Genomic DNA, 71,372 nt, shown 5'->3' with positions numbered 1-71,372 from the left:
CCATCATTCTTTGAGTACTTCCTTACCTCTGGCCCAAAAATGTATGTCCCAGGCTCATCTTAACATTTCCCTGCCCAAACTCTGGAGTCAGCCATCTCTCTCGGGAACTATGATTCTTTTTATTTTAATTTTATATTTATTCAGAGACAGGGTCTTGTTGTGTTGCCCAGGCTGGAGTGCAGTGGTGCAATCCTCCTACTTCAGCCTCCGAAGTAGCTGGGACTGTAGGTGTACACCACCATGCCCGGCTAATTTCTTCATCTTTTATAGAGATGGAGTCCCACTGTATTGCCCTGCTGGTCTCAAACTCCTAGGTTCAAGTGATCCTCCTGTCTCGGCCTCCCAAAGTGCTGGGATGACAGGCCTGAGCCACCACGCCCGGCCTCCCTGATTCTTTGTTAGTGGGGAATGGAAATTCAGAAGTTAGTGTTTGGGTGCTGTTTGTGCTCGTGGATGTTGGGTATCCCAGCCCTCAGCCCTGAGTGGACTGAGCTGGGGATACACACGCATGTACGTGCTTTACATCCATGCTTGCTTCTGTATCTATCAGTGTCCCACCTGTAGCTGGGACTGCAGGTGTGCACCACCATGCCCAGCTAATTTTTCATTTTTTTGTTTGTTTGTTTTTTTGTGAAGACAGGGCTTCTCCATGTTGGCCAGGCTGATCTCAAACTTCTGAGTTCAAGCGATCCCTCCGTCTCAGCCTTCCAGAGTGCTGGGATGACAGGCGTGAACGGCTGCTGCACCCGGTGAGCTCATTTGTTCTTCTGGACGTGTTGGGTCCCTCCCTTCATCTGTGACTGGCCTCATCCCATGCTGCCTCCTCCCTGGGGCACTGCCTTCCCCTCACTGCCCCCAGCTCTGAGACTCAGCATCAGGCCCGCTGCTGCCCAGTAGCACTCCTCACCCCACCTGGACTCTGCCACACCACCCCGGGCCTCTGGACCCAGGACGCAGACTTCCCTCACTTGAGCCCTGATGCCTTCCTCTGCAGAGGCCATCCTGCCCCACAGACCCCAGCCTTGCCCAGCTGTCTTGTTAGGGAAGCAAGAGGGACGTGGCCAGTGAGGGGCCTTCGATGGCAGAGAACATTCTAGTCGGTGGTGCTGGTGGTGTTTGAATCTTTGAAACCCAAGATAGGGCCTGCAGTGGACTGGTCCCTCCACACCAAGGCATCTCCCCGGGGCCGTCTGTGACCGTGTCTATGCCTCTTAAAAAGGAAAAGTCATTGGCGGTGCCCGGAAAGAAATGGGCCCTTTTCTCCTGCAGGGCTTCTGCTTTGGCTTCAGGCCGTGTTCCTGACCGTGGGTGGGTTAAACTTTAACGCTCCTACCGGTTTCGGGTCTGGTCAGGGGGTTTTCCACATCTTGCCCTGGTTACTCAAGCGTCAGGGCAGGCGGGCTGCCGGGGCCTCCCCTGAATCACTCGGCATCTGGGCCCCACCCGGGAGTCAGCCTCAGTGGTGCGTGACAAGAGGCCGAGCTACTTGTGAATTTGCCCTCAGACCCTTCCTGCGGGGCTTTCGGGACGTGGCTTCTCTTGCCTGGAGGAAAAAGGGCTCCAGGAAGCCCTGGCGTAGATCATCGGGGACGTCCTCTGGGGCAGGGCCCATCTACCACGAGGCTAGAGAAGCCTCCAGCTCAGCCTCCCTGGCTGGCCTGGGCTGCTTTGAAGCCTGAGCTCTTCACAGTCACAGTTTTATAGTCTTTACCTTAAGAAGTGTCTCTCGAAGCATCTAAGCTGTATGCCCTGTGACCTGGGCCGGCTGTGGCTCTGATGTCACATACAGTGTAACTTCCAGGCTCCAAGTTCCCACAGTGGCAGGAAAGGACCGAGAACAAGGCCCTTGTGCAGGGGTCGGCTCAGTGTCGCAGCTGAGAGAGGGGCAGCCTGGGTCCATGTCGCAGCTCTGACATTCATCAGCTATGGGATCTGAAAGTTACCCACCTGCTCCGTGCCTCAGTTTCCTGCAGTAGAACCTACTCCACAGGCTCAATGTGAAGATGAAATAACCTGATACTGATATTCAAAGAGAGGGTCTTCAGAGCAGCACTTAGCTGTATTCTGTTTCTCTCTTTATAAAGTGCTGTCATCAGGCCGGGCGCGGTGGCTCAAGCCTGTAATCCCAGCACTTTGGGAGGGTGAGACCATCCTGGCTAACACGGTGAAACCCCGTCTCTACTAAAAAATACAAAAAAATAGCCGGGCGAGGTGGCGGGCGCCTGTAGTCCCAGCTACTCAGGAGGCTGAGGCAGGAGAATGGCGTAAACCCGGGAGGCGGAGCTTGCAGTGAGCTGAGATCCGGCCACTGCACTCCAGCCTGGGCGACAGAGCGAGACTCCGTCTCAAAAAAAAAAAAAAAAAAAAGTGCTGTCATCCAAGGCAACTACCCTGCATCCTGGAGAGCTCTCGACCTTCTCATCTTTCAAGGCCAAAGACTGTTCCCTAGCTCCTTTGCCTTGTTGAGCCAAGGTTTGAAAGCCTGGAAAAGATTTCAGAACATTTGGGTTTGGGGATCTTCTGTCTTCGGCTGGTTTGCCACAGAGTGGCTTGGCTTTGGACACCACACATGGGTGTGTTTGCACGTTGGCAGCGGAGGAAGGGCCTGCTGGCCTGGTCCTGGCTCTGTCCTCCAGGAGACAGGCCAGCTATGCCCTGTCCCCACTGGGGGGAAAAGGAGGCCAGGAGAGATTCGGGATTTGGGCGTTTGGGAGGCTGCTGGTTGGGGGAGAGAGTGACGGGAACTGGCTGTTGGAACAACCCCACCCCCTTTGCCAGTCTCTGAGGGGATGCTTAACCTGGGGCACTCCGGCTGAGACCTAGGAGCCCCAGGCCTCCCACGGGTAGGGGATTCTGACCCCATCCTGCCATCTCCTCCCATGTGTTGTGAAAGCTAGGTGCGACGCGCTTGAACTTTGTGTGCATATTTTTTCTTGTTCCCTTGCCAGCTTTGTGAGGCCAACAATGAATGACAGACACCCTAGTTGATCAGGGACGGGGGACAACCTTGTTCCCCTGGAGAAGCCACCCACCCAGCCCCTGGCTCTGGAGACAGCTGAGTTCAGCTGCTCCTTGTCATGGAATTCTCCCTGGCACCAGTGGATGGCTCCCAATGCCTTCCCCTATTCCAGCTTCCCAGAAAGTGCCTGCCATACTTGTTACCACCTTTTCCTTCCCTTGGCTTCCTCCATCTGCACTCACCCCTGCCCTCCCAGCCTGGCCTCCTCCATCTCCACCCACCCCTGCCCTCCCAGCCTGGCTTCCTCCATCTCCACCCACCCCTGCCCTCCCAGCCTGGTCTCCTCCATCTGCACTCACCCCTGCCCTCCCAGCCTGTCCTCCTCCATCTGCACTCACCCCTGCCCTCCCAGCCTGGCCTCCTCCATTTGCACTCACCCCTGCCCTCCCAGCCTGGCCTCCTCCATCTGCACTCACCCCTGCCCTCCCAGCCTGGCCTCTGCTCACCAGCCCTGCCCACCCCAGTTCTTTAGCCAGTTCTAGGGACCCACAGGGCCATGGCTCTGCAAGTGTCACAAGGAAAGTATGTAATGTCCACACTAAACAGGTGCTTTTGAAACTAAAATGGGCTGGAGGACACCAAGCATCACCAGGACTGCCCAGGCCAGTCTGTGGTAAGCTGTGTGGTCACCCTGTTCAACCCTGTTCAAGCCCAGGACATTTTGCCCTTCAGCTTAGCCCTGGCTGCTGGCTCTGCACTGGCCTGCCTTTTCCTTCCGGAATCACTAACTCCAAGGCATCCAGTCACTTAGCGTAGGCCGGGCCCTGTCTTCCCTGACTGCTGGAGCTGGCTTGTCCAGGCTGGCCAGACTGATGGGTACAATTTCAGGAATTTTATGAGCCAGGTGTTAAACACAGCCATCATTTTAAAATTAGGCAAACGTACAATCACATAAGACAAAGGTAATAAGTACTCTAAATTCATCACTTCCTAATCATACCACTTTTTCTTTTCTTTTCTTTTCTTTTTTTGGAATGCAGTCTCTGTTGCCCAGGCTGGAGTGCAATGATGTAATCTCGGCTCACTGCAGCCTCCACGTCCTGGGTTCAAACAATTCTGCCTCAGCTTCCTGAGTAGCTGGGATTACAGGTGTGCGCCACCACACCCGGCTAATTTTTATGTATTTTTGGCAGAGATGGGGTTTCACCATGTTGGACAGGCTGGTCTTAAACTCCTGGCCTCAAGTGATCTGCCCACCTTGGCTTCCCAAAGTGCTGGGATTATAGGCATGAGCCACCATGCCTGGCCCATATCACTGTTTTCTATACTTTTGATGTTATTTTTGTCCACTATGTCTGTATGGAGGGAGACCACCATGTGACGGTTTGCTCATGCGTGTCTCTTACTGACTCTGAGCTCGACATCGTCAGATTGGTAGCTGGAAATGGGCCATGGTGGGAATATTTGCACCATTGCAATTGGCAATTGCTATAAATCAGGCTTGATTTATGGTTCTGTTGATTATTCTTTGCAGTGATGTTAGTAATACAGATTAAACTTAACAGTGCATTGTACCTGTAACCATTCCATTGTGAATAACACAAAAAGTAGAGGAAATATTTTTCTCACATTTGGAAATTATTCTGTGATTCAGCAAAGAAGCTGCTCGTGTCATTGACAAGTTCAGAAATACATGCTGCCAAAGCCAAAAAGAGGCTTCGGTTTAATACAAATAATTAACAAGAAGGGGAGAAATGGTTTACCACCTGTTCACTTATTGGATTTAAGGACACTTGTTGGGGAAAGAGCAGAGTAAGATGCAACTCTGTCAAATCATGGCTGAATGTGTTTGGCAAAAAATCAATAAAAACTGAGCATCAGTCTGTTATGTGAAATGGAATATTTTAACATTATTTGTAAGTTGTGTGCTCTGTGTCCTTTGTATCATTAGAATTTATAAAATTATAAGTAAACATGCACACATACATGTTTCTTCAGAGAGCCAGTTGCTGAACAGTTACCAGCACACCGCTGCCCACCTCCTTTGCCTGGGCTGGGTCGGTGCCTCTCTTTGTTGCTCCCACAGAAACCTGTCCAGAACTCTAATGCGACACCTCTTCGTGTGTCTCACTTACTGAACTTCGTGAGGACAGAGTGATCTTTGTGGCTCCAGCACTTAACGTGATGCCTGGCACATACTAGGTGCCTTCCCCAAACTGAGTGAATAAAGGGGTTGAACAGTTGAGTGGGCGAGGACTGGATCATGCTCTCCCCATGGCATTGCTGCTTCCTGGAGAGGTGGCTGCATTTCCTGGTCCCTCTGCAGGGGGTGTGGCCATGTGGTGAGTGATACGTGGAAGGAGGATGCCAGTCAGCCTCAGGCCTGCCCTCCAGTGAATCCATGAGACCCTCCAGATCGCTCTCCTTCCCTGCAGCCTCTGGGAGCGTCAGAGGCCACATGTTACTACTAGTGTAGCTACAGGGTAGAAAAGGGATGCCTGGCCCACAAAGTGTGAGTAAAATAAGCTTATTTTGTTAAGCCACTGCATAGCCTCACGCATCCTGACTAATCTGATGAGGATGCTGAAGCCCAGCCATAGAGGTGACTTGGGCCAGGCTGTGCCTTCTGTGAAGTGGCAGGCCCAGCCCAGAGCCCATCTTCATTGTCACTCTACCTCCTACCTCTGCCCATTTCTTCCCTCCTGAACACTTTTTTGGAAATACAGAATAAAGTGTGAATCTGAGGTGAGTTTTGTTCTAAGCCCTGTTTGAGACAATACCTGGTTAGGACCCACGCATGGTGACGCCTCCAATGGCAGCCAACCCAGGAGGCACACTCATGACGCAGCCTGTCATTAGAGAATCAGCCGGGGCGGCTGATGTCTGGGATTCAGGCTCCCATTAAGTGTTATTAGCCTTAGCCTCAGTGAGGTTTCACCCACAAGCAACCTCCCTGGCCTTGTCATTTACCACTTCCTTTGGCTTATCTAGACCAGATCTGGTACTTGGGCAGATGGAAAACCAGCTTTGGATGTGACACACTCGGGCCCCAAATGCCAAGCAGGACAAACAGCTCCTTATTCTCAGCTGAAAAAAAACCTCAGCGTAGTTGCACGAACATTTAAATGTGGATTGCGAGTCGGGCATTAGGCTGTTTACTGTAGTACAGTACATATAGTGTAGCCTAGTATAGGGCAATGTGTGTAGCATAATTACAAGTCTAATGTCCAGTATAATGTGGATCAATACAATATGCATAATATTCGTGGTACAGTATGATGGTACAGTACAATAAGCATAATATCACATAGTCTCTGCCTTGTTCCTCTCCTGAAAGCCTGGCTACCTTCCCATTGATTGCAAACGGGGAGGCTGAAACCATCAGGTTGAAGTCACAGAGGCCAGATCAGCACCGTGACTTGGGTGAGCTGGCACATTCCTAACTCCTGATTACCTGGTGATGACACTGGCCTTCAACTTCCTTGGCCCCACCCAGTCTCTCCGGGGCAGGGATTCCATCCATGACTTCTGCTTGACCCTGAAACACCATTCTTGGCTTGGCTTTCTGTCTTTACCACGAGAGTTTGCAATCTCCAGAGGAGAAGAGTCTCGCTTCGTGTTTTGCTTTTGTTATACTGTATCCCTAGCGTCTAGGATGGTGCCCAAGTGTTTGTTGAATGACTGCTAGAATGCAAGGCCTGTGTGGGCAGGGTGCCCCCACTCATGGCACAGTGCTCTATCCAGGGACTGTGGAGACTGACAGCGCCACATGGGAGCCCCCCACTGCCTTCCTTACACCTCTGACTCCTGACTGGCGCTAGGTCTCTGCACAGGCTGTGCCCTCTGCCTAGAATATTCCCCTTGGCGTCCTTCCAGCCTTCCCTGACTACTGCCCCGTACTCAGTCTCCCAGCCCCATGTCTCCCTTGTCACAGTGCTGCCACACCTTCTTGCAAGTAGCTTGATCGCTTGTCTGTCCTCTGCCCTCCCCTGGACTGCGAGCCTGGGGAGTGTGGGGCTGTGTCTGTCCTGCTTCCCACCATATCCTCAGGATGGCCACAGACACGCATACGCATAACAGGTGCCACATGCTAGAAGGACGAATCGAGGAATAGCTGGCCACAGCCAGGTGTGGCCTTGTGAGCTACTGGAGGGATACCTGGAGGTCATGTATGGGGGTGCAGGAGGTGTGGCCTGGCTCTGTGTCGGGTTGAAGCTGCCTCGGTCATTGGCGGTCATGCTCAGGACCAAGAAAGTGGCCTGGGTCTATTCTCTTATCCGAGCTGGACTGTCTGCTTCCTAAATTGTGACACTGGCTCACAGTGATGCTTCTGAGCCACTCCTGTTTATCAGTGTTCACACAGTGATTCATTTTAAAAGCTACTTATTAAATACTTACTGTGTGCCAGATGCCCTGCTAGGTTCTGGGGGTGCAGAGATCAGCACGGTGGGGCCCCACCTCCAGGAGGTCACAGCCCCGGGCCCGCGCTGTGCCTGAGCGTGCATCTCCTACTGTGCTCCTCGGGCAGCGTGCCAGGTTCTGTTTGCCAGCCCAGTACGCTGAGATCCCACCTCCCTGGGGCCCATCCCAGAGTTTCTGATCCATCAGGCGTGAGGCAAGTGTGATCATGTGTGTGTCTCACAGATTCCCCGGTGTGTGCTCTGCGGTCGGGGGCCTGCACTCAGAAACCCTGCCCTAGATTGTCCTAGGCTGGCAGTTTTCACGAGTCCTGCACATCCATGACCTCATCGTTTAGTCTTTCAGCCTCCCTCTCCTGCGTAACTTCAGTGCACACAGCAGGGGAGAGTCGGCGTTGTGTCTCGGGCCCAGGTCTTCCTGTTGGACGCTGCCCTCTCCTAGTGGCACCGGCTGGTACAGGAACAGTTTCCGGTGCCGTCGGAGTTCTAGGAGAGCTGCGGGGCCCGGCCAGGGGAAGCTGTGGGGAATTGGCGGAGGCTTTCCGGAGAAAGGCCGGAGGAGGCCATGTCTGGGAGGCAGGGTGGCGGGTCGCCTTTCCGTTCTGCAAGGAGCACGGGCTTGGCAGGATGGGCGGAGGCAGAGCAGCTCGTGGGCAGGGCCCCAGGCCCCTACCTAGAAGGCAGAGGAGGAGCAGGTGGCGTTCCTTCCTGGGCAGGCCTCCTCTCCTCGGCAGTTGGGACTTGGGCCTCGGTCATCCCACCTCTGTACAGGCCCCAGCAGGAGGTCGGGGCAGCCTTGGCCTGAGAGTGCTGTGCGTGATGGCCAGACTGGGGCCTGTGGCCCTGCAGTTCACACAATCACCCACTCTGTGTCAGCCCAGGTGGCCGTGGGACTCTGGGCCTCATAGTTTCCAGCGTCCCTGGACTGGGCCAGGCTAGTCCGGGTTCAGTGCTGTCTCATCAGAAGGAGGCTGGGAGGGAGACCAGGGAGGGGCCGGCTCCAAGAAGAGCTCCATATTTCCATGGGCAAGGAAGGGAAGGTGGAAAACCCTGCGCTGGGGTGAGCAGCTTCCTCCTGTGTTGTCTCTGAGCAGGAAACCAGGCCTGCCCAGCCCCGGGGAAGGAAAATAACTCTGGACACGTATTTGTAGAAAGTGGGAAAGCCCTGTTTCTCAGGGGTGGTGAACATTTAAATGTAAAACTGGCTACTCTGCTGAAGTCCCCACTGACTATCCGGGAGGGGCCCAGGATGCAGAGTGGCCGGGGCTGCTGGTGCCTGGTAGGGGCTGGTTGTCCCTGATAGGAGCTGCCTGTCCCTGGTAGGGGCTGGTTGTCCCTGATAGGAGCTGGGTGGTTGTCTCTCATTGGAGCTGGTGGGTTCTCCCTGGTCGGGGCTGGTTGGTTGTACCCAGTCAGGGCTGGTTGGTTTGTCCCTGGCTGGGGCTGGTGGGTTGTCCCTGGCTGGGGCTGGTTTTGTGCCTGGTCGGGACTGGTTAGTTGTGCCTGGCTGGGGCTGGTGGGTGCCTGGCTGGGGCTGGTGGGTTGTCCCTGGCTGGGGCTGGTGGGTGCCTGGCTGGGGCTGGTGGGTGCCTGGCAGGGGTGGTTGGTTGTCCCTGGCTGGGGCTGATTTTGTCCCTGGTCGGGACTGGTTGGTTGTGCCTGGCTGGGGCTGGTTGGTTGTCCCTGGCTGGGGCTGGTTTTGTCCCTGGTCGGGACTGGTGGGTTGTGCCTGGCTGGGGCTGGTGGGTTGTGCCTGGCTGGGGCTGGTGGGTTGTGCCTGGCTGGGGCTGGTTTTGTCCCTGGTCAGTACTGGTTGGTTGTGCCTGGCTGGGGCTGGCGGGTTGTCCCTGGCTGGGGCTGGTGGGTTTTGCCTGGCTGGAGCTGGTTGGTTGTGCCTGGCTGGGGCTGGTTGGTTGTCCCTCGCTGGGGCTGCTAGGCCTGTGGGCTTTCACTCCTGCATCTCGTCTTGCTCCCAAGTTCCCAGGGCCACGTAGGAATTCCCTGCAGTGATGACGGGGATGAGGAGGGTGTGAGCCAGGCACATGCCAAGCACCTGACACTGGTGTCACTGAGGCCCGTCCTTGAGGACAGTCTCTCCCCCCAGCCCTGGCCCTGCCTCTGCGCACCATGGGGAGGGGAGACCATGTTCTTATGAACGGCTCCTTCCATCCCAGGCGGTCTGAGTGCTCTACAGTTCCCCGGACTGAGTCAAAATCTCTCCACCTGTCCTCTCTGTGGCCACACAGAATGATCTGGCATGACGGCCCCTCAGCCTTTAGAACCTCCCAGCTGTCTTTACTTCCTGGGTCAGTGTGTTCCGTGCTTTCCACTGGCTCTGGGCTCCTCGAAGCTGCAGGCTTCGATGTGGAATTGAAAATCCAGCAGGGGGCCGGGCGCGGTGGCTCAAGCCTGTAATCCCAGCACTTTGGGAGGCCGAGACGAGTGGATCACGAGGTCAGGAGATTGAGACCATCCTGGCTAACACAGTGAAACCCTGTCTCTACTAAAAAATACAAAAAAACTAGCTGGGTGAGGTGGCGGCGCCTGTAGTCCCAGCTACTTCGGAGGCTGAGGCAGGAGAATGGTGTAAACCCAGGAGGCGGAGCTTGCAGTGAGCTGAGATCCCGCCACTGCACTCCAGCCTGGGCGACAGAGCGAGACTCCGTCTCAAAAAAAAACGAAAATCCAGCAGGGTACACTGACAGCAAAATGTACCTTTGAAATCTGGTACATTTTGGAGGATCTGGTTTTTAGAAACAGCAAGCAGTCCCTTGGAATCAAAACTATATGAGGTGGATGACTGAGCTGAGAAAAAAACAAAAATCTGGTTCAAAAGGAAAACTTGAGTGATTTTAAAAACCTGGCCTAGCCGGCGCGGTGGCTCACACCTGTAATCCCAGCACTTTGGGAGGCCAAGGCGGGCAGATCAAGAGGTCAGGAGATCGAGACCATCCTGTCTAACAAGGTGAAACCCTGTCTCTACTAAAAATACAAAAATTAGCCAGGCATGGTGGCAGGCACCTGTTAGTACCAGCTACTCGGGAGACGGAGGCAGGAGAATGGCGTGACCCGGGAGGTGGAGCTTGCAGTGAGCCGAGATCGCGCCCCTGCACTCCAGCCTGGGCGACAGAGCAAGACTCCGTCTCAAAAACAATAACAAAAACAAAACAAAACAAAAAACTTGGCCTAAACTGACACTGAAAGTAGTTATTCCTAGATAAATTTACAAAAGATAATCGAAATGATAGCAAGGTTACCAGACAAAGTGTGGGGCCTCCCAAGGCAAGGAGACCTCAGTTCCTTGAGAGCCGGCACACCCAATAAAACAGAGACAAAAATGTCAGCAGTGCCACTGAGGAATATTGGCAGAATTGTGATAATTTGTGACAGGGCAGGAGGGGCCAACAGTTTGTAGGGTACCTGTGTCACAATGGAGCTGCAGCTGGAAACGTGTAAGGCGAAATACCACCTGGTCCCTGCTGTCCCCTGTGCTGGGCCCGGGGTGGAGGTGGAGGCAGAGGCAGGCCTGGGCAGTGCAGTGCTGCCCAGATGCTGGGTTGGAGCCAGGCCCCTGGACTTTCCATAGAAGCCTCCTTGCCTTTCTAGCAACAACCACGGCTTCAAAGGCCTGCCAAGGAGCGGATCGGGCAACCCCAGGAGCTTGTGTAGCCGTGTTGTGTGTAGCAGTCCTGCACGTCAGGGCACTGGAAACTCCTACAGGCAATTCTAGGTTCTAGAACCAGCTCCTAAGTGGGGGACCAAAGGACCTGCCTGGAGCTGGGTCCCCAAGGCCGAGGTCACAGGCACCAGGTTCAAGGACCCCCCTCATCTGCTGTCTTGGGGGTCCTTCTCAGGCCCAGACTCACCATCCACCTTCCTTTCCTCTTGGAAGCTGCCCTTTGACCCCGCTCCTTCTTCCTGCCAAGCCTGCCCTCAACTGGCCCAGCCTTCAGTTGCCTTTTCTTGTCACCCCTCTAAGTGGCCCCATCCCTATTACTATGCCCCTGAAGCCTATCTAAAGATCAGCAGGAGCCATGGGGAGAAGGGGGCCAAGTTCGTTGAGGAAGTGACTCTGTGGGTGGCAAGGAAAGAAGGGAAGCAAGAGGGCAGGACACACTGGAGGGTGCAGCCTGGCTGCCAGGGCAGGGCACCTGCGGCAGCCCCCAGAGGCCCCCGAGGAGAGAAGCGAAGCCTCCCTGTTCCATGTGTAAGCTGCTGGGACAGCCCCACCTGTCAGGTGGCCGTAGGGAGAAAGAAGCTACCATCTAGCACCACACAGTGTCGGCATATGGCAGGGACACAAAGATTGGCTGAATGTGTGAATGAATGCATGAGACTCTCATATCTAGTACCTCCCCGCTGCCGTCAACCGTTTTATATGATAGATGTTTAAATTCAGTTCTTGTGGCTTTTAAGATTAGACTGAAGGGCCAGGCACAGTGGCTCACACCTATAATCCCAGCACTTTGGGAGGCCGAGGCGGGTGAATCACCTGAGGTCAGGAGTTCGAGACAAGCCTGGCCAACATGGTGAAACCCCGTCTCTACTAAAAATACAAAAATTAGCTGGGCATGGTGGCGGGCACCTGGAGTCCCAGCTACTAGGGAGGCTGAGGCAGAATTGCTTGAACCCGGGAGGCAGAGGTTGCAGTGAGCTGAGATGGCGCCACTGTGCTACAGTCTGCGCGGCAGAGCGAAACTCCATCTCAAAAAAAAAAAAAAAAAGAAAAAAGATTGGACTGACGAATGAAGAGCCTCACAGAAAGCTTCACAGTCACATGGTGATGAATTAGGAAAGTCACAGTCATGTGAGCCCCTCAGCCCTGAGTTGGGAAGGCGGGCGCAGGAGATGGGGCACCTCAGCTGCTCCGACATCTGGGCACGGCCAGGCCTTCTTAAGCCTTCTTACTCTTTGAAAGCGTCTTCCCAAGCAGAGGTTATTTTCCCCAAATTCAAAATGCCAGACGCCAAGTGAATAGTCACGTAAAAGGGATACAGTCTGTCTGATTTGAAGGACCAGGAAACTTGTAGAGTCCGAGAACCGGTTGGAAACTGAAGGTGGCCAGGTGGCATTGCTGGCTCCATAATCTGTTAGAGACATGGGTTGTATGAGGACTTGGGCCGTTGCATAAGGGCCACAGAGGGCCAGGGCATCTTCAGAAACAAGGGCAGGTCCCTTGCTGCCATCCTCACACTCAGGCAGTTCATGGGGGGAAACGCACCGGCCCCGCAGTCAAAGGGGCCTGGGCCTGAATGGGAGCTGTCCTTGAGTCGTGTGCACAGGCTGTGCAGGCCCGGCACGAAGCTCCCTTGTTCATTCAGCCCCACCCCTGAAAGGCATTTCCAGAATTTAGGTCACTACTGTTGGCAGCGTTGCTTCATGTACAAACACTCTGAGGTTAAAGTTTATGAAGGGTGACCTGTTTATCAACCACTGAGTTCCAGCAGCCTCCGCTTGCAAATGTGAATTCTTATCTGGGGCCGGGGTGGGCTGGTCATAGCGACTGCTCTGACTGCAGCAGGGGACGTGGGGGTGGGGGTCGCATGCTGGCCTGGGGTTCCTGCCATCTGCCCAGCCCGCAGCAGAGAGGCCTGGGGCTTTGAGCATGCCTACAGCGGGTTGCACTTCCAGATGCTCCCGAACCTCAGAAGCAAGGGTCAGTGAGGGCCAGGGTGACCAGGGCTTTAAAGCAGCCTCAGGAGCCAGGAAAACCTGCATGAAACCCAAGCAGTGAAGCAGGAGGGGACCCAGCCCGATCCCGCCTTGCTCCAGATCCTCCTGTGCCCAGGACAGAGGGGTCTGGCTGTGGACCCCACACTCAGATCTGGGAATTGCAGTGGGATCCAGGCAATGCTGGGGCGCCGTGACCCCGCTGCACTCTGCCGGGTGTTTTGGGTGCTTCTCCCCTAGGCTGGAGTTTGCCGTTTAGGTCGTTACCAGGAGTCACGATGCAGCCCCTTCTTAGCTGGTTGCTGCATAGGAAGCTCCTACAGTCTATGTAAGAAGCAGGCCTGGAGGACACCCTTTCGGGCTCCTGGGTATTGGCTTCCCCCCTCCTCCAAGGACAATACCCGGGAGGGAGCACGAAGCCTGCTTTGCTGAGTGATGGGCATTTCATAAGCACTGTGAATGTGGAATGCGGAGGGCTGAGTTCTGCTGTCTTGTTTGGAAGAGGCCTTTCAGAAAGCCTTCATCTGTCAAACTCCAGCGCAGACTGTTGCCATGGTGAAAAGAGCGGGGTGGGAGGGCCCCTGGGCCTTTTCTTCTGTGGATGGCTGGATCCCCCCACAAGGCTTTTCTGCTGAGAGAAAGTGGTGATTCTGGCAGTGAGGGAGAAACCCCAGAGGCCTGGGGGAGGTAGACCACGTGGAGTTGGCTTCCCAGCCACGCCTCCGCTTTACATTCAATGACAGAGCACGTGATTTCCCAGAGCGGCTTGCAGCTCTGTCTTCTTTCCTCAGCTATTTGAAAGCAGGGCTTGTCCAACTAGCAGATTAGAAAAGGAGATGGGACTTGTTTCCCCTACTGAAAAGCAGGGGAGAAAAGCCTTGTGAAGAGAAGACACAAAACCTGTTTGGTGACTTGTCGTTTCAATGAAAACACAAACCTCTCCAGGTGAGCACTCCCAATTCCTCCCCTTCCTCCTCCCCCCAGCAGCCCCAGCAGGGACCACAGGCATGATGAGAAGAACAGAAAAACAAGGCGACTGCTCACTCAGAGTTCACCATTCTTTGATGGCAGAAGTTTAAGAACCCAAGGAAGCAGTTTAGGGGAAAACAAGTTTGTTAATCTCGCCACGTCACAGCGAGAAATACACGCAGAGAAAGTGCCTTCCTGAGGAAAGTCGCCGTCGGGAAGACAGCACGGCAGTTCGGAGTTTCTCGATAAGGAAATTGTTGTCATATTTTATATTTCTCTTTCATTCCTCTTTATTAGCCATTAAATACTGATTTCCTTAGATTACCTATTGTATATTATAAAAAAACACCAAATCCTCTGACAAGTCAGAATCCTCACAGCCAGAGGTGTGGAAATTTAAAGAGAATCCATTTCTTTTTTCTTTGTTTGAGAAAAAGTCTCGCTCTGTTGCACGGGTTGGAGTGCAGTGGCAAGATCTCGGCTAACTGCAACCTTGACCTCCCAGACTCAAGCGATACTGCCACCTCTGCCTCCTGAGTAACTGGGACTACAGGTGCATGCCACCCGGCCGGGCTATTTCTTTTTTTTTTTTTGTAGAGATAGGGACTCACTATATAGCCCAGGCTGGTCTCGAACTCCTGGGCTCAATTGATCCCCCCACCTTGACCTCCTAAAGTTCTGGCATGAGCCACCGGCCAAGAGAATATATTTTCAATTTTTTGTTTTTTTAATGAAACAGTCAGTCTTAAGGTTTCCATAAGGCTTTGCTCATCACCTCTGCTCAGCTCTTTACAGTAGCTGGTTCCAAGTGGGCATCCTACAGTGGAACTCTGCACCAGGAATTTTGAGTGAGGGATCCTAAATTCAGAAGACAGCTTGTATAGCCCAGGAGGGGCTGAAGAGCAGGCAGGCAGCGTAGGCTGTGAGCCCCGTGCCTCGGGCCGCCCTCAGATGCCTGTGAGTTTGGTCAAAATGCGTGAAGCCGAGGGCTCTATCATTAAACACGTGGAGAAGTCGTCCTCCAAATTCTTGATGAAAGCATCCCAGGATCGGTGTCTCTGTCTTTCCTGTCCCTTCTCTCCTCAGCCAGCCTTATAGGAGAATGCGGGCAGGGGAGACGCAAAGATCAGCATTTCTGCCAATCTCGTGAAGTTGGATATGCATGCCAGGAACCAAGTATCAGAAAGGGGAGGAGGAGGAGAGGACTGTAGCAGATGCTGTGATCCTGTGTTTGGTGTTGCCATCCGCTCATGGGACTCTGGTTTGGTCATTTGCACACAGCTTTTGGAAAGCAAAGGATATGGCTGGGGCAGTGGCTCACGCCTGTAATCCCAGCACTTTGGGAGGCCGAGGCGGGCGGATCACATGAGGTCAGGAGTTCGAGACCAGCCTGGCCAACACAGTGAAACCCCATCTCTACTAAAAATACAAAAATTAGCCCAGCATGGTGGCGCGTTCCTTTAATCCCAGCTACTCGGGAGGCGGAGGTTGCAGTGAGCCGAGATCACGCCACTGCATTCCAGCCTGGGCGAAGGTTATTCTCTCTCCCAGTTCTTGGGAAAAGGGAGACAACACCGTCTCAAAAAGAAAAGAAAAGGATAATTTTTTTTTTTCAGATTTAAGCATTAAGATAAAGACTTTTGTAAAAGCAGAGAATGATTTACAAGCATCACTTGGGGGGAAAAGTGGGGCATTTAGGATTCATCTTTCCATTAAGATTTTGCTTTGAGATATGTTTGGTCCTTCAAATTACCGTGAACCATTTGACCTTTAAGAAATGACATCATATAATTACGGCAAGGAAACTAATGCCTCTCCACAAACTGGGTTTGCCAACATAAGTACACCTACGGGTTAGTTTAGCAGCAGCTACAATTTGAACTTTGTACAAAACATATGGCTTTAATTAGTAGGGTTTTAGACACAAGAAATGACCAGGGTGACAGTCAGTGTAACCATGAACAAACAGAAGAAATTATGAATAAATAGAAGGAAAGGGTATAACCATTTAAAAGAAAGTAACTGAGAATATAGCATGCAATGCAAAAACAAGCTTAAGAAAAAACTCTTAAATTTATTTTTCAAAAATGTGATTATGACAACGAATAAACTAATATGCAGTCCAGTTCACCCTACTCACAGTGAAATCATGGGGTCAGTGAAAAATACACCGTCCTCATCCAGAGTATTTAAAATGCTGGTTGTATCAGGACCTTCTGTTATTGAACACTGTATGGCATCTTGCTTTGTAAAGAGGAAACACAGCCCTTATAAATCCTTTAAACCAATCCAGCATTAACAGGAGTAAAATTTACAGTAACTACTTTTGAAAGGTAAAATTAAAGCACCTATTTAAATTAAGATCATCAAGAATCTATGAGGTTATTATTCATGAGAATAAGAGCCGGATGAGACTAAATATTGCATTTCTAAGGAAAAAATTATAATCATGCACTTTATGTAATTTACAAGGCAGATGGAATACTATGAAAAATGCTCTCCACAGCACATTTAAGTCTGAATTTAAGTAATACTCAATGGGAAAGAAACAGGCTCTGTTACGGTGCTGGCGGAGACATAAAAACACAAGGGTGTGACTGCTCAGGGCAGCCCGTCCCATCTATTTTTAGAGGTCTAAGACTCCAGCCTTAAATAGTTTTGATAATAACGCTTGTGGCATAACTCAGTGTGTAACACATAGTCTGGGAGGAAACCGGTTCTTTTCCTGCTAACCTCCTTCACTGGTTTTTCCCTATTAATTCTGAGATCTTGCTTGTGGAACATGACAGTCGGGTGGATCTTTAAGAATCTTTTGCTTCCTTCTGTTGACCTCAGAACATGCAAAACTAAAATTAGGTGATAAAGGAGATTAGTTTTCTAAAAAGTTCCATCTTTAGTGAAGTCTTGCTTACTTGGAAGCAGGGAATATTACTTTAATTGGGAACAGAGGAACATTTTGTTAAGGAAAAAGCACTTTGGGTTCACCAAAATACCATGGAGACGTGCCCTTAAGACACTTCCATACTAGGAAGTAACAATTTCTTGTATCATCTGTCAGGATGCTGAGGTGGCTCTGTCTGCCCAAGAATAGGAAGCGCTGGCATTCTGTAGTGACTTTGGAGGGTGTTCAGAAGTTTCTATTTAATAATGATACATGTGGACACACAGGATACCTGTGCATGTATATGTTGACACATATGTATTTAAAAACATACAAACACAGGCTCAGGCAAACATGGCCCAGACCGCAGAGTCTGATGAGACTTGCTTTCTCAAAATTACCGTTCTGTTTCACTCCCAAAACTCTAAAGGTTTCCTTGCAGTTTTCAGTAAAAAACAAAACTGGGCAAACTAAATTACGTCAAGAAACAAAAGCAAAGTACCATGATGCCTCACCCTTCGAAAACAAAAGGGAGTCTATTAAGACATTACAAAATGTAACAAGCATTTTTTTTTTTATTTTCTTAGAAAAGGCGGGGAGAATCCTGAGTGGAAGGGATCTGAGCTGACTTTCATGTCATGTACTTCGAGAAAAGGGTAGATGAAACTCAAGAATGATAATCAGACCAGTCCTGCTCCTCCCAGCCCCCAAAAGATGGCATTCACACATCACGGACACCTATGGGTCTAAGGTTCTTGGGTTCTCACTTCTTGGGAAAAGGGAGACAAGCCCCCGGCCGGATTCTTTCAGGGAAGAGTCCTCTGTTCCGGTGGCTGGAGCCGCTGGTGCGGGCTCAGCCCGGAGGCCCCAGCCTGGCACCTCTAGACTCTGATGTGCCGCAGAGGGCAGGGGGTCCCCTGTCACTTCCGTTTTAGGCCAAACAGCTCCTGCGTGCAGCGACTCTCTCACCCTCTCTTCAGGGTGGACCGGAGCCCGCGCGGCCCTCACGAGCTCTCCCTGAGCAGCCCCAGCTTCCGCAGCGCCTCCCTGCGCGCCTCCTCCGAGGAGCCGCGGCCTGCGAACTGCACGGTGATGCCCTGCGGCCGGGGCAGGGAGTCTGCGAGGCGCCAGTCCTGGGCACCGTCGGGCTGCCGGGGCCCGGGGAAGCTCTGGCGGGCCCGCGCACTGGGCAGGGCCGGGCCGGGGCGGAAGCAGAGGGACTTCCCGGTGGGCGCGAAGGTGCTGGGTGCGCTCTTCAGGGCCTCGTGCGCACTCGGGAAGCCGTTGGCCAGCGCCGGGCCTCGCGGAGCCTGACCCCCTGCCCGGAGACTCTCAGCGGGGCCAGGCAGGCCCTGGCCACGTGCCACCTGCTCCGGGGAGGAGCGGCCCCCCGGGGCCCCCTCGCCCACATCCCCTGCGGCGGGGAAGGCGCCGGCGTGGCCGTGGATGGTGGCCAGCACCTGCGCCCTGCGCTCCTGCACGCTGACGGCCGCCCTGGACAGGGTCCTGTGGGGCTCCCGAGCCGCGCCGTTGGTGACGATGATGTTGCTGGGGAAGCGGGGGGCCTTGGGCTGCACCGGGCGACTGGGCCCCGGACCGGGGTCTCTGCTGCGGGGCCCCCAGGCGGCTGGTGTCCTCCACTCCTCGGGCCGGCCCTCCCTGGATGGGGAGGTGGGCGAGAGGGCTTCATTTCCCGCCAACCTCTCGGAAATCTTCTGCGCAATAACGAGGGGCGTGGGAACGGAGCTCAGGAGTCTGGGGTGCTCCGCTGGCGGGGAAGGGGCGCGCAGCTCCCTCCTAGGGGGGTCGGGGGTGCTGGGCACGGGCGGTGGCGCAGAAAGGGTCTCGGGAGCTGGGGGGTCCGGAGGTGGAGGAGCCTCAGCATCTTGTTTCCTGTGCTCCTTCCCGGCAGGTGCAGGCCCTGGAAGACGAGGGAGGAGTCTGTGAGCCACCAGCCCACGTGAAAGTAAATGCATCAAGTTCCCTCTGGCTGAACTGAAAAGAGCCTCAACCTGGACCTGACACCAACTTCCCCGGTGCTGCCTGTGAGTCAACTCCTCTCTCCCTGTTTCCGGGACTAGGGAAGCAGAAGGTGGTATATGTCATTCGCATGACCTCACTTTGAGAAGGGACAAATCACGATAACCCTGCAAGTCAGACAGTCGGCACCTAGGAGACATCCCCTCCATGCGGGCTGCTGAGGCTCCAGCCCCTAAGGCTAGGACAGGACGCAAGTAGTGACCAACTCATCAGGGGAGTTTACAAAGGGGAAACTGAGGCTAGAAAGCGTGGCACACACCGACACCAGCAGGTCTTTCTGGATGAAGGACATGTAGCTGTGTCACTTTCCTCTATGACAGAGAACTTAGCAGGCCTGCCTCTGAGTCCTTACATAGCATGTATCAATCACTGATCACCTGGCACTGCCGTGCTTACACACCTCTCAATACAACACTGGGCCGGGTGCGGTAGCTCATATCCGTAATCCCAGCACTTTGGGAGGCCAAAGCAGGTGGATCACTTGGAGGCCAGAAGTTCAAGACCATCCTGGCCAACGTGGTGAAACCCTGTCTCTACTAAAAATACAACAATTAGCGGGGCGTGGTGGTGTGTGCCTATAGTCCCAGCTACTCTGGAGGCTGCGGCAGGAAAATCACTTGAACCTGGGAGGTGGAGGCTGCAGTGAGCTAAGATGGCACCACTGTACTCCAGCCTGAGCAACACAGTGAGACTCTGTCTCAGGAAAAAAACACCCTGAAATTCATAACTTGTTATGTTCATATCTTCAGAATCTCACAATGTATACTCTGTGGGCACTTACAATTGTTATGAATATACCAGGTGAGGCGGCTCACACCTGTAATCCCAGCGATATGGGAGTCTGAGGTGGGAGGATCACTTGAGCCCAAGAGTTCGAGACCAGCCGGGGCTGGATAGTGAGATCCCATCACTATAAAAAAAAATGAGCCAGGCATGGTGGCATACACCTGTAGTGCCAGCTACTTGGGAGGCTGAGGTTGGAGGATCATCTGAACCCAGGAGTTGGAGGGTGCGGAGAGCCAGGACTGTGCCGTTGCACTCCAGCCTGGGTGACAGAGTGAGTTCCTGTCTCACAAAAACGAAAGAAAAATTATTATGAAAATATAATGTTAGTGAACTGATGGATAGGTGTAGCTGATTTTTCAAAGAGTGTTTTCCTTGGCATGACTATGTGATCTCACATTTTATACAGTAAAAATGTCCAGTACATTACTTCTCTGAAGAGATGGCTGCAAACCAAGCTCCATATTTACATGGAATCCATAACCGTAGTCTATGAAGTTCTGAGTAATACATAGCCTTGCTTAAAAGACATATGGGTACACATGTGCACACAATTTATTTCTAGTGGCTTAAGACAAATGACAGTATTTTATCCTTACCAGGGCAAAAATAATTTTTTCCTCATTCCAACATTAACCCCTTGGCCACATTTGTTTCCAGTATCCTTACCAATCAGGGAAAAAAAACTGGAAGATATTTTTCTCTGCCCATTTCCCTGCAGCTCAGGGATCACCAACACACCTGGTACTGGTCTGTGGCCTGTTAGGAACTGGGGCGCACAGCAGGGTGTGAGCAGTGAGCGAGTGAAGCTTCATTTGTATTTACAGCCACTACCCATGGCTCGCATTACCAAGCTCCACCTCCTGCCATGTCAGCAGTGGTATTAGATTGTCTTTCTGTTTTTGAGGCAGGGTCTTGCTCTGCCACCCAGGCTGGAGTGCAGTGGCACAGTCTCGGCTCACTGCAACCTCTGCTTCCTGGTTCAAGCGATTCTCGTGCCTCAGCCTCCAAACCAGCTGGGACTACAGGCATGCGCCACCACGTCCAGCTGACTTTTGTATTTTTAGTAGAGATGAGGTTTCACCGTGTTGGCCAGCCTGGTCTTGAATTCCTGGCCTCAAGTGATCCATGGTGCCCAGCCTGTAACAGAGAATAATTACCTGGAAGCCATTTCCAGTTTTCCTTCTTTCTGTGCGTGTGTATGCATTGTGTATAAAAAGAAAGTACTCTCCGCTTATGTCCCCAGTTCATTCCATTCTTTATTCTAGTCCTTCTGGCATTTCCCTTTGCTGGACAACGAAACTGCCAAGGATTCTTTTCCCCTATAAGAATCTGGTAAGACTCAACAGCTTCTACTGGCAAGCACAGGGGAACACAGAAGAAGTATCTCTGGGTCTCACAGACACCAGCAAACCATGTTCCAGGGCTGGCCTGTGCTTCCCCCTCACCTGCTGCCTGCGTCTCCTCTGGGAGGCCCTTGGCTTCCCCGGCGCCAGGTGCTGGCTGCACTAAGTCGATGACATCTTCGGGCTCGGAGGGACTGGAGGTGCTCTCCTCCAGAGACGGGGAGCAGAGGCAGCACACTCCCCCATCACACAGCACTGGCTCCTCAAAGTCCTCGTCCAGGGAGTCAATTGTCTCCTCAAAAAACAGGAGGACGTCCTTTTCCTCATGGGTGAGGTACTTCAGGCTCTCATCATCCTAGAGTACAGGTTTGGGGATTGGGAACAGAAGAGAGAAAACAAACAGTGGCTTCACTAAAGAGACAAAAGCCGAAGCAAAGTTGGGATCTGTCCGTAGCCCAGGGCGGAACTCACTGTGTCCTGAGAATGCCCTGCCATGCGGGGTGCCCCTGCCACACAGTGCCCGCGTGTGCCTCTCCATCGCCCAGATGGAAGAGAACGCGCTCCGAAAGGCAGAGCGAATAACAACGCCTCAAAGCTCTTAGAACAGGCCCTCGCCTTGCGGTTCCTAGCAAGTCAATGACAAAATGCAGCCGTTCGGGGCACACTGGACAGCTGCTGTCAGCCTACTGCCATCCCACACACTTGCTTTTCCATCATCACGGGAAACCTCTGCTTAAAGATGGTGGACTGAACTCGCATATTTATCTCCTTTCTCACCAGAAACCTTACTAAAACAAAGGGATTTTTTTTTTTTTTAAGGCACAAATCACGATGACAAAATAACAGGAAGAGAGATGGTGGAGCACGCGTCATCTTTGGGGAATCTGAAGAATTCAGGAGCCAAAAGCAGGGCAGATGGAGGGCAGGAGAGGTGGAAACTGACTGAGAAGGCCCAGGAAAGCCAGTGACCCTCCTGCTGTGTCCCACAGAACTGCCCAGAAGCTCCGGTCCTGGAGGTGCTGAGTGGCTCTGGAAGTGTGGGCAAGGTGATGGCGAAGACAGGACAACTGTTTGCAAGTCTCTTTCAGAAGCAGCGAGCTCATCCCGGCACAGAACTAGCCACTTACTCGAAAAAGGTGACAGAGGAGCCCTGAAGTGGGGCCATGGGTGCAGCCAGGTGACTGCCCTCCAGACGGAGGACTGTGCACAGCATCTCTGGGGAATCTGAGGAATCCAAGAGCCAAAAAAGGCTGATCCCAAGGGTTCCCCAGCAAGGTCAATCCACAGGTAAAGATTACAGTCAACGAATTCCCGTGTAGAACTGCACAGCAGTTTCTGACTGTCCTACTCTGGAGTATGTGCAGGTATCTAATAACCACCGAGCATCTGAGGAAAACTGTGACCGTGAAAGAGCTATCAAAACCAAAGGACAAAAAAGCAACTTACAGGAAACGAACTATGTGGAGGGATGGAAAACTTCAAAAAGGCTATCGTCATCAGTTGTCAGGTAAGAGGGGATACTGAATCCACACACAGCATGATGTTTTCTTTACAGGACAAAAGAAGACTGTTAGAAATTTAAAAAACAACACTAACAGCAGAGAACAATGAAAAACTAAATAAAAGCCTAAAAGATAAAGTTGTGAAATCAGAAAACTATGAAAAGAAAGGGTAAGAAAATCAAAGGATAGATCTGGGAGGGCCACTATGTGAATAATGAGAGTTCCAGAAAGAGAAATCAGAGAAAATGAGAGGAAGAAATTATAAAATAAACAAAATAATTCAGGGAAATGCCCGTAAACAGGAGCACACGAGTTTTCAAATTGAAAGGGGTCCTTAGTGTACAAACTAACGAATAAAATCAAACAGACCCATGCTGAGGTATGCATCATTGTGACATTTCAGAATACTGAAAACCAAGAAAAGATCCGGAAAGCTTCCCAGAGTGAAAAAGCAGGTCACATACAGAAGATCAGAAATCAGAGGCCAGGTGCAGTGGGTCACACCTGTAATCCCCGCACTGTGGGAGGCTGAGGTGAGTGGATCACTCGAGCTCAGGAGTTCAAGACCAGGCTGGCCAACATGGTGAAACCGTCTCTACTAAAAATACAAAAAGTAGCTGGGCATGGTAGCATGCACCCGTAATCCCAGCTACTCAGGAGGCTGAGGCAGGAGAATCACTAGAACCTGGGAGGCAGAGGTTGCAGTGAGCCAAGATCGCACCACTGTACTCCAGCCTGGGTGACAGAGCAAAACTCTGTCTCAAAAAAAGAAGAAAAAAAAAAAAAGATCAGGAATCAGAATTTGTTAACTCCCTGTGTAAGTTATGTAAGAGAATATCCTTGTTTTTAAAATGTACTTCAGTATTAAGGGGAGCATTATGTAGCAACTACATTCAAATGGTTCAGAAAAAAAGTGTGTGTGTGTGGAGAGAGCGCATGTTAAAATGTAGAAAAAATTAAAAAATTGGTGAATCTAATTAAAGGGTATGTGGGAGTTCTCTGTACTATTCTCACAACTTCATTAAGTTTGAAATAACTTCCAAACAATTTAAACAAAGATCAGGAAACAGAAAACTCCAACAGACTTCTCAGCAGCAACACCAGAAGCTGGGAGACAATGAGGGCTAAAAACCCAGCTAAATTCTCAACTAGAATCCTATACATAATCCCATTATTAATTAGAACTACTAATTAATTAGAACTACGGAAGAATAAAGGTGTTTTTAAGACACGCAAGGTCAGGCCAGGCGTGGTGGTTCACGCCTGTAATCCCAGCACTTTGGGAGGCCGAGGCGGGTGGATCACGAGGTCAGGAGATTGAAACCAGCCTGGCCAACATGGTGAAACCCCGTCTCTACTAAAAATACAAAAAAAAATTAGCCAGGTGTGGTGGCAGGTGCCTGTAGTCCCAGCTACTCGGGAGGCTGAGACAGGAGAATGGCGTGAACCCGGGAGGCGGAGCTTGCAGTGAGCCGAGATTGTGCCACTGCACTCCAGCCTGGGCGACACAGCGAGACTCCTCAAAAAACAAACAAACAAAAAACATGCAAGGTCTATAATCTGATCTCCCATGCCAGCCTTTCTGAGGAAGCCACTGCAGGGTAGTCAGGAAGGGTAGCTGTTCCTCTCAACACGGAGTAAACCCAGACCGAAGTCACAGAGCCAGGTAACAGGAGCATCCAATGAGAAAGCCGCAGGGAATCCCAGAATAATGGGGGCTCCCTGGGAAGCCACCTGTGCGCTCAGCAAGTAGTCCAGTTCACAGCAAGCCTGAGGGCGACATAGGAAACCACGCAAGCAAAGGAAACTGAAACTACGATCAACCACAGAAAAACTAATGTGACAGAAAGCATTATCATCTATGTACAGCAACATACACACCTATACCATAACTGAGTTGTCTCAGATTGAAATTATGCATACTTAATACACACGGAAAAAAAACCTGAAAGGATATACAGCAGTATGTCAATAGTGGAGTTAAATAACAAATAGGTAGAGTTAAGAGTTGTTACCTCCCGTGAGTATGAAATGGAGGTGGTACATGTGGACTGATGCTTTTATAAACCTTATAGACTATTTGACTCTATAATACTATGAGTGTGGACCTTGCTTCTGCTGTGTATTTTGTTTTGTTTTTTTAGGGGGATGGTTTCACTCCTGTTGCCAGGTTGTTGAGTGCAGTGGTGCGATCTTGACTCACTGCAACCTCTGCCCCCAGGGCTCAAGCGATTCTCCTGCCTCAGCCTCCTGAGTAGCCGGACTACAGGTGCACGCCTGTGCCCTACTAATGTATTTTTTTGTCTTATCAAAAATGATTAAGAGCTGACCCATGTGGTGTAGACTGATGCTTTCCACACTGTGATCTGTGAGATACCCAAAGCGTCTAACTCCCAGGCCCATACAGAGCCTGTGGTCTATACGATTTCAGAGGCTGTAGCTGAAGGCATAGTATACTGTTGTTTTGGGGATGAAAACACAAGAACACATGCAAATTTCTCAAGCTAGCCTGGTCTTATTAGCTTAATCCTGAGAGCAGGATGGCTCAGGAAAAGGAGAGATACCTAGGCACGGCAGGCAGGCCGAACACTGTAGGTAGGCAGGCAGAACATTGCTAGGGAGGATAAGCAATGCGCACCCGTTGGGTATAAACCTACACACAATCGCTGGGTCTGAAGACGTGTGTCTGCTTGGGTGGGCGGACACAGCTTTCCGAAGTGGTTGTACTGACTGACAGCTGCTTTCAGCAGGGCTGGTTGCTCTAGCGCCCCGAAGGAGAGAAATGCAGTCATATTTCACTGTGATTTTCAGTGTCATTTCCATGAAGACTAATGATGTTGAACTTTTTTTTCTCCATAATACAGGTGAGTACTCCTCCTCTAAAATGCTTGGGATAAGAAGTGTTCTAGATTTTTTCACATTTTGAAATATTTGCATATACATAATGAAATATTTATGTTTCACATATGCCTTTCGTTGATTTTTTGGAGACCACGTTTTGCTCTGTTGCCCAGGCTACAGTGCAGTGGCACGGTCACGGCTCACTGCAGCCTCGGTCTCCCCAGCTCAAGTGATCCTCCCACCTCAGCCTCCCCAGTAGCTGGAACTACAGGCAAACACTGCCATGCCCAGCTAATATATATATATTTTTTGTAGAGACAAAGTCTCGCTCTATTGCCCAGGCTGGTCTTGAACTCCTGGGCTCAGGCAATCCTCTGGCTTCAGCTTCCCAAAGTGGTATTATTGTAGGCATGGGCCACTGTGCCCAGTCTATAATAAGTCTTGATATCTGGCAAAGTCCTTCAGTTTTGTTGGAGTTCTTAAAGTCTTCCTTCTTTAAGTCTGTTCAGCTTTCTTAGTCCTTTTTTATTTCCATATAAATTTTAGTATCAGCTTGTCAATTTCCATATTCACATGAACCCACACATACCCCTGTTGTGACTTTAATTGGGATTTGCAGAGAAGTTTCTCAAATTGGAAAGAACTGATGTCTTTGCAATCTTTTCTTGATCCATGAATATGGCACATGGCTTCATTTATTTAGATGTGTGGTTCTCAGCGTGTGGTCTTTGGACCAGCAGCAGCATCTGTGAACTTGTCAGAAACATTCTTGGGTCCAGTCCCAGATCTGCTGCATTAGGAACCCTCAGGCACTGGGCCTGTCGGTCTGTGTTGGACGCAGCCTCCAGGGAGTCTGATGCGCTGACGTTTCAGATGCCCCGACGTTTCAGATGCACAGACCTGGCCCTTTAATTTCTCTCAATGATTTCTCATAGTTTCCAGCGTAGACATCTTGCACGTTTTCTGCCCTATGTCTTCCTAGGTATTTGCTATGGCTCCGCCTACCCTTCAAGTTAACTTTCCACCATTCTCTCCTTTATATGCCTCGGGAGGCATGGCCAACTCTTTGGTAAAGGGTCAGGTAATAAATATTCTGGGCTGTGCAGGCTTTAGGGTAGCAACTACTCAACTCTACCAAGGTAAGGAATGAGCCTCACTTTTGTTACATTGAACTTTATTTATAAAAGCAAGGAGTGGGGGCAGCTATGGGCCACAGGCTATGGTTTGTCGCTTCTTGCTCCCTGCTCAGGTCCATCACTGGCTCTTCCTAGGTCAGCTTCTAAGGCAGTGACGCCCATCTGTGCACGGCTGCATCTCACCTACTTTCACGGCTGGATTTCAAACCTCAGCCCACCCCCACGGCATCCCCTGAATCACAGCCACACACACGCACCTGCTAAGCACACAACCCAATATGACAGTATAAATCATGCTCCTGCTGTCTACAGCTTACCACCCAACGAGGGCTTCAGGTAAGAACATCAGCAACTGCCCTAGAGTGTGGAACTCCTATGACAAGGTAAGCCTGGGGTGTGATGGAAACACAGCGTGCATGGTTACCAAGCCACACTTCCGGGGAAAGGGGTCTGTGCAGGAAAAACTTCAGAGAGGAAATGACACGTCAGTCAATGACCTGGAAGAACTGGATGAGAGTTAGGCAAGAAGGAACAAGGCACAGTCATCCACGCAGCATTTTGGAAAGATCATGTTGGTTATAGTGCAGAAAATAATATGGGAAACAATTTATTATTATTATTTTTAGGAGTCTCGCTCTGTCGCCCAGGCTGGAATGCAGTGGCACGATCTCAGCTCACTGCAGCCTCTGCCTCCCAGGTTCAAGCAATTCTCCTGCCTCAGCCTCCGGGGTAGCTGGGACTACAGGTGCACGCCACCACGCCCGGTTAATTTTTGTATTTTTAGTAGAGGTGGGGTTTCACCGTGTTGGCCAGGCTGGTCTCGAACTCCTGACCTTGTGATCCACCCACCTTGGCCTCCCAAAGTGCTGGGATTACAGGTGTGAGCCACCGCACCCAGCCCAAAATCCATTTTCACCGAGCCAGTCGGTGAGCAGCTTCCCAGGTCCTGGGAGGCTGAGATTCTCACATCTTCAACCTACCCGAGCCCCTCTAGGGTGAGGGGCTGGAGTGAGTGCTGGGCACCTGGCGTGTATCCCAAGCACCTTCTCTGTGGTCAGCCTGGCCTTGCGCCCTGAGTCCTGAGGCAGCGCCAGCCATGCTGTGGGCTCCGTCTGCTGCCTAATCCTGGGGGACACAAAGCTGCCCTCCACAGTGAACCCGGATCTGCCTTCCCTGGGAGGGGAGGAGAGGAGAGGCAGAAGCAGACAGAGCTGGTGGGGAAGGGATCAGGGCCTCAGGGTCAGAAAAGAGGCTTGTGGCCCTTGGCAGGGAGATTCTGTCTACCCCTCCCCTGGGAGATGCTGGGAAGAAAGAGATGGCCTGGGGGAGCAGGTCATGGCGGCAAGGGCAGGGGCAGGGATGGGCGGTGACTGCAAATGGGTGAGGATTTTTTTTCAGGAGATGAAAACATTCTAAAATTGTGCTGATGTTAATACACTATATGCCATTGAATATATACTTTAAACGGGTGAACGGTATGCTATGTGACTTATATCCCGATAAAGCTGTTATAGTAAAAAATCCCAAAGCACAAGGCATTGCCTGGTGGTCCGCGGAGGTGGCAGAGAGCTGGAGCCCGCAGTGGAGGCTTCTGCAGGACTGGGTGCTACTGGAAGAGGCGTTTGCTAATGACTCGGGTCCCTAAGAACTACGTAGATAGGAAATGAGGAAAAGCAAAAATAGCCGCTTTCTTGGGCAAGAGTGAGTTGGAGAAAGCGTAAGTTTGTCCCTATTAGTTGGAATGGTAGAAGAAGGCTGACAGCAGAAAAGAAAATTCCCTTCTCAAAAAAAAATTTTTTTTTTTTTTGAGACGGAGTCTCACTCTATAGCCCAGAGTGCAGTGGTGTGATCTTGGCTCACTGCAACCTCCACCTCCTGGTTCATGCGATTCTCCTGCCTCAGCCTCCCAAGTTGCTGGGATTACAGGCTGCACCACCACACTCGGCTTTTTTTTTTTTTTTTTTTATATTTTTAGCAGAGATGGGGTTTCACCGTGTTGGCCAAGCTGGTCTCAAGCTCCTGACCTCAATTGGTCTGCCTGCCTCAGCCTCCCAAAGTGCTGGGATTACAGGCATGAGCAACCGTGCTTGGCCCAAATGATGTTTTTAATATACTGGTCTGGGCTGTGGAGTAAATGGCAGTTCTTTAAGGCTACAAATCTTCAGATGTTAAAAGAACAGGCTAGAAAACTATCCCTCACATTTTTTTTTTGAGATGGAGTCTCACTCTGTTGCCCAGGCCGGAGTGCAGTGGTGCAATCTTGGCTCACTGCAACCTCCACTTCCCAGGTTCAAGCGATTCTCCTGCCTCAGCTTCCTGAGTAGCTGAGACTATAGGCGCCTGCCAACATTCCCGGCTAACTTTTTTTAGTAGAGACGGCGTTTCACCACATTGGCCAGGCTGGTCTCGAACTCCTGAACTTGTGATCTGCCTGCCTCGGCCTCCCAAAGTGCTGGGATAATAGGCGTGAGCCACCGCGCCCGGCCCATTCCTCACATATTCTATCCTACCATGCTGACTTCAAGAAATGACAAGTCTCTGAAGGAAATATTGCTTTGCTTTGAGAATGTGAACAATGTATTTTTACCCTAATATGTATGTTATGATTTTGAAGAGATAATTTCTAGCGCATTCAAACCAGAAAATTCAAAATGCTGAATGTACTAAGGTAATTATTTATAATGCACCAGAACAAGCCCCCACGAAGAGAACAAAGTCCCAGTCTAGCTGATCTCTGATGACTCCTGCACAGAGATAACAGAAAAAAGGTCTATCCAAGCTCCAACCTCTGAGGGCAGCAGCCCAATAAAAAGCTGGATGATAACTTTTTAAAAAACTGCTAGCAACAGGTCCAAAAGTCAGCAATCCTAGCTATTCCTATGCCAGCATAGATTTGGGACAGGAGTTCTGTTTTTAGAGAAACGGTAGAATAAAATCTTTGGTTGGTTGAACAAAAACGCTGAGAAGGCTTAAAATACGTGTGCTGAAGTAACCTCTACCTAAAAAACAGCTGAATCGGCCGGGCGTGGTGGCTCATGCCTGTAATCCTAGCACTTTGAGAGGCCGAATCACTTGAGGCCAAGAGTTCGAGACCAGCCTGGCCAACATGGCGAAATCCCGTTTCTACTAAAAATACAAAAATATTAGCCAGGTGTGATGGCATGCACCTGTAATCCCAGCTACTCTGGAGTCTGAGGCAGGATAATTGCTGGAACCCAGGAGGCAGAGGTTGCATTGAGCTGAGATTGTGCCATTGCACTCCAGCTCTGGGTAACACAGCAAGACTCCGTCCTGGGGGAAAAAAAATTGCCGGGTGCAGTGGCTCACGCCTGTAATCCCAGCACTTTGGGAGGCCGAGGCAGGCGGATCACCTGAGGTCAGGAGTTTGAGACCAGCCTCAACATGGAGAAACCCCATCTCTACTAAAAATACAAAATTAGCCGGGCATGGTGGTGCATGCCTGTAATCCCAGCTACTCGGGAGGCTGAGGTAGGAGAACTGCTCGAACCTGGGAGGTGGAGGTTGCAGTGAGCACCACTGCACTCCAGCCTAGGCAACAAGAGCGAAACTCCATCTAAAAAAAAGAAAGAAATTTGGTTTAACTGCAGACTAAGACAATTATGGTGACTCTTTGTGAGGGATTAAAAAAAATGAAGCAGCAGAATTCATCTCGAGTCTAGACCAAAAAAAATGATAAAAAAGCTGCTGATGGCTAAGAAAATGTCTGGAGATGAGCCAGGCGTCTCTGAACCCCCCATGTCCTCGGTCAGCAGTCTGGGCTAGCTGGTACTGGGGTATTGGGCAGACTGTGATCTGATGTCGTCTTACAAACACTACAGTTGGCTCTCTGACACTCGAGCAATACTTTATTGATTTACTAATCCAGCCTGATGAGAGACCCCCTCGGAGCTGAAACAGAATAGGGACAGAGAGAAGAAAATGCAGCCGCTTCCTGCCAGGCTTTGAGTGCCGCGCCCGCTTTGGCAACCTCGGAAGAGAGGCTGGAAGTGCAGGTGGAGCGTCCCACAGTTTTGGGACAAAGGTTTTATTGTGTGTGGTTTTTTTTTTTTTTTTTTAAGATGGAGTCTCCCTCTGTCGCCCAGGCTGGAGTGCAGTGGTGCGATCTTGGCTCACTGCAACCTCCGCCTCCCGGGTTCAAGTGATTTTCCTGCCTCAGCCTCTGGAGCAGCTGGGATTATAGGCACGCGTCACCACGCCTGGCTAATTTTTGTATTTTTCGTAGAGACAGGGTTTTACCACGTTGGCCAGGCTGGTCTCCAAATCCTGACCTCAGGTGATCCACCCACCTTAGCCTCCCAAAGTGCTGGGATGACAGGCGTGAGCCACCACACCCAGCCAATTATGGTTATTTCTAGCTAGACCCTGTTGTCATGTTTCAAGATGGCTCACTTAAACCTGCACTTCTGGCAAGAAAGAGACACAAATCCATGAAGAATGAGATGCGTGTACAGTTTTGACTATAAGACCAAAGAATAATGGCTTCAAAAGATGAAGCTGGGCTCCTGGGCCACCTTACATGTCTTTAAACTGGTAATACAGATCTTGCTCTCTTCTCTCCCTCTCTCTCTCATAGAGAGATCTTGACTGAGACAGACACACCCTAAGTGTGTGGCATCTGAGACGCTCCGAGACCCTCATGAGCTTGGGTCCTCCATGGCTGCCTCGCCACTATATTGTGAGTTCCCGAAAGGGGGCAAACTGAGTCTTATCCCATCACCTCTCAGTTCTTATATGCAGTAGGCATTGATGAAATGTTGACTGAATTGGCCTTTTAGAAAAGCTCCTGAGTCATGTTTTAAAGCAGTTGTTTGACCAGGATCATTTGGATTCCAGCTGGCTGAGACGGCAGGATGAAAGGGTGGGATTATCGCAGACCGGGCGGCTTCTCCCTCCTGGCTCCTCTGGTTCAGTGTCCCCTCCTGAAGTCACAGAGCAAACAGCACACTGGATTTCTAGTGCACTCCTCAGACTTTGCTCCAGCCCGGCCATGTGGGAAGTCCCCCAGTGCTTGCCGCGCCTTCTTAGCCCATGAGCCATGTGCGGGGCCAAAGGTGTCAAGTGCTCTGGAGGAACAGGGTGGCTCAGAAGCTGCCGGCAGATGCCTGGTCACAGACCGCTGTGTGACTTCAGCACTTGTGGGTGTAGGGAGAGGGGGATTCAAGACAGTTCATCAAATATTAAATCCTAAAAACTCGCTCATAAATTTGGATCATTGTTTTTGCCCAAGCCAGAGGTAAAAACAAGTAAGAGGCAGACTTGGGACCCCAGCCACCCTCACAAAGGCAGCCATGGTGTTGGAGCTCCGCTCCTTGGGAATGGTGCCAATGGAGAGCGCTCCGCTCTTTCCGAGCAGCCAAATCCTATTTTCTTCTAGAGGAAGCTTCGGGATGTGTGAAGGCAGACCCGACTTCAGGACCTCATTCAGAGCGAGAGCCTGGGAACACTGGTGTGAGGCAGCACCGTGTCCTCGCCGTGCACCCAGGGGGTTTTGTGAGATGAGGTGAGCCCTGGAGACACTGGCCTTAGAGGGTGACGTTGGTAACCAAACACCCAGAGCCGCCTACAGGAGCCATGGAGAGGAGAGCTGCCACCTATGGACGTCTCCAGCCCTTCTCGGGCCTTTTATTTTGTGCCTGCATCACCTCTCGAGGTAGGAATCTCCACAAGCACGCTCCCGACGTTGTTAGGAAGCACCGCCTTGCACACACATCAAAGCCACCCTCTTACGTTTCAAAGGAAAAGACATGATTCAAGGGACACATTCGTAGCCACATATTGTAGGATTTGGACAACTAATTCTAGTTCTACCTATACCTTTCATTAAAAAAAATTCACAGGCAGGATTCTTTACCAAAAAAATGCACGCACACAACCAGCCTCTTGAGAAATAAAGACTTCATGTTCACTGCCCTCTTACAGCAGCCTCAGTCATAATTGTGGCCATACGGATAGCCTCGACAATCCTATTTAAGTGGCTATTTTAACTTTAAAAAATATTCGAGATCATCTTCTAGAATTTGTTTTGTGTAGAAATAGGGGTCTTGCTATGTTGCCCAGGCTGGCCTTTAACTCCTGGGCTGAAGTGATCCTCCTGCCTCAGGCCTCCCAAGTAGCTACGACTACAGTTGTACATCACCAAACCTGGACGCGTTTTAAATTTTCAACTTGCACTGTCTCAGGAGAAAAGTTTCTAATGAGCAAAGATCTGTTATATACCAGGTGACACTCCAACTAGCACTGAAAACTTTAGGGTACTCTCAATTCAAATCAGGCGTTCATCTTTTATCTTCTTTTAAGAATAACGTTTGCTTAAAAAAAAAAAAAACCTATAAATGAGAACGAGGTTTTCTTTCTTTCTTAAGAAACCCACAGACTCACTAGGTTATGTTTTACTTAAAGAGTCCTTTAAGAGGTGCATTTACATGTCGTACAACCTAGAGGCCTAAAAACGCTGTTGACTGACGAATCTTTCATGACCTTGGAAATTAAAGGACACCGCTTAATTAAGAAACCGCTATGGTTGATTTTTGTTTTAAAGAGAAAAGTCACATTAGAAAAAAACACCCGATGAGTTAGAATAAAACTTACAGCTCCTCTTAGAATTTACACTTCCAAAAAAGTGGAGTATGACATTTAAAGACACTGTAATGCTGTGATAGGGACTGGCTGCTAAGTGTGGCTCTGTGAAAAGTGTCATGTGACTGTTTAAAAAACTTTAGTAGGAAAAACACAAAAATTAGTCGGGGATGGTGGCACATGCCTGTAATCCCAGCTACTCGGGGGGCTGAGGCAGGAGAATCGCTTAAACCGGGGAGGCAGAGGTTGCAAAAAAAAAAAAAAAACTTTTAGTAGGCTGGGCGTGGTGGCTCATGCCTATAATCCCAGCACTTGGGAAGGCTGAGGCAGGAGAATTGCTTGAGGTCAGGAATTCTAAACCAGCCTGTTCAACATAGCAAGACCTCATCTCTACAAAAAAATTTAAAAAATTAGCCAGGTGCGGCGCTGCCGCACCCGTTATCCCAGCTACTTGGGAGGCTGAGGCAGGAGGCTCACTTGAGCCTAGGAGGTCACGGCCACAGTGAGCTATGATCATGCCACTGCACTCCCACCTGGGTAACAGAGCAAGACCTTGTCTTAAACAAAAACAAAAATCCACTTTAGTTGTCATTTAAAGTTAAATGCCATATTTTCTCATTTTGCTAGTTCTAAAGGAAAGCGCACAACTGTGAAATGACAAATAAACTTAGCTCAATAACTGTCCCTGGAGGAAAATGCCTGAAAACAGTTAACAGGCCTGAGGGGAAGGCAGGGAAACACGATCAGAACATTCCTCCAACATCCGGAGGAGAACAGGTCTAAGGCAGGATACAGCAGAATTGTGTGATCCCAAACACACACCATGCAGACGTAACTTCATAATGAGTGGGCTTTACAATGCTGTTTCCATTATTCTACCCTATGATATACAGAGACAGGCACGGCGGGGAACAGACAGAGCACGGCAGGGAACAGAACATCACATATACCACAGGAGTGCTACTGGATGATTTAACGGATAGGAAAGAACTGGGTAGAACAGGAATCCTTTACTTTAAAATCAAACTCATGCCCATAAAACTGGCAGAATTAAGAAATGTGTGCAATACAGAGGAGTAAGGAATGTTCCCTTTTAACACCTCACCTTTAGCGATCAAAGAACCTCTACAAAGAAGAGGAGGCGGGAGGAGGAGCATGGATCCAAACAGGATAGGGGCGGCAGGATGAAGGGGAATGGCGCCCCCCGTGTACACTAACAGGACACCAGGGAAGGAGAAGCCGGCACCAGCGCTGCTCGGGTGCTGGGCATTTCTTTGAGACGGAGTCTTGTTCTGTCACTCAAGCTGGAGTGCGGTAGTGCGATCTCAGCTCACTACAACCTCCACTTCCCGGTTCAAGTGATTCTCCTGCCTCAGCCTCCTGAGTAGCTAGGATTACAGGTGTGCACCACCACGCCCAGCTAATTTTTGTATTTTTAGTAGAGATGGGGTTTTGCCATGTTGGCCGGGCTGGTCTCCAACTCCTGACCTCAGGTGATCCGCCCGCCTTGGCCTCCCAAAGTGCTGGGATTACAGGCGTGAGCCACCGTGCCTGGCCAATCAAATAATATTTATCGCATATTACCATAATGGTTTTAAAAAAGAAAATATGTAAGTGGGGGTCTAGAAAATTCCGTCATTACTAGTAACTACCCCATACCAAGTATATCTAGCTTCAGCATAACTGGGGCTAATTTTATGGCACAGTGTATCTGAGGGAAACTGGTGCTCCCACTGGAGGAGAGGACCCGAGAGGCGCCCCCAGTGGTTCCTAGTGAGGCCCAGGGGGTCGATTCTCTCCTGTGTGCCTCCCTCTAGGAGTGAGTGTCATGGTCTCCCCTCTCCTGCAAGATGAATGTCCTCACCAGGGAAAGTACGAGATCCTCTCAACTTTACAAACTCTTTTTGTAAAGTTCCCAAAGCTATGCAAGGGTCTGGATTCTGAGAAGGATACAAAAACATCTTTACTTGCACAAAAGTGAAACATCTGCTTGAGCGGGCCGGGCGTGGTGGCTCACGCCTGTAATCCCAGCACTTTGAGAAGCCGAGGCGGGCGGATCACCTGAGGTCAGGAGTTCAAGATCAGCCTGGCCAACATGGTGAAACCCTGCCTCTACTAAAAATACAAAAAAAAAAAAAAAAAAAAATTAGCCGGGTGTGGTGGCACATGCCTGTAATCCCAGCTACTCGGGAGGCTGAAGCAGGAGAATTGCTTGAACTTGGGAACCAGAGGTTGCAGTGAGCCAAGATCGCGCCACTGGACGACAGAGCGAGACTCTGTCTCAAACAAACGAACGAAAAAAGAGTGAACTGTGTTTATCTTGTGAGCTGTTGAGCAGCGCTCCTGCCTGGGTTGGTTTCTGCCCAGGGCCTGGTCCTGCCTAGGTCTAAGCAGCCATGAGTTACTGGCCATAGCGAGGGATTTGCCCCATGACTATGGGTAATGCTCTGTATTTGTGCAAAATTTAAGATGATTAAAAATAACCATTTCACAAAGAAGTATTCCCAAACATCAAGCTATTGACCCAAAAAGATCTGGTAAGATATTACTTCAAGGGAGAGGGACTGAGGCAAAATCCACCAACCGAAGTGCAAGAAAGCATGAAAAAAAAACTCCCTCACCAAAGTGAAGCTTCTGGAGCGAGAGCTGCTGCTTCGACTCTCCAGGCTGCCGCCTCTGCTGAAGGCTCGGAGCCTGCAGTTGGGGGACGTGTCCGAGTTCATGTCAGATGCGTCTGATTTCTGGTGGGTTACAGGCATCTCCACACAGTCATCGGGGCTGGCTCGATCACAGGAAGCAGGGCAGGAGCCAGCAGCCCATTCTGCGGCAACAGCTCACTCCTAGAGACACCAAACACGAATGACAGTGGTCAGTGAGCCTAGACTGTAAAACGCCTCCATCCCTCAAAAACATGGCTTAGATGCATCTCCACTCTCAGACTCGACCATTAGGGTAAAGGGGATTGGGAAACGCTAAGTCAACCGGTTTGAGGATGCTGACTGCCACTTCTCTTTTATATTGTTAACCATTCTGAAGACATAAGAATAATTTTAAAAAAATTTTTTCTCAGAGATAGTCTTGCTATGTTGTCCAGGCTGGCATTGAACTCCTGGGCTCCAATGATCCTCCTGCCTTGGCCTCCTGAGTAGCTGGGATTACAGGCACGAGTCACCATGCCCAGCCGGAATGATCTGAAGGAAAGATGGGTATATTCAAGATGACTTTGCTGCTGGAAATATGACAGAATAATGTGGCATCTTCCTCTGCACTTCCACGCTCTTTCGCACTCAGGCTCTCCCTGGCTTTTCTGTCTCAGACGCCATAAACTGTGGTTGCTTCTCCAGCTCCGTTACAGTTCACACTTGAGGGGAGGTGACAAGAGCTAACGTGTTACCACTGGGAGCCTGGCTGACATCTCCGACACTGAAGACTCTACAGAAACCTCATGCTATTGCAATGTTTTTAGAATAAGTACCCCCGGTTAATACTGTGAGGAAGTTCCCATCTTTACTTCCAGGAGCAAAGACACTGAAACTGTCCCCTGTAAGCCGCTTAATTTCATATAGTCCTCTGACCGCCCCCCAACCCCAGCTACCTTTTTTTTGAGATAAGGTCTTACTCTGCCACCAGGCTGGAGTGCAGTGGTAAAACCACAACACACTGCAGCCTTGACCTCATGGGCTCAAGCAGTCTTCCCACCTCAGCCTCCTGGGTAGCTGGGACTACAGGCATGCACTACCACACCCAGCTTATTTTTTGTAGAGACAGGGTTTCGTCATGTTGCCCAGGTTGGTCTTGAACTCCTGAGCTCAAGTGATCCACCTGCCCTGGCCTCCCAAAGTGCTGGGATTACAGGTGTGAGCCACCGTGCCTGGTCCTCTGACCCTTTTAGCAGGAAATCCAGCCCAGCCCCTGAATGGCGTAAGACAGTTCAACAGAACCTTCTAGAAGACCAAAGAAGACTCATAGGAATAAGCCTCTTGCTGATTAATAGAAACATGACCATTTGTGGACAAAATGCAGTCTGCCTTGAACACCTTTAGGGGAACCCTGTCATTTAAGACTTCAAGCATTACCATGAAAACCTCCTCTGAGAAACCTTACAGACAACTCTGTAAAACAGATTAAAAAAGAAACACATTTCTGCTCAATCGGTACACATCAAATGGCGATTAAGAGCAAGGCTAGGAAACCAGAAGATGATATGCATATACATAAATTTGCCACTACTCCAAATAGTAAAAAAAAAAAAAAAGACAAAATCATGGTCCTAGGAGAGCTGGTGGGCTGTGGAGCCAGGAGAGAAAGGCAGCTCCCTTCCTTCATCTTCTCCGTACTTTCCCAGAGGCCCTGGAATGACCTAGATGTTGTTACACACAAAGCCCTCCTTTCCCCATCCCACCACTGGGATGGGAGCAAATGGCCACACTCGGGTGTACAGAGCAGCTCAAGTAACCAGGTCTTTCTGCCATTCCCCTGAAAGGGCTGGTTTTGCCAAACGCCAGAGCCACATTATGTTAATCAGCGCCCATCCCTAGACACAGGGGCTTGCAGCCTCATCACACAAATGAGCCATGGAGATGTCTCCGACTCCTCCCCTCCCTGCCACTCACAGGCGGCCAGCTGCCGAGCCCTGCAGACTCTTCCTTTACAACGTCAGTTGTACCCACTTCCCTTCTGGTCGCACATCCAAGTTCAGGACCATTTTAGCACATGCCTACGTTATTGCCACAGCCATTGTCTTCATCTGTTTTGTGCTGCTGTACCAGAAACAAACTTATCTGGCTTGTGGTTTGGGAGGTTGGGAAATCCAAAATCCAGGGCCACATCTGCTGAAGGCCTTCCTGCTATGTCCTGCCGTACCCTAACATAACGGAAGGCATCACTGGCGAGAGAGCACAAGAAAGGGCCAAACTGGCTTTTATAGTGAACCCACTCCTGCAATAACAACGTGAAAATGTTCATCACCTCTTCCCATCCCCGCCCCTCAACATGGCCACGCTGGGGATTAAGTTTCCAACACGTGAGCTTTGGGATACACGTTCCAACTACAGCTGCCACCTGCTGTCCTCCTTGCCTTCTCCCTCTTCTCTACACTTCTGCCGGATTCTCCAGTTGGATTCATCTTGAAACACCACTTAATTGTTTTTTTTTTTTTTTTTGAGACGGAGTCTTGCTCTGTGCCCCAGGCTGGAGTGCAGTGGCTCGATCTCGGCTCACTGCAAGCTCCGCCCCGCCAGGTTCACGCCATTCTCCTGCCTCAGCCTCCCAAGTAGCTGAGACTATAGGCGCCCGCCACCTCGCCCGGCTAATTTTCTTGTATTTTTAGTAGAGATGGGGTTTCACCGTGTTAGCCAGGATGGTCTCGATCTCCTGACCTCGTGATCCGCCCGTCTCGGCCTCCCAAAGTGCTGGGATTACAGGCTTGAGCCACCGCGCCCGGCCTAAACACCACTTAATTGTTACCACTCTCCCAAAAGCAGTCAACTTTAACCCATTCCCAACAGGCTTGAGAACGAAAGTTTCAGCCTATCAGTCATCACCTGCTTCCATCTGAACGCTATCTTCCTTTCTAGCCTAAGCATATTCTTTGATGCTTCCTGTTTTCCTACCTCACCTTGGGGAGATTCCAGGTACTAGAGAAAGGCAGATGAATCAGGCTTCCCTTCCATAGAGGAGCCCATTTGTGCACTGATGCTTCACCCAGGCAATGGATGAGAAGCTCTTTGGGACTCAGACCCAGACCTACAGAATACATTTATGGGGGTAAAGGCTGGGAGTGTGTGTTTTTAAGGAGTTCTACAAGTGATTCTGCCACATAGCGCCAACTCTAAGGGAAGACAGATACGTAACAATGTTCGGTGCCATTACAGGGGGTCCAGGAGTGCCCAGGAAGGTGTACCCATGGCTCCAGGGAGGGTTCAGAGACTTCACAGCAAAGGTGACGACTCAGCCAAGCTCTAAGATTTAAGGAGACAGTTAAACTTTTTTTTTTTTTTTTTTGAGACAGAGTTGTGCTGTGTCGTCCAGGCTGGAGTGCAGTGGTGCAATCTCGGCTCACTACAACCTCTGCCTCTTGGGTTCAAGCGATCCTCCTGCCTCAGCCTCCCGAGTAGCTGGGATTACAGGTGCCTGCCACCATGCCCGGCTAATTTTTGTATTTTTTTTTTTTTTTGAGACGGAGTCTCGCTCTGTTGCCAGGCTGGAGTGCAGTGGCGCGATCTTGGCTCACTGCAAGCTCCACCTCCCAGGTTCAAGCGATCCTCCTGCCTCAGCCTCCCAAGTAGCTGCTACAGGCGTGCGCCACCACTCTCAGCTAATTTTTTTTATTTTCAGTAGAGACGGGGTTTCACCATGCTGGCCAGGATGGTCTTGATCTCTTGACCTTGTGATCCGCCTGCCTCGGCCTCCCTAAGTGCTGGGATTACAGGCGTGAGCCACTGTGCCCAGCCTAATTTTTGTATTTTTTAGCAGAGACGGGGTTTCACCATGTTGTTGGTCAGGCTGGTCTCAAACTCCTGACCTCAGGTGATCCCCCCGCCTCGGCCTCCCAAAGTGCTGCGATTACAGGCGTGAGCCACTGCACCTGGTCCATTAAACACACTCTTGAAACAACACTTTGACATCACCCACTCCTATGGGCATTCCTAACAGAGAAAAAAGAATCAACAAAGATGTGGAAATATATGCCTGTTTGAAAAATGGTGAGTGCTCAGGATAAAGCAGTGAACTCGGCTCAAGCTCAAGATACAACACAGGTTGCAAAACAGGTAGAGAGGTGCAAACTGGGGGGATGAGGTCAACTGGACCCCAGTAAATGCAGCTTTGATTTCTGAACTTTGCCTGCAGGTGGGGGGCACCAAGGGAGTTTTACACCCCGCAGAGGGACAGAATCCACTTACAGTTTAGAAAGGCGACTCTGGCCATGGTCTGAAGCGTGGGCAGAACCAGGAGAAGGCCCTGAAAGCAGTGAGGCTAACTGAACACCACACACTGTTTAAAAAAGAATGAGGTGGCCCCTCCATCTCCATGACATTCTGTGAGTGGAAAGAAGCAAGGGAAAGAACAGAGTGGGGGGCTGGGCGCACCAGCACTTTGGGAGGCCGAGGCGGGCGGATCACTTGACGTCAGGAGTTTGAGACCAGCCTGGCCAACATGGTGAAACCCCGTCTCTACTAAAAACACAAAAAATTAGCTGGGTGTGGTGGCAGGCACCTGTAATCCTAGTTACTTGGGAGGCTGAGGCAGGAGAATCGCTTGAACGTGGGAGGCAGAAGTTGCAGTGAGCCGAGATTGCGCCGTTGCACTCCAGCCTGGGTGACAGAGCAAGACTCCGGCTCAAAATAACAACAGCAACAACAACAAACCAGAATAAAGACTAAAAACCAGCCACTGACTCCATCAACTAAGGTGACCTTGTGAAGGCGGGTTAGAAATCACAATACAGTGGGCTGTGCCGGGAACAGCAATCCTGGAAGCAGATGGTTAGTGGTTTCTGAATTTGGGTTGAAAAGAGAAACAGAAAAGAGAGACGAGGCAATAGCTGTAGAGGAAAATGAGGTTAAAGAAAAGCATTTTGGAGTCTATATATCTCTATCTATCTATCTATCTATCTATCTATCTATCTATCTATCTGTTTGTTTTTTTTGTTGTTTGTTTTTTTTTTGTTTTTGTTTTGTTTTTTTTTGAGGCGGAGTCTCGCTCTGCCGCCCAGGCTGGAGTGCAGTGGCCGGATCTCAGCTCACTGCAAGCTCCGCCTCCCGGGTTCACGCCATTCTCCTGCCTCAGCCTCCCGAGTAGCTGGGACTACAGGCGCTGCCACCTCGCCCGGCTATTTTTTGTATTTCTTAGTAGAGACGGGGTTTCACCGTGTTAGCCAGGATGGTCTCGATCTCCTGACCTCGTGATCCGCCCATCTCGGCCTCCCAAAGTGCTGGGATTACAGGCTTGAGCCACCGCGCCCGGCCTGTTTGTTTTTTTTTCCTTTAAGAATAGGAGACACTTGAGCCTAGTCATGAGCTACAGGAAAAAGTTGGGGACAAGAGAAGGTAAAACCCTGGAAAGGCTGGGAGTGGTGGCTCACACCTGTAACCCCAACACTTTGGGAGGCCGATGTGGGAGGACTGCTTCAGGCCAGGAGTTCGAGACTAGCCTGGGCAACACAGAGGTACCCCCCTCAACCCCAACTCCACCAAAAATAGCAAAATTAGCCAGGCGTGGTGCTGCGTGCCTGTATTCTCGTGAGGTGGGTGGATGGCTCGAGCCCAGGAATCTGAGGCTGTAGTGAGCTATGATTACACAACTGCACTCCGGCCTGCGTGACACAGCTGGCTATCTCTAAAACAAACAAAACAAAACCAAATCCCAGAAACCTTCCTCTCTGGCAGTTAGACTCCATGGCCTGGCCGGAGTCTATCTAACTGTTCAAAACTGTTCCAGTGCTGGATGAAATGTAAAACACCTGTGACTGCCCACGTCCAGGGACAGGCAGGAGGAAAGGCTATCATCCTAAAAAATAACCAGAGTAATGTGGAAGACAACCAAATAGAACTTTTTAGGAAGAAAAAATTGATAACAAACTTGACAGGGTAAACAGAAGATCAAATATTCAAATATAGCTAGACAGAGAATGTAAGAAAGAAAAGTGATCTGAAGAAACCTATCATTGGTCCAGACTGTAGCACAGAGAGATATGAAAACCAATGAGAGGTTAAGAGACCCAGCACAGGTTGAGAAGGGTTATGTCTACATCTAAGGTTTGTGTTTAACTAGAGTTTCTCAGAGGGGAGGAGAGCAGATGGGGCGGAAGTAGTGTTCGAGGCCGGGTGCGGTGGCTCACGCCTGTAATGCCAGCACTTTGGGAGGCCGAGGCAGGCGAATCACTTGAGGTCAGGATTTTGAGACCACCTGGCCAACATGGTAAAACCCCATCTCTACTAAAAATACAAAAATTAGCCAGGTGTAGGCACGCCTGTAATCCCAGCTACTTGGGAGTTTGAGGCAGGAGAGTCGCTTGAACCCAGGAGGTGGAGGATGCAGTGAGCTGAGATCGTGCCACTGTGCTACAGCCTGGGCAACAGTGAGACTCCATCTCCAGAATGAATGAATGAATGAATGAATGAATGAGGTAATGTTCAAGGAGACAATGGCTGAAGTTGCGAAACACACTGTGTGGTACAGCTTCAGTCTGAGAGTCCCCCCATCAGAACCATTCTCCAGCTTTCTCTAGCCTCACTCTCCTGGCTCAGGAGCAGGAAGGTATCAGATGAGCACCCTTGCTGTGGGGCTGCTGGTTCAGTCCAGCCAATGAGACCCCGGCATGAAAGGCAGGCTGCCAGCTCCCTGTAGGCCGGTGGGTCCTGCCGAGGACCCCAGCCTCTGCCCTTCCTCTCTGCTCCCTCCCCAGCTTCCACGGCTCCCTCCCTTTCCCCCAGGGCCCAGGGGTGCTAACAGCTACTGAGTGTTGCTGTCCTCTAGGTACCAAACCATCCTCTGCTGCTTTCCCTAACGCTGCCTATAATTTTTGTAAATAATCTATTAATTAAACTTTCCTAAATTATTCATTTCTCTGTGTATCCTCTGTATCCCGCTGACTGATAAAGACATCAATCCACAGACAGAGGAATTCTCATGAATCCCACACAGAATAAAAATTTGAAATGTACTATTAGACAGTCACAATGAGACCACAGAACACCGACAACAAGAAAAAGTTAAAAGCAGCTGCAAATCTTGAAAGCAGTCTGGAAACAGTAGCTACAAGGCTGTGGGAAAACAAGGCGCTCTGAGGCTCCGCTGGTGGGAGTGTAAACTGGCATAAGGCCTCTGGGGGCAACCGCACAAAATGTAAAATCTATTCCCATGCACCTAGCAAGTCCATTTGGGGAAATTTATCCTACTGAGAAATTGCACACACACAGGGACATATGTATTAGGTTGCTACAAAAGTCATTATGTTTTTTTCCATTATTTTCTTTTTTTTTTTTTTGAGACAGAGTCTTGCTCTGCCGCCCAGGCTGGAGTGCAGTGGCCGGATCTCAGCTCGCTGCAAGCTCCGCCTCCCGGGTTCACGCCATTCTCCTGCCTCAGCCTCCCGAGTAGCTGGGACTACAGGCGCCCGCCACGTCGCCCGGCTAGTTTGTTGTATTTTTTTAGTAGAGACGGGGTTTCACCATGTTAGCCAGGATGGTCTTGATCTCCTGACCTCGTGATCCGCCCGTCTCGGCCTCCTAAAGTGCTGGGATTACAGGCTTGAGCCACCGCGCCCGGCCTTTTTCCATTATTTTCAATGGCAAAAGTCATGATTACTTTTGCACCAACCTTATAAGGTTACTCACTGTAGAAATGTAATAACAAAAATCCCCAAAATAACCTAAGTGTCTAACATAAGGGGCTGGTTAAATAGAGTACATCCATGTAAATGAATACTAATCAGCTGTATGAAGAACAGGGAAGGCTGGGTGTGGTAGCTCACGCCTGTAATCCCAGCACTTTGGGAGGCCAAGGTGGGTGGCTCACTTGAGGTCAGGAGTTTGAGACCAGCCTGGCCAACATGGTGAAAGCCTGTCTCTAGTAAAAACACAAGTATTAGCCGGACGTGGTGGCTCATGCCTGTAATCCCAGCTACAAGAGAGGCTGGGGTGGGAGAATCGCTTGAACCCGGGAGGCAGAGGATGCAGTGAGCTGAGATCATGCCACTGCACTGCAGCCTGGGTGACAGAGCAAGACTCCGTCTCAAAAAAAAAAAAAAAAAAAAAAGAGGAAGCTCTCCATGTACTGAGAGTAAAGATCTCTGGGTATATTACTGAGCAAAAAAATGCAAAGTCTAGGACTATATATAAAATACTATGCATTGTGTAAAACCAAGAGATTACAGATTAAGAATGTATATTTGTATTTGTTGTTATATGCATAAGAAACTTTGGAAGAATATACAACTCAACAGCAATTGTTGGGTGTGAGGGGTAGAAGTGAATTAAGGACAAGAGTTAAATGGTGAGTTTCTAGAAATATAATATCCTTTTCTTTTTTAACCATATGAATGTATTACCTTTTGTAAAGCTTAAAGATATTGTAAAAATATGCAAAGTGGCTGGGTGCAGTGGCTCATACCTGTAATCCCGGTGCTTTGGGAGGCTGAGGTGGGGGCATTTCTTGAGGTTGGGAGTTGAAGACCAGTCTGGGCAGCACAGTGAGACCTTATCTCTATAAGAAATTTTAAAACAGCCAGGCATGGCGGCACATGCCTGTAGTCCTAGCTGCTGGGGAGGCTGCGGTGGGAGGATCACCTGAGCCCAGGAGTTGGAGGTGGCAGTGAGCTGTGATCATGCCACTGGACTCCAGCCTGGGTGGCAGGGCAAAGACCCTGTCTCAAACAATCAAATGCACTCAAAGAAAAGACAGATTATTTTCAAAGAAGTGATAATTAGACTGACTCAATATTGAAACAGCAGCAATGGAAACAGTAATATCGTGGGGGGGAAAAAAAAAGAAACCCTCAACCTAAACCTATATGTACTATAAAAACATTCTTTTTTTTGAGATGGAGTCTCGCTCTGTCGCCCAGGCTGGAGTGCAGTGGCATGATCTTGGCTCACTGCAACCTCTGCCTCCCAGGTTCAAGCGATTCCCCTGCCTCAGCCTCCTGAGTAGCTGGGATTACAGGAGCCCACCACTGCAGAGGGCTAATTTTTAAAACTTTTTTAGATTTTTTTTTTTTTTTGAGACAGAATCTCACTCTGTTGCCCAGGCTGGAGCGTGGTGGTGTGATCTCGGCTCACAGCAACCTCCGTCTCCCAGGTTCAAGCGATTCTCCTGCCTCAGCCTCCCGAGTAGCTGGGACTACAGGCATGTGCTACCATGCCCAGCTAATTTTTGTATCTTTAGTAGAGATGGGGTTTCACCATGTTGGCCAGGCTGGTCTCGAACTCCTGACCTCTGGTGATCTGCCCACCTCCGCCTCCCAAAGTGCTGGGATTACAGGCGTGAGCCACTGCACCTGGCCTATAAAAATATTCTTTCAAGAACAATGGCAAAATAGTATAGAAAATGCAAATTTCTAGAAGTTCCGTTTCCTCTGAAACCAAGACAGGTTGAAAAACACACACATTGACACACATATACGTATATGTATACAAACATATATACGTATATGTATACAAACATATATTCGTGAAAAATTGCTAAAGGTTTTAACTGCTGAAAACCTGTACCTCAGATTAAAAAAATGTTTGCGGAAAAAAGACCAAGGGAAAATGTTATAAATTTCTATATAAATAAAAACAGAGTTTTCTATGAAAAGGCAGAGCTGAAACATGCCACAGTGACAGGACACACGGGAGGGAGGGGATCTGAGTTCTGAAGGAAGTTAAAATATTGACCAACTTTAAAATTGTATAGGCATTCATGTTAAAATTTCTAGAGAAACCACTAAAAAAACCCAGAATATTTATCATCTAAATTACAGGAGGTGATAAATGAAAGATTAAAAAATAAATCATTCCAAAAGAAGGCAAGGATAAAAGAAAAAACAGAAGAGGACAAATAAAAAGCACAAATTATGATAAAAATCTAAATATTTACATAATTACATTTAATGGAAAATGATCCAGTTAAAAGAAAAACATTGTCACATTGGATTTTTTTTTTTTTGAAATGGAGTCTTGCTCTGTTGCCAGGCTGGAGTGCAGTGGCACGATCTCAACTCACTGCAACCTCCGCCTCCCGGGTTCAAGAGATTCTCTTGCGTTAGCCTCCCAAGTAGCTGGGACTACAGGCTCACGTCACCACACCTGGCTAATTTTTTATATTTTAGTAGAGACGGGGTTTCACGTGTTGCCTCCTGAGCTCAGGCAATCCACCTGCCTCAGTGTCCCAAAATGCTGGGATTACAGGCATGAGCCACCACGCCCAGCCTTTAGCACACCTTTCTTGGCAACTGATATATCAAGCATGAGAATATAGAAGACTTGAACAATATAATGGGAAGTTTGATCTAATCAACTTTTTTTTTTTTTTTTTTTTTTGAGACGGGAGTCTCGCTCTGTGGCCCAGGCTGAACTGCAGTGGTGCCATCTTGGCTCACTGCAAGCTCTGCCTCCCGGGTTCAAGGGATTCTCCTGCCTCAGCCTCCCAAGGGGCTGGGACTACAGGCGTCGCCACCATGCCCGGCTGATTTTTTGTATTTTTAGTAGAGACAGGGTTTCACCTGTTAGCCAGGACGGTCTCGATCTCCTGACCTCGTGATCTGCCTGCCTCGGCCTCCCAAAGTGCTGGGATTACAGGCGTGAGCCACCCTGCCCAGCTGATCTCATTAACATTTAAAACACATTATATGCAACAGCTTCACAATACACATTCTTTCAGCCTCATGCAGAATACGTAGGAGAACAGATGATGTGGGGCCAGAAAGCAAGTCTTGGCAAATTTTAAGAGACTGGTATCAAATATACATTTGTTTATTACAGAGCAATTAAATTAGAAATCAATGTACTAAAGATAACTGGAAGAACCCACGTGTGTAGGCACTAGGAATTTATACTTCTAAATAACTCTCAGAAACAACATTGGGAATTGAGAAATACTTGTGAGTAAATAACAGAAATGCTACCTATCGACACCTGTGGGATGCAGCTGAAACATCACTGAAATGCCTGTGGCGCGAGGCAAGAAGGCTGAAATTTAATGAACCAAGCGTCTAACTTAAGTTAGGAAAAACCCAAGAGAATAAATGCAAAATCAACAAGAAAACAAAGAGTATGAAATTAAACAGAACAACATACAGTAGAGAAAAATAAAACAAAAAATTGTTTTTGAAAATATTAATAAAATTGACAAACTTTCAACAGAACTGAGGGGAAAAAATAGATGAACAATATCAGAATAAAAAGTGGGGACATAACTATAGGTGCCATACATGTTGAAAAGGTTTTTATGAACAATTTTATGCCAGTAAATTTGAAAGCATGGATGAAATGGACAAATTCCTGGAAGAATATCTCGTTAAAGCTTATTCAAGAATAAAATAAAAAATCTGAAGTCCTATAACCACTAATGAAAATGAATCGGCAGATAAAAATCTTTCAATAGTGAAAAGCCAATCAGAAAGTTTTGCTGGAGAGTTCTACCAAACATTCAAGGAACAAATAACTCCAACCTTACACAAACTTTTCCAGAGAAGAGAAAAAGAAGAAACAACCCCCACCATCATATATATATCTATGTGTGTGTGTGTGTGTGTGTGTGTGTGTGTGTGTGTGTGTTTTGAGTCTCACTCTGATGCCCAGGCTGGAATGCAGTGGTACAATCTTGGCTCACTGTAACGTCCGCCTCCCAGGTTCAAGCGATTCTCCTGCCTCAGCCTCCCAAGTCGCTGGGATTACAGGTGTGAGCCACTGCGCCTGGCTGATTTTTGTATTTTTAGTAGAGACAGGTTTCGCCATGTTGGTCAGGCTGGTCTCAAACCCCTGACCTCAGGGTGATCCACCCGCCTTGGCCTCCCAAAGTGCTAGGATTATAGGTATGAGCCACCGCGCCCGGCCCCCACTATCTAATTTTGAGGCTACTAAAACCTTGACACCAAAACCCAAAGAATATATGGGAAAGAAAAAAATGACAAGCCAGTCATTTAAGAATGCAGACGCAAAAAGTCCCAAATAAAATTATTAGTAAACTGGGTCTATAAACCAAATAATGACAAAGAAGAGTTAATCCCAAGATTGTAAGGCTGGCATCACATTAATTTTCCAATGTGATGTACGACATTAACAGGTTAAATGAGAAAAGCCATTCAGTCATCTCAATAGATGATGAAAGAAGCATTTGAGAAACTTAAAATTATGCAGAAATGGTTTTAAAACTTCACAAATCAGGAGGAATTTTTTTTTTTTTTGTTAACTAAGAGTTTTTTTTTAATGACAGAAAATGATGATGGGTGTGGTGGCTCACACCTATAATCCCAGCACTTTGGGAGACCAAGACAGGAGGATCACCTGAGGACAGGCTTTTGAAACCAGCCTGGCAAACATGGCGAAACCCCATCTCTACTAAAAATACAAAAATTAGCCAAGCATGGAGGAGTGCGCCTGTAGTCCCAGCTACTCGGGAGGCTGAGGCAGGAGAATCGCTTGAGACTGGGAGGCGGAGGTTGCAGTGAGCTGAGATTGTGGCCACTGTACTTCAGCCTGGGCAACAGAGCGAGACCTTGTCTCAAAATAAATAAATAAATAAATAAAATGAAAATGAAAATAAATGACAGCAAACACCATACTTAACAGAAAATATTAAAAACCATTTCTGTTTTCACCACTGCTATTCCATATTGTATTTTAAGTCTTTTTTTTTTTTTTTTTTCTGAGACACAGTCTCACTCTGTTGCCCAGGCTGGAGTGCAGTGGCGTGATCTCAGCTCACTGCAACCTCTGCCTCCCGGGTTCAAGTGATTCTCCTGCCTCAGTCTCCCGAGTAGCTGGGATTACAAGTGCCCCCCACCACATCTAGCTAATTTTTGTGTTTTTAGTAGAGATGGGGTTTCGCCATGTTGCCCAGGCTGGTCTTGAACTTCTGACCTCATGATCTGCCCACCTTGGCCTCTCAAAGTGTTGGGATTACAGGCGTGAGCCACCACACCCAGCCAAGGAGTTAATATAAAGTAGTAGTAAGTAAAACACAAGGCACTGGTACTAGGATAGACAGAGCAATGAAACAGACTGGAAAGTTTTATTTCTATCCTACAGAAATCGTTTGATATAAATTGCAAGTATTTTTTTTTAAATTTGTAATACGACCTAAAGAATTTATTTTTATGTAGTTGAATTTATCAATCTTTTTGTTTATAGCTTGTGTTTTTGCAAATTTAGGCCTTTCCTATTCTAAGAATATAGAATATACCTCTCGAATTTCTACTAGTATTTTTATGGTTTCATTTTTCATATTTAAATATCTGATCTGCCTTGGATTTATGTCAGTGTCACATGTGGAGTAGAGACCTGTTCCCTGCCCTCAAGCCAAGGTTACCCGACAGCTCCAGTGCCAAGTACTGAAGGATCCATCTCTTACCACTGTTTTGAAATACTAATGTTATTTATACTAAATGTTTATATGATATTGGTTCTATTTCTGAATTTCCTATTTTGCTCTATTAATCTTTCTATTCATTAGGACTCAAAAAATACAGGTTATAAGATGAAAATTTCAATGCATCTGTCTACATAAAAATTAAGGACACCATAGACAATACTAAGAGAAAAGCTGCCAGCTGGTAGAAGATATGTACTGTCTAACACGCATAAGGAACTGATAGCTAGAATGTAAGAAAATCTTCTAAATAAGAAACTCAGAAAAAAATAATGAACAAGGAATATGATTAGACAGTGTACAAAAGAGGAAACCAGATGATTACGAAGTACAAGACAGATGTTCAACCTCACTAGTGAACAAAAAAAGTGCAAAATTTAAGTGAAAACTACAATTCATTTTTTCATACCTACTGGAGTGGCAAAAATTAGACAATAAGTGTCAGCAAGAACATGGGGCAACCTTTGTGAACCTGCTGGGAGTGAATTCACACAACCGTTCTGTAGGGCAACTGGGCAGTACTTAGAGAAACTAAGTGTGTCCTATGAGCCACACATCCCACTGCTCAGCCTTCACTCCAGGGGAGCTCTCTACTAGGAACAAATGGAAACACTTGCCGGGATGGGTATACAGTGTTGCTTGCTGTTGAGAAGAGTTGGTGGCAGTCCAGGTTCTTCACCTACCATGAACTTTCTATAAGTAGAGACGTGGTAAATACTTACTATGGAATACTGCACATCAGTTAGACCGGCGGGATGAGGCCATGCACAGACCTTCAGAGCATTCAAGGAAAAGTCAGTGTTAGATTCTTAGCACAATTCTATTCATGTACATTTAAACCCCAGCGCTGTGTTTCACATGCATATCCAGGCTCAGGCCAGTGGTGAGTCTGGGGGGTGAGTGTGTGTGGGGGGAAGACCTGATTGTTCCAAAACAGACACCCGCCCGCCTCACTCACCGGAGGGCACCTGAGGCTGGCTGCCACCAACACAGAAAAGGAAGGTTTCCTGGAGGCTAAAGAAATGATTTATCAGGTCATTTTAGCACCTTGGAGCCTTTGAAAGACCCAGTATGTCAGGAGATGATACAGGCAGATAAGTTATGATTTAATGAGGGAAGAAAGGACACGGATCGCCTAGAAACCCCAGGGCAATTCAGGAGGGAAGCGCAAAGACGGCAAGGGTGTAGTAACAGAAGAGGAAAAACACCGAAGGTAACCTTTTCTAACACCACAGTTCAGCTCAAAACTAACCAGGGAAAGGTTAACCCGATGCACTTTACTGAAGAATATAAGCTGGAACAAATAACATGAAGTTTCCCACATTCTACTATCAGGTTTTGCACCGAGTAAATGTGGGGGAAGGAAATCGTGTCTTGTAAGACTTGGATTCCCTACAGACAGCTTCAACCAAATCACAAGGTAATTACTGTCTCTGGTAGTTCTGAACGTGAATGGAAAAAGCATTCTCCTTAGTCAAGTCACGTAGAACCAATCTTGCTTAGCAAGTCTCTGTTACGTTTTAAAAAGAGAACCGGGCCGGGCGCGGTGGCTCAAGCCTGTAATCCCAGCACTTTGGGAGGCCGAGATGGGCGGATCACGAGGTCAGGAGATCGAGACCATCCTGGCTAACACGGTGAAACCCCATCTCTACTAAAAATACAAAAACTAGCCGGGCGAGGTGGCAGGCGCCTGTAGTCCCAGCTACTCGGGAGGCTGAGGCCGGAGAATGGCGTGAACCCGGGAGGCGGAGCTTGCAGTGAGCTGAGATCCGGCCACTGCACTCCAGCCTGGGCTACAGAGCGAGACTCCGTCTCAAAAAAAAAAAAAAAAAAAAAAAAAAAAAAAAAAAAGAGAACCGTCCCAACTCATTGCCATTGCAAACACTTCACAAAAACAGGTCCAGGCTGGGTCTGAAGACTCAACCCCATGTGCCTGTATTGCTGCAGTTCTCCTTTATCTGAGGGGGTATGTTCCAAGAGCATCAGTGGATGCTTGAAACTGCAGATAGCACCAATCCCAACCCATCTGCCAGCAATTGGAGCTTGTTTGTGTTCACGTCTTCTACCTACAAAGGTAACTAAGCACTTGTCACACAGTGGCCATAACTTGTACAGTATGAAGTGTGACAGCGAAACTAATATACATTTCTTTTTCCTTCTGCACAACTTCACAGATAGAAGATGATGTGTTTTTGTTTTTGTTTTGAGAAGGAGTCTCGCTCTGTCGCCCAGGCTGGAGCGCAGTGGCCGGATCTCAGCTCACTGCAACCTCCGCCTCCCGGGTTTACGCCATTCTCCTGCCTCAGCCTCCAGAGTAGCTGGGACTACAGGAGCCCGCCACCACGCCCGGCTAGTTTTTTGTATTTTTTTAGTAGAGACGGGGTTTCACCGTGTTAGCCAGGATGGTCTCGATCTCCTGACCTCATGATCTGCCCGTCTCGGCCTCCCAAAGTGCTGGGATTACAGGTTTGAGCCACTGCGCCTGGCCAGATGATGTGTTCTTACAGTAGGTCTTAGCGACCTCAGCATTTGATTTTTTTTCTTCTCTAAGTTGAGAACTTTCACCCTTTTCAGTTAAAGGAAGCACTGGGTAGCTTCTCTTCAGCATATACAAATTGCCAGCCAGCATCATGTCTCTTCTGCTTCAGGGCCATTACTCAATAAAAGTGACTTGAACATAAGCACTGACATAGAGAGCTGACCTGAGAACTGAGGTGGCTACTAAGTGATGGGCAGGTGGGGACGCCAGGCAAAGGAGGATTCGCATGCAGGAGGCGATGGATCAGAACGACATTTCATCCCACTGCTCACAACGGTACACAATTTAAAACTTATGAAGGAGTTATTTCTGGAATTTTCCATTGAATATTTTTGGATCACGGTTGACTGCAAGTAACTGAAACCATGGAAAGCAAAACCGTGTGTAAGAGAGGACTTTGGTATAGGTTTATAGACTCTCCTACCCTGTCCAGACACCCACCATTAACCAGCACTTTTAAGATACAGTCAAGACAAGCACAGTTGAGCTGGGAAAGAGGTAGAAATGAGCTTCTAAAAGACGTCCCCCTTCCTGTGTCAGGACATGCAGTAGGGCAGAGGTCAGTGAGCAGACTTACACACTACAGCAGGGTCGAAGTGCACATCTACACGCTAGGAAGGGGCTGGCGTGCACACCATGAGTTATGTGAAGATTTGTTCCAAAATAGAGAATAAACATATCTTAGGCAAGAAATTGTCTTTAAAGTTATATCCTGGTCAGGTGCGGTGGCTCACGCCTGTAATCCCAGCACTTTGGGAGGCCGAGGTGGGAGGATTACCTCAGGCCAGGAGTTCGAGACCAGCCTGGCTAACATGGTGAAACCCCGTCTCTACCAAAAATACAAAAATTAGCCAGACATGGTGGTATGAGCTTGTAATCCCAACTACTTGGGAAGCTGAGATGGGAGAATCACTTGAACCTGGAAGGTGGAGGCTGCAGTGAGCGGAGATCACACCACTGTACACCAACCTGGCCAACAGAGCGAGACTCTGTCTCAAAAAAATAAAAAAAATTAGCCGGGCATAGTGGTGGACGCCTATAATCCCAGCTACTCGGGAGACCGAGGCAGGAGAATCACTTGAACCCAGAAGGCAGAGGTTGCAGTGAGCCAAGATCATGCCACTGCACTGCAGCCTGGGCGACAGAGCGAGACTCCATCTCTAAATAAATAAATAAATAAATAAAGTCACATCCCTAAAAATCCCTATATGGTGACTTAACAGCCAAGCCCTTTTCAAAAAGCTGTTTTCCTTGACCTTCAAGAGCACCACGAATGAGAGCATGTCACAGTGGGAAGTCTTTCTGAATCACCCCGCTCATTACCATGAGTGGGCTTCTTCATACGGGTAAGTGGTGGGTGAAAATAAAGATCGTAAACACAAAACAGCCATTGTTGGCCCTAATGCTAGTGGCTCTTGACGACACTCATCCATGTGAACAGGCATCAGTGTCTTTTATGTGACAGGCACTTTGCTTTGATTTTACTCAAACGAAGAAGAGAGTCCTGCTTTTTCATTGTTTCTATCTGGTTCTGTGTTACTTCCGATTTTTATGTAATTGTGTATTAACAAAAACGAGTTTTATAATAAGAAATGTACTAGAAGAGGAAGCAATGAATGATGTCAAGACTCTTCTATAGTTTTTTAAACTCAATTCATAAATTAAAGGAAACAGAGGCCGGGCGCGGTGGCTCAAGCCTGTAATCCCAGCACTTTGGGAGGCCGAGACGGGCGGATCACGAGGTCAGGAGATCGAGACCATCCTGGCTAACACGGTGAAACCCCGTCTCTACAAAAATACGACAAACTAGCCGGGCGAGGTGGCGGCGCCTGTAGTCCCAGCTACTTGGGAGGCTGAGGCAGGAGAATGGCGTAAACCCGGGAGGCGGAGCTTGCAGTGAGCTGAGATCATGCCACTGCACTCCAGCCTGGGTGACAGAGCGAGACGCCGTCTCAAAAAAAAAAAAAAAAAAGAAAAAAACAAACTCTTAGACTAAATTAACCATTTCCTTTTCACTCTGAAAATAATGTATAGACTACTTTCGTAAAAATAGGATTTTACCCCAGTTATCGTGACACACCCAAGAGCTCTGAGCACAGGCCTGGTTCTTTCTCTACGTTCACACACCAAACCCAATGTCCATGTCATCCCTGTCCCTGCCGCACCAAAGCTGCACATTCAAACACAAGTGCACAGAGCCGACCTCAGGCAGAGGTAAGAGGAAAAGGGGCTCCTACAGCGTTTTCTTCCTCCAAGGTCAAAAGAAACCAACACTCATATCACACCCACCTGTAAACTGCCAGATATTTCAATAACTAACATTTCTTTTCTTTTCTTTCTTTCTTTTTTATTTTTTTAAGACAGATTCTCACTCTGTTGCCCAGGCTGGAGTGCAGTGGCACGATCTTAGCTCACTGCAACTTCTGCCTCCCAGGTTCAAACGATTCTCCTGCCTCAGCCTCCCAAGTAGCTGAGACTACAGGCGCCCACCACCATGCCAGCTAATTTTTGTATTTTTAGTAGAGACAGGGTTTCACCATGTTGGCCAGGCTGGTCTCGAACTCCTGACCTCAGGTGATCCTCCCACCTCGGCCTCACAAAGTGCTGGGATTGATTACAGGGGTAAGCCACTGCGCCCCGCCTCAATAACTAACATTTCTAAAATCCCAGTTTACTCTTGATACCACAGGCCAGGCAAGGTGGCAGACTGTTATTTATATATTTCTTTGAGAAGAGATCTAGCTCTGTCACCCAGACTGGAGTGCAATGGTGCGATCTCGGCTCACTGCAACCTCCACCACCCGGGTTCAAGTGATTCTCCTGCCTCAGCTTCCTGAGTAGCTGGGATTACAGGCACCCGCCACCACGCCCAGCTAATTTTGGTATTTTTAGTAGAGACAGGGTTTCACCACGTTGGCCAGGCTGGTCTCGAACTCCTGACCTCAGGTGATCCACCAGCCTCAGCCTCCCAAAGTGCTGAGATTACAGGCGTGAGCCACCGCGCCCTGCCAGGTGGCCGGAGTTTTCATTTTCCTAATCTGTATCGCCAAGGAGCCGATCTGTAAGAAGGTGAGGCTTTAAAAAGTATCTCTCTAGAATCTGGCTTAGCCTTGTCTCTTCCACCTTCCTTTCCACAATTTGAACCAGGTCTCCTACGAAAGTGCTACTCACAGCTGGGTGCAGTGGCTGACGCCTGTAATCCCAGCTCTTTGGGAGGCCGAGGTGGGTGGGTCACAAGGTCAATAGATCGAAATCATTCTGGCTAACATGGTAAAATCCCGTCTCTACTAAAAATACAAAAATTAGCTGGGCGTGGTGGCGGGTGCCTGTAATCCCAGCTACTTGGGAGCCTGAGGCAGGAGAATCGCTTGAACCCGAGAAGCAGAGGTTGCAGTGAGCTGAGATCACACCACTGCACTCCAGCCTGGGAGACGGAGCGAGACTCTGTCTCAAAAAAAAAAAAAAAAACAACAAAGAGCTACTCGCTTGGGAACCCCTTCCCACTGCCTCCCTGCTGCCCTCCTCCCAGGCTTCAAAGCTCAGCTCAAAAACTCTACCCAACCCGGTCAAGCCTTCGTGACTCCCTCATCACTGGCCTCCCCGCTGGACTCCCGCGCCTGCTGTTGATACCCACCGCTGGCTCACTCTATGTGCCATTTTTCCCATTTGGATACAATTGATCCCATAAGGTTTCTGTATATAATTCTTATTTTCCTCCATTAGATGATACACTCCTTGTAGGCAAAGCTCTTTTTTTTTTTTTTGAGATGGAGTCTCACTCTTGTCACCCAGGCTGGAGTGCAATGGTGTGATCTTGGCTCACTGCAACCTCCGCCTCCCAGGTTCAAGCAATTCTCCTGCCTCAGCCTCCAGAGTAACTGGGATTATAGATGCCAGCCACCACACCCGGCTAATTTTTGTATTTTGAGTAGAGATGGGGTTTCACCACGTTGGCCAGGCTGGTCTCGAATTCCTGATCTTGGCCTCCCAAAGTGCTGGGATTACAGGTGTAAGCCACCGCACCCAGCCAGCAAAGCTTTTTAATTAAAAAAATTTTTTTTGGTGATGGGGTCTCGCTATGTCACCCGGGCTGGCCTGGACCACCTGGACTCAAACAATCCTCCTGCCTGAGCCTCCTGAGTTGGGACTACAGATGTGAGCCACTGTACCCAGCAAAGACCTAAAAAAAAAAAAAGAAAAGCCACAACATTTTGTATAATACTTGTCACACAAAATACAGACTTAATCACTATTTATTACTTAACCAAAACTCATATTTAAAAAATCTAAAACCAGCCAGGCACTTTGGGAGGCTGAGGTGGGCGGATCACTTGAGGTCAGGAGTTTGAGACCAGCCTGGCCAACATGGTGAAACCCCGTCTCTACCAAAAAATACAAAAATTAGCCTGGCATGGTGGCGTGTGCCTGTAATCCCAGCTACTCAGGAGGCTGAGGCAGGAGAATGGCATGAACCTGGGAGGTGGAAGATGCCCTAAGCAAAGACCTAGCCACTGCACTCCAGCCTGGGTGACAGAGTGACACCCTGTCTCAAAAACAAAACAAAACTCTAAAACTATCTTATTAAAAAAAAAATAAGAGTACCCTAAAAACAGACCTTGGATCTAAAAGAAAAGCTTAAATACTTGAGTAGTTTCAAACATGTTAACATCGGTGCGGTTATCATTCTTCCCTTTTCACCATATTTATAGATCAAATCCTTCCAATTTAAGAGAAATTAATCTCATCCAATCTGTACATTTACATCGGGAAATGGGGCAGATGAGGGGAGTGACTTTAAACACAGCAGTAGAAAGGATGCTTAACCCAGCTTCATAAATAACAATGTATTAAAAAGCTGACATCAATACACATTACACACGCTAACCCAGTAACACCTCCCAATATTAACAGGTAATCCATGTCAATATGAATGTGTATGCATCTACAAATGTAATCCATGACCAAAATTAATCTTAAAAATGGGCCTCCACAGAAATACAGAGGCCGCAGTAAAATAAATATGAAGCACATGAAGAAGCAACTACTCTTTAGTCTGCGCTATTTCTCAATTTCAAGAAAAAAACCTTGGAAAGAAAAGAATGCTTCCAAAAATTCTCCCTAAGTAAACTAGGACTGTATCCCAGCACTGAAGATCAAAGCAAGACCCAGGTGGAAGCTGGCTGCTGGGAGCGTAGGCAGTTTTGTTTTGGAGTTTGAAAACGTCGACGCGGTCACGGTTTAGCACCCTTTTCATATGACTCTGCTTTTCCTCCGAATTGGGATTTCCCTTACTTCTGAAATGCCTTACGTAAGAACTTAGAACCTTAAACACAGATTTAAAAAGGCTAGTAATTCTACTTCCTGGAAGAATAATCATGCTTTCACTTAGTGTTTTTTTTTTTTTTAAAGTTCTTTCTGAACAATGTACAGAAACAAGGTTGATTTCAAACTGTCTCTGTTGTGAATAGTCTCAGCTGTGTTCATAGGAGCAGTGATTTACTCGCAGCCACACATCACATGGAAGTAATTGATTCGCCCACACTTAAAGCAAACAAGTTCACCAGGTCGCCTTACCTAGACAGGCTGGGTTAACAGGCCCTGAGGGAAGAAGTTTCCTACTGCCAGTTCACCATCACTGAAAAAGATACCAAAACCAGAGTCTCCTCAAGTAAAATCTCACCTGAACACAATCTTGACCAGATGTCTGATTGGGTCCTAGTAACAAAAAGGAATGACCCAGAACGCAGGAGAGGGGAGGTCAACCAGAGCAAAGTCTAGCTGGGGGAACAGTTCTAGCTGACGCAATGTTTGCAAACGGCTATCAATCTCCAAGGTTTTGGAAAATAATGAAAATTGAAAAAAGAAATGTTTGTGAAGAGAGACACTGCACATTTTTACTCAGTACATTTTTGAAAAATGGACAGTTGGTATGTCTATTACGTTTCTGGATTCCTGAGAAAATTATTTATGGACAGAAGAAAATTCCAGTTGAAGTTATTCTTCTTTTGTGACACAAGCTTGTGTGCTTTGTCTTTATTTGCTTAGCAAATATTACCGAGCACCCAACATGTGCTTCACTAATGAGATAAATGTAGTACTTCTTGCTAGGAAGGAACTGTTACACCTTATTGTTTTGCAGGGTTCTATAGTGCTCTCCCAACACCCCCACCCCAAGAGGCTCAAAATTCTTGGCTGAATTTTTCATCCATGCTCCCAGTGAAAAGAAAGCTGGCTTAGAGCATGTTCATTTAGCACTGGTATTTGTAACACCTGGTTAGACTGGCAGCCGTGGTCTGATTTACATATCTTATCTCAAGTTGAACAGATTTAAATCCACAACAGGGTGGAACAAGCTCACACAAGACCTCCTGCTGGGAATCCAACGCATGAAACTTAACCTCATCTGCCAAAGTCCCTTTGCGAGCCGGAGGATGGATGATGTCAGTAAGGTAAGGCGAGTAACAGCCTCCTCCCTGCGAAGCAGCTAGAGGCTGCTTCTCCTCCCGCTCTTCCTACACCTCCGGGGAACCTGCTCGCAAATCCCTCAAGTCAGTCCAAGTCTGTCGGCACAAAGGCATTTCCCAGTTTTAACAGGCCGGGGAGAAACAAGGGGTTTTTAGCGCATTTTTAAGCAATGGGGACCACCAAATGTTTGTTGAAAAACCTGGATGGCCGGGCGCGGTGGCTCAAGCCTGTAATCCCAGCACTTTGGGAGGCCACGGCGGGCGGATCACGACGTCAGGAGATCGAGACTATCCTGGCTAACATGGTGAAACCCCGTTTCTACTAAAAATACAAAAAACTAGCCGGGCGTGGTGGCGGGCGCCTGTAGTCTCAGCTACTTGGGAGGCTGAGGCGGGAGAATGGCGTGAACCCGGGAGGCGGAGCTTGCAGTGAGGAGATCACGCCACTGCACTCCAGCCTGGGAGACACAGCGAGACTCCATCTCAAAAAAAAAAAAAAAAAAAAAAAAAAAAAGAAAAACCTGGAAGACTCCAACTAACAGTTTCCATGTTACTATTTTCAGAAGTCCAAGGAATGCCTATGAACCTCTCTCAGAGAAATCAGGGCGCCTTTAAGTAGCTCAAGGGTAGCGTCTGCTATGGAAAACAGATGGAGATGTCTCAGGGACTAAATAGTAGAGTCAAATAGTAGAGTCAGCTACAGAAAACAAATGGAGATTTCTCAGGGACTAAACCTAGAACTACCACTGGACCCAGCAATCTCACTGCTGGTTATCTACCTACAGGGAGAGAAATGATTACATCAAAAGACACCTGCACTTGCACCTTTACCGTGGTGCTGTTCGCACTTGCACCGTTACCGTGGCGCTGTTCACACTTGCACCTTTACCGCGGCGCTGTTCGCACTTGCACCTTTACCGTGGTGCTGTTCGCACTTGCACCTTTACCGCAGCGCTGTTCACAGTAACCATCACGGAATCAATCTAGCAGTCCATCGAGAGACGACAGGATAAAGAAAATGTGATATATAAACACCATGGACGACTACTCAGCCATAAAAATGAATGCAATCATGTCTTTTGCAGCAACATGGATGGAACTGAAGGCATTATCCTAAGTGAAAGTCTAACTCTGAAAGTCAAACGCTGCATGTTCTCACAAGTGGGAACTAAATGATGGGTCCACATAAATCCACAGAGTGAAATACTGGACACGGGAGACTCCAAAAGGTGGGAAGGTCCATGGAGGGGGATAGGAGGGCTGAAAAACTGCCTATGCGGCTGGCACAGTGGCTCACATCTGTAATCCCAGCACTTTGGGAGGCTGAGGTAGGGGGATCACTTGAGCTCAGGAGTTCGAGGCCAACATGGCAAAACCCTGTTTCTACTAAAATGCAAAAATTAGCCAGGCATGGAGGCACATGCCTGTAGTCCCAGATACTCCAGAGGCTGAGGTGGGAGAACTGCTTGAGCCCAGGAGGTGAAGGCTGCAGTGAGCCAAGATCACGCCACTGCACTCCAGCCGGGTGACAGAGCAAGACTCGGTTAAAAAGAAAAAAAAAAAAAATCAGGAGTCAAGAAAAATAAAGAAAATTAACAGAGCAGACTCACCTCATGTACATTTTGGTGCCATCTCATTCTTAAAGTGATATTGCTGGCATTAGCAGGAGCTCATGCAACAAATTCATTGGTTACCTAGTGTAGATGGAGGGCAATTTGTGGCATATGAAGAAACTGAGGTACAGCACCTCTAAGTCAGTTTGGCAAGTCTGACAGAGCCTGGTTCTAGTTTTCTACTCTAGCACAATACTTTATTTATTTATTTATTTTTGAGACAGAGTCTTGGTCTGTCTTCTAGGCTAGAGTGCAGTGGCACCATCTCAGCTCACTGCAGCCTCAACCTCCTGGGCTCAAGCAATTCTCCTGCCTCAGCCTCCTGCATAGCTGGGTCTACAGGTACACACTACCACACCTGGCTAATTCTTACATTTTTTGTAGATGGGGGTCTCCCTATATCGCCCAGGCTGGTCTCAAACTCCTGGGTTCAAGCAATCCTCCCACCTTGGCCTCCCAAAGTGTTGGGATTACAGGCATGATCTAGCATGCCCGGGTATGTAATACTTTTAAAAAACTTTTTTTTTTGCACCTAAAATTCAATTCAACAATTGACATGCCTGGTGTCTTCCCCTTGTTCATACCATCTTATATCTTCCTATTTCTATGCTGCCTTCCTCAGTCCTAACATCCTGTTCAACTTCAAGTTAATCCCTCCATGTGTAAATGTCTCCTCCACGGGAGAGCAGAGAAACAAGATCTACCACTGCAACCTACTCAGAAACCTTCGCTGGCCCATGCCCCCAAATGGAAGGCTAATCCCTTTTAGCGTAATAACTGACTCCTCAATTCTACCGTGTTGGCCTAAATTTTCCCCTATGCTGCCCTTGTCGGCCCAGCTCAAATGCTACGTTCTCCAGCCGGTGGTTCTGACACCCCTGACAGACTCTCTCTGTGCTCTGCTCCCAAAACACCTGTGGGTCTCTGTTATCAATTCATATTGGACAGTGAATGTCTCCTTTCTCCAAGCAAAGCTTCATGGGAGCAGGGTCCACGCTGCCTTAGTCACTTCTGTATTCCCAGCGTGTTAGGAACTCAAATCTTCACTACAACTCTTAACATTCTCTGCATGTTTGTTCGTTTATTTTGGAGACAGAGTCTCGCTGTGTTGTCCAGGCTGGAGTGCAGTGGTGCGCTCTCAGCTCACTGCAACCTCCGCCTCCCGAGTTCAAGTGATTCTCCTGCTTCAGCCTCCCAGGTAGCTGGAATTACAGGCACGCACCACCGCGCCCAGCTAATCTTTTGTATTTTTAGTAGAGATGGGGTTTCACCACGTTGACCAGGGTGGTCTAGAACTCCTGACCTCAGGTGATCCACTCGCCTTGGCCTCCCAAACTGCTGGGATTACAGGTGTGAGCCACTGTGCCCGGCCAAAATGCTCTGAATATTTATAGAAAATGCCAAATGCACCATTTTTAGAGGCAGCAATAGACTCAACTCAACTGTTTATAGTCTAGTACAAAAGAGTATAGACATATTTTTTTTTTCCACACAGAGAGTTCCTTTAAGTAATATGTGCAAACTAAATGGTTTGAAATACGCTCAGAATCAGGTTTGTAAAGGAAAGCTATGGTGAATCTCCAGTTTCAAGGTCTGAGAAGGGCCTGAGAAGTCATTCAGTCTTACTACAAATTTTACAGACCAGGAGACCGAGTTTCAGAAGGGTGAAGGGTGAACCTTGAGGCCACACAGCTATCGGGGGCTGAAACCTGATGCAGATTCCCTAAATTCCAGTGTAGCACTGTTCTTTTCCCCTATATGCCCATTAACCTAATTTAAAAAAATAAAATGTAATCTGTGTACATCACAAAAAGACATATATCAAAAAGAGAAGGTGGCTCATGCCTGTAATCCCAGCATTTTAGGGGGCTAAGGTTGGGGGACTACTTGAACCCAGGAGTTCAAGACCATCCTGTGCAATACAGCAAGACCCATCTCTATCAAAAATACAAAAATCAGCCAGGCAATGGTGGCATGCACCTGTAGTCCCAGCTACTCTGGACGCTGAGGTGGGAGGATCATCTGGGCCTGGGAGGTTGAGGCTGCAGTGAGCTTGATTGTGCCACTGCACTCCAGTCTGGGTGACAGAGTGAGACCATGTCAAAAAAAAAAAAAAAAAAAGAGGACTTCCATGTTTGTATGCACAATGACCAGCCCAACAGCTTGGCACATTGTACAGGATCAATCTATAAATACTGTACCGCCAGACGAACTGATCAATACCCCAGGCTTGGGGGCAAGAACTACCACAGGCAGAAGATTAAAAATGTCAAAGCACAAGTCAGACAACTGGCTTCCCAGGAGAAGGAGAAGCAGCCTGAAAGACAATGCAGGAAAAAACCCACAACAGAATGAAGCAGTGGGAAGGAACCTAAATATACAAACCAAGCCCTATACAAATAACTGCACTTACGCACATGCAAAATTTCACGATACAAAAAATAACACAAGAGAATCAAGTTCTCGCCAGACATTTCTCTAAAGGTGTGGCCAACAAGCATCTGAAGAGATGTCCAGCATTGAAGTCGTGCAGGAGATGCACCAAAACCACCATGAGATACTACTTCGTACCCACTAGGAGGACCGAGATTTTTTTCTTTTTTTTGTAAAGGAAGGCCAAGTGTGGTCACTCATGCCTGTAATACCAGCACTTCGGAAGGCAGACGTGGGCAGATCGCTTGAGCCCAGGAGTTTGAGACTAGCCTGGGTAACATGGCAAAACCCAGTCTCTACAAAAAACACAAAAACACAGCTGGATGTGGTGGCACATGCTTGTAGTCCTAGCTACCTTGGAGCCTGAGGTGGGAGGATCACTTGAGCTTGGAAGGTCGAGGCTGCAATGAGCTGAGATCATGCCATTGCACTCCAGCCTGGGCAAGAGAGTGAAATCCTGTCTCAGGAATAAAAAAAAAAAAAAAAAAAAAAAAAGGCCGGGCGTGGTGGCTCATGCCTATAATCCCAGCACTTTGGGAGGCCGATGCAGGTGGATCACAAGGTCAGGAGATCAAGACCATCCTGGTTAACACGGTGAAACCCTGTCTCTAACTAAAAATACAAAATATTATCCAGGCGTGGTGGCTGGTGCCTGTGGTCCCAGCTACTGGGGAGGCTGAAGCGGGAGAATGGCGTGAACCTGGGAGGTAGAGCTTGCAGTGAGCCAAGATCGCACCACTGCACTCCAGCCTGGGCGACAGAGTGAGACTCCGTCTCAAAAAAATAAATAAATAAATAATTTAAAATAAATAAATAAATAAATAAAAAGGCGGGGGGAAATAACAAGTGGTTGACAAGGATGTCGAGAAACTGGAACCTTCACACATTGCTAGTGGGAACACAAAATGGCACAGCTGCTATCGAAGACAGTTGGCAGCTCCTCAGCAAGTTAATCACAGAATTACCATATGACCTGGGGAATTCTACTTTCAGATACAGACCCAAAAGAACTGACAACAGGTGTTCACACAAAAACTTGTACACAACGGTTCATAGCAGTACTATTCACAATAGCCAAAAGGTGGAAACAACGCAAAGTCATTCATCTGATGAATGGGCGAATAGAATGCGATCTGTCCACACAATGGAACATTATTCAGCCATCAAAAGGAGGGAAGCAACGATGCACGCTGAGACATGGACGGACCTTGAAAACATTGTGCTAAGTCAAAGACACCAGACACAAGAGGCCACAGATTCTAAGATTCCACGTGTACAAACATCCAGAAGGGGCAAGTCTACCAAGACAGAAGGAGATCAGTGGTTGCCAGGGGTTGGGAGAGGGGAACGGGAATCGTCTGCTTAATGGGTTTCCTTTTGGAGTGATGAAAAAGTTCTGGAACTCGACAGTGGTGATGATTGCCTAACACTGGGAATGGAATGTACTTAATGCCACTGATTTGTGCCCTTTAAAGTGGTAAATTTTATGTTCTGTATTTGACTATAATAAAAAAGATAAACAGCATCAGTACCCAGTCTGAAGACACGTTCACGAAGAGCTCTCCCATCCCTGTCCGACAAGGCAGAATGCTCTCCCCATATGATCCTTTCCTGCCCATCCTGAATGCACAGATTAGAAACCCAGCACCAACTTTCTTAAAATACTCTTAGTTTTCAAGATGAATGCTGCCAGTCTAGAAAGGGGACAAGGGCATTACGGAAAGGGGCAGCTTCCCTGTGGGTTCCGCAGACAGAGGCTGTTGTTGCCACTGGCTGGACATAACCCGTGCAGAGGGCAGCGCCTCCGTGAACACAGGCTTTCCTATGGTGGCCCGGAGACCCCTCAGAGTGGAGCAGGGATGGCTGCAGTCTATCAGGGGCAGAGTTACCAGGCCCTCTTCTCAGAGCACACAGGCAGCTAGGAAGCCACCAAGTGCAAAGGAAGGTGACACGCGGCGATGGCCTTCACCGTCAAAGGAAAGAGCTCGGGTTCTGGGATGCTCCTAGGATTCCCCTGGCACCTCCCGAATGGCCTCTGTGCCACTGGCAGCTGTCCCACAACACTGCAGATAAGATGCACTTGAACTTCTAGTTCTAGAGGCTTCCCTGTTCTCAGCTCTGCTCTACCCAGGCTCTTCCTCTCTCCCCCTTCAGGTTTCCAGGCTCCACTCCTGGAGTTATCTGAGATGATCTTCCAAATCAACACACAGTGCCAACTCTGGGCGCCTCGGGTGTCTGAGAACTTTGGAACCAAGGCCAGGTATCTCTTCAGCTGCTGATGAAGGCTTGCTTGATCTGGTTTTAATCAGTTTGGGCCATGTGGCTGTTATCTAGAAAAGACTGTATGCTGGATGTCCAGTCACGGCTCTGCGCGCTGTAGGTGGTCAGTCTACAAATATTCCTGAATGAATTAACGAGCAAATCCCACCCCCCCGCGACCCCCCCCCCCTCCCCGCAACCAGAGATTCAAACACGCTCAAACTTTCCTAAAAGCATCGCTCCTCTTCCCAGCTTTCGCTCCACTATCACTCTAATTTTGGATTTCTGATTTCTAGTAATGGAGAAAATATGTTACTTTTAAATCGTCAGCATCTAAAATTTTCAAAGAAAGCTCATCTGAAGTGCTGTTACCAAGGGATATAATCCAATCGCATTAAAATGGCTATTACTAGTCTGGACAAGAAAACACACAAGATTCCATACATACGCTGTCAACTTTGGCAAGAAAGATTTTAGACAACTTCCATCCTTCCCACCCAATCCCAAGTCAATAGGGCATTTGTTTGTATTTCCACACTGGCTTCACGAACGAAAATACCTCCTCCACCTAGAAAAACAACCAGTAAAATTCAGACACAGAACTTGGAGGGCAAACGTTTTAGTGCATGCTGGGACACTTTTATGTAGTGTTTTTTTAAAAATAACGTAGAAAAGTATTTTTAATAAAGTTTTCTCCTATGAGCATTTCCCTCAAGTTTCCACGTATGCCTGGTTTGGTCTTTCGATACCTTTCAGAAATACAGATTTTTAAAAAATGATCTCCGTTAAAATTGGAGCCAGAAAGAACCTTCTTCCTACATATCTGAACGTTTTACTCTGTTTAGGGTGGAAAAAGACACACACAGTCATTTTCCTTCACTCACTTTTAACTTCTCTGCTCTGCACGCGCGAGGTTCTGGTAAAGAGTTAAAAGTTTTCTGAGGTTAGTTCCTGCGGTTAAGGGAAAAAAAAAATACACCAAACAACTAGATGCTTAAATTTAGACTCCGTAAAACAATACTGGGAAACTTTCAAAGCCTTGGAGAAATACTGGAGTTTATTTTATTACCTTTTGTTCAATTTCATCACACGGGTCACATTTTCTCCTCTATTTTAGTCCCTCCCGCCGGCTGGGTTGGGCAGACCCTGCACATTCCCGCGTGATTCCAGGACCTGGGGGCCCGGGTGGAACAGGTGGCTCCGCCCGCCGTGTCGGACCCGCACCCTCTCCGCGAGGCCGCATGGGGGTCCCACAGCGCAAGGGAGAGCGGTCGCGGGCTGGGGGACAGGCGTCGGGGACAGCGGGGACGCTCTGCGCCCAAGGCTGGGAAACCCGCCTCCACCCCTGCGCCCCCAGGACAGTCCCAGACTCGGAACCCAGCGCGCTCCCCGCCGCGCCCCGACTCAGAGGTCCCCGAGGAGGCAGCGACGCCCCGGGGTCAGGGTTCGGGCACCGGGTGGCCTCTGCGGCAGCGCCGGGCTCCTCCAGTCGGAGCGAGAAGCGCGCAAGGCAGGGTCCGGCGCCCCCTCTCTGCCCGACCCGCCGGCGTCCCAGCCAGACCCCAGTGCCGCCACCGCCGCCAGGACGCCCTCCCGCCGCTCCAGCCGTGCCCGGAGTCCTAGGGCCGCACTCACCTCGCGGGAGAGCCCTACTCCGGGACTCAGGTGTCCACGCCGCCAGCGACCCGGAGCCCTCACGCCGGAGCCCTCACGCCGCCGCCCGTCCGGCGCAGATTGTCCCGGGCCGCCCCGCCGCGCGCTCTCCCCCGTGCGCGCCCACCCGTGCGCGCTCCACCGCCCACCGCGCGCTCGCGCCGCCGGGACTCGCGATCCTCAGGCACGCACTGCTCGCGCCCGCGGCGCTTAAAGGGCCAGGCCCCGCCGCGCTGCAGGACCCCGCGGCCGCCTCCCGGGTGCCCTCGGTCAAGGTGTGAAGTTCGAGTTGGGGGACATCACCGTGAAAATCCCCAACCCTATCGCCGAGCGACCCATGCGGAGAAAAGCAGTGGGGATGTGTGTCTGAAACTTGCAAGAGATGGGACATTAATTTAATCTAATTTTTCTTGAGACAGGGTCTTGCTGTGTTGCCCAGGCTGGAGTGCACATTGTGTGATCTTGGCTCACTGCAACCTCCACCTCCCAAGCTCAAGTGATCCTCCCAGCTCAGCCTCCCAAGTAACTGGTACCACAGGTGCATGCCACCACACCCAGCTAATTTTAAATTTTTTGGAGAGATGGGTGGGGGGTCTCATTATATTGCCCAGGCTGGTCTCGAACTCCTGGGCTCAAGCGATCCTCTCACTTCAGCCTCCCAAAGTGCTGGGATTACAGGCCTGAGCCACTGCACTTGGCCTTTAATTTTTTCTTTTCTTTTTTATTATCATCAGCTTGGAGAGGCTATTTTATACTTAATAATGCTGATGCAATTTATTGCATACCTGTACCCTCAGACACAGCATTTAATGTGCATACACCAAATACATTATTTCATCTAATCCTTAAAATGTTTTTCTGGTTTCTTAACCCCATTTTACAGAGCAGGAAAGCTGAGGTTCAGACAGCTGAAGAAACTCATGGGAGAATTTTTGACCCCATGGCTCATTGCATTTTCTTCTTCAGGCTATCACCGTGGAAATATCTCCCAAGGTTAATAGCTGGTTGCGGAAGGCTTTTGTAAGTTGGTGGAGGTTAATGTTACTGGGTTTAATTCAGTAGGCAGGGAGAAAGCAAGGATTATGGGGTTGTATTAATTGTAGGGTTTGTTACATACTCAAATGGCAAATGTTATAACAATCTAGATTCCCAAAATGTTTGTGTTTACTCCCATTTTACAGAAAACTAAGAAGGAAGTGGTTGCACAGAATGACTGAGTCACTGGCCCCACTCAGGGTTGAGCCCCAATGCCTTAGTCCTGAGGTCATTTCTTTGCCCTCCCCAGAAAGAGATACCTGATTAAAGGGAAGAAAACTTTTCCTCTAATAACACATTGGCCTCACCTAACTCCCTGCATCTTTAATTAATGTTTACAAAGTACTTTAATCTACCCAACATGCTACTTAATTGGGTCAGTATTATTATCCTCTCTTTCTGAACAAAATCCAGGAGATAATCAACTCTGACAGTCCTTAATCCTCAGTGAATAATAAACCTAAGCTTTCTGGTTATGTTCTTCTATTTTCCCTCTCACATTTTTGTCTCATGTTGTGTTAAATATGAACGCATTTGTCATGAAGTGACATAATAAATGGTAATATTAAACACCTGCTTATAGGTGACAGGTAATATGGCAGCTGCTGTCTTTAAGGAATTTATTTTATTTTATTTTATGAGACAGGGCCTTGTTCTGTTGGCCAGACTAGAGTGCAGTGGCGAGATTGTAGCTTACTGCAGCCTCCAACTCCTGGGCTCAAGTGATTCTCCTGCCTCAGCCTCCCAGGCTGGGACTACAGGCACGAACCATTATGCCTGGCTGATTTTTTATTTTTCTTTTTGTAGAGATAGGGTCTCACTCCCACAGTAGTCTCAAACTTCTAGGCTCAAGCGAACCTCTCCCCTGGGCCACTCAAACTGCTGGGATTAAAAGCATGAGCCACCACACCTCGCCCTTTAAGGAAATCAGATCAAGAGAAAAAAAAATTTTTTTCCCTTGGTTTTGGTAAATGATAAATAATTTTGATAAACATTGATAAATGCTTCCTAGAATTATTTTTCTTTTTATTATTCTTTTTGCTTGGTTAAACTTTTATGGTGCCTTTTTTCACAGGTGAAAAAGAAATGAGAAGGATGAGATTGAAGGATGATGGGGTTAGAAAGGAAGAAGGGGAAAAGAAAAAGGCAGAAAAATAGCAGAAAATGAACAAGGAAGAAAATGAGACTGAGAAGGCTTCAACCAACAGGCAGTTAGGGACGTGAGGCCAGCCCCTGCTAGCATGTCCTAAATCTTTATCAGAATCATGATCAGGTGGCCCTCGGGTGGCCTGGCACAGACCTGGCCAGAAAGTTAGCTCAGGCTGGCCTACCGCCCTGATGCTCCCCTGGCCTAGGCACCTTTGTGACAACTGAACACACAAAGGGACTAAAAAGTGAGAAAGGACAGTGAAGCCAGGTCAGAGGAAAAGAAATAGTTTACAGGGGAAATTTAAAGATGGTTATTTGGCCGGGCACGGTGGCTCATGCCTGTAATCCCATCACTTTGGAGAGGCCAAGGTAAGTGGATCGCCCGAGGTCAGGAGTTTGAGACCAGCCTGGCTAACAGGCGAAATCCCATCTCTATAAAAAATGCAAAAATTAACTGGGCATGGTGGCACATGCCTGTAATACCAGCTCCTCAGGAGGCTGAGTTAGGAGAGTTGCTTGAACCCAGGAGGTAGAGGTTGCAGTGAGCCGAGATTGCGCCACTGCACTCCAGACTAGGTGACAGGAACTGTCTCAAAAATAACTAAATAAAGATAGTTATTTGTGAAAGTACTTAGATAATGCCCATAGGAAAAGAAATGAATAAAGAAATATCTGGAAGGTCTTTGTACTGTTACAGTTTTAAAATCTATGAAATTTTTAAAATTTCACTGTAATGTCACTTGACTTTTTCATAAATGTTTTCTGAGGCTGGTCTTTGCTCAGAAAATCCTGATAATACATGACCCCCAAATATTAAAGAAATATTAATGAACTTTATATAGGTTAAAAATTTTAAAGTAAGCTAAAGAATAAGCTAGGTCTTTTTATGTTATAAAGGAGTGTATTAATTACTGTATAAAATTGACTTCAGGGCCGGGCGCAGTGGCTCACGCCTATAATCCCAGCACTTTGGGAGGCCCAGGCAGGCGGATCACGAGGTCAGGAGATCGAGACCATCCTGGCTAACACGGTGAAACCCCTTCTCTACTAAAAATACAAAAAATTAGCCGGGCGTGGTGGCGGGCGCCTGTAGTCCCAGCTACTCTGGAGGCTGAGGCAGGAGAATGGCGTGAACCCGGGAGGCGGAGCTTGCAGTGAGCGGAGATCGCGCCACTGCACTCCAGCCTGGGCGACAGAGCGAGACTCCACCTCAAAAAAAAAAAAAAAAAAAAAATTGACTTCAGAAACTGTAATAAATTGTAATATGTATTATGACCACTAGAGGGAGGCAGACAGGAAAGGAGAAAGAAAAGTAAGAAAACTTCATAACTTTACTGAAAAGTCGACAGCAGTTTGGATCTGACAAGGGAGATGTAAAAGACATGATTTGTTACTACCTTAAGCTGTTTATCCTTTTTGAGCCTCAGTTCCTCATCCATATAATGAGGCCATTAACACCTACCCTATAAGACCAAAATAAAAGTATTTTAAAGTGTATCTGAACAAATTGAACAAATAGTAGGCGAGAAAAGTTAACAAAATTAAGAAAATGAAGAAAAATATGGGAAATTGACCCACTTATTATTGAAACATAGTCTAAGGCTATACTGATGAAATGTATCATAATAGAACAGTATAACCCAGGAAAAGCTAGTGTACACTTTCACATGTGATAAAAGTCATCAAAAATAAATGAAAAAGAGATGGAGTCTCAATAAATGGAGGTAAGAAATGTAGTAATTTGAAAAGATAATCAAGTTAAGCCCTTACCTATCATTATATGCTGAAAGATGTTCTAGCTACATTACATAATTTTAAGGTTGAGCGGGGTGTCTCGCGCCTGTAATCCCAGCACTTTGGGAGGCTGAGGCAGGAGGATTTTGCTTGAGCCCAGAAATTCAAGACCAGCTTGAGCAACATAGTGAGACCCCCGTCTCTACAAAAAATACAAAAATTAGCCAGTGTGGCAGTGCATGCCTGTAGTCTCAGCAGCTCACAAGGCTGAGATGGGAGGATCACCTAAGCCTGAGGGGGTTGAGGCTGCAGTGAGCTCTGATCGCACCACTGCACTCCAGCTTGGAGGTACAGAGAGACCCTGTCTCAAAAAAACAAACAAAAAAAAGAATTTTAAAATTAGGGGAACATATAGGCAAATATTTATGTGATCTCAAGGTGAGCAAAGAAAAGAAATGGAATACTAAGAAAGGAAATGGCCATTAGACTAGGTTGCATAAAATTTAAAAAATTCTGGTAACTAAAAATATTGCAAACAGAATCCTAAAAGACAAAAAAAAAAAAATCTGACACGACAAACTCTGCATAACAAATCCAAGAGTTAATTTCAGCTTCAGGAGCACACATAGATTGATAAGAAAACCCTAATAACTCTGTGGGGAAATTTCCTCAAAGAGAAAATTAAAGTGGTTAGTAATTAGCCATGTGTATATCTGTGTAAGTGTGGGTTATTATATTTTAAAGGGTTTCGGTTACCTAGTAATTTCAAAAATAAAAAAATGTTAAATAATATACAATATTTTCACCTTATAAATTAGAAAATATATTTTAGGTTCTAATATTCAATGCTGGCAGGAGTGCAAAGAAATGGGCAATTTTATTTATTTGTTTAGAGATGGAGTCTTGCTCTGTCGCCTAGGCTGGAGTGCAATAGTGCCGTCTCAGCTCATTACAACCTCGGCCTCCCAGGTTCAAGTGATTCTTCTGTCTCAGCCTCCCAAGTAGGTGGGACTACAGGCATGCACCACCACGCCCGGCTAATTTTTTGTATTTTTAGTAGAGATGGGGTTTCACCATGTTGGCTAGGCTGGTCTTGAACTCCTAACCTCAAGCGATCCGCCTGCCTCGGCCTCCCAAAGTGCTAGGATTACAGGTGTGAGCCACAATGCCTAGCCAATGGGCAATTTTATTTCTTTTTATTTATTTATTTTTAGATGGAGTCTTGCTCTGTCACCCAGGCTGGAGTGCAGTGGCATGATCTTGGCTCACTGCAACCT

The 71,372-nt window shown here is 48.3% G+C and overlaps 1 protein-coding gene across 1 annotated transcript; it reads right to left on the bottom strand.

Annotated features, from left to right (window-relative positions):
* Nucleotides 1–16,070: 16,070 nt before the first annotated feature.
* On the bottom strand, nucleotides 16,071–66,350 carry PROSER2 (proline and serine rich 2). Its single transcript, XM_025398023.1, has 4 exons — nucleotides 66,160–66,350; nucleotides 35,764–35,982; nucleotides 21,169–21,421; nucleotides 16,071–18,818 (listed from the first exon to the last, which is right to left on the bottom strand). Exons 2-4 carry the CDS (start codon nucleotides 35,899–35,901, stop codon nucleotides 17,902–17,904), a joined length of 1,308 nt encoding a protein of 435 aa, XP_025253808.1. The 5' UTR covers nucleotides 35,902–35,982; nucleotides 66,160–66,350; the 3' UTR covers nucleotides 16,071–17,901.
* Between the last annotated feature and the right edge of the window lie 5,022 nt (nucleotides 66,351–71,372).

This window comes from Theropithecus gelada, chromosome 9 (assembly GCF_003255815.1).
Source record: "Theropithecus gelada isolate Dixy chromosome 9, Tgel_1.0, whole genome shotgun sequence".
In the NCBI taxonomy this organism is placed as follows: Eukaryota; Metazoa; Chordata; class Mammalia; order Primates; family Cercopithecidae; genus Theropithecus; species Theropithecus gelada.
The sequence above is the reverse complement of the archived record's forward strand: the minus strand, read 5'-3'. Positions and strand labels throughout refer to the sequence as shown.

Excerpts from the sequence above, each read along its gene's own strand:
- PROSER2 (XM_025398023.1), bottom strand. The coding sequence starts at position 35,901 with ATGCCTGTAACCCACCAGAAATCAGACGCATCTGACATGAACTCGGAC. Across the intron at positions 21,422-35,763 it reads GCTCCAGAAGCTTCACTTTG|GATGATGAGAGCCTGAAGTA; the intron begins GTGAGGGAGTTT and ends CCTGTACTCTAG. Across the intron at positions 18,819-21,168 it reads AGAGGAGACGCAGGCAGCAG|GGCCTGCACCTGCCGGGAAG; the intron begins GTGAGGGGGAAG and ends CTCGTCTTCCAG.